The sequence below is a fragment of the Hyla sarda genome, chromosome 2 (assembly GCF_029499605.1).
Source record: "Hyla sarda isolate aHylSar1 chromosome 2, aHylSar1.hap1, whole genome shotgun sequence".
NCBI lineage: Eukaryota > Metazoa > Chordata > Amphibia > Anura > Hylidae > Hyla > Hyla sarda.
In genome coordinates this window covers 470581371-470653459 of record NC_079190.1, presented here as the reverse complement: position 1 = coordinate 470653459, position 72089 = coordinate 470581371, and positions in this window count along the sequence as shown.

The following is a 72089-nucleotide window of genomic DNA, read 5'->3' as shown; positions in this document are numbered from 1 at the left end:
GGAAGGAGTTTACATCAGGAAGGAAGGCAGCGCAGCACCAACAGGCACATAAACAATAGTGAAGCCACACAAAAAAAAAGCGGCTCGGTACATTACCCACCCCAAAATGTGCATGAAGCTGCATTACTATGGATTTTTTATTTTTTTTTTTATGGAAAATTTTAGTGCCACATATGGGTTATTTACATAGTCTGTAAAAATCTTACACAATTATTTTGTGCCTTATTCTATTTTTTACACAACATTTTCAAATATAGTGGGTACGCCAGCATGTACGTGTCCTACAATTAACAAGGTGTGCAGTGTGTATTTTTAACCATAAAATAATAGAGTTGTTATATAATTGTTTCTATAATTAACATTAAGCTTTGTGGTGTCCCGGTATAGGACCTATCCTGTACCATCCTTAAGTCCCCTCAGGAAGAGTCCCTTAGGTTCATAGGGCTCTCCTGCAGGGCTCCCCCCTTGTCTTATAAATGCAGTGTATATTCATTATGTGTATTAATTGTTCATATGTATAAATTTGTACAGTTTGTATAAAATGTATAGGACCTTCCTTGGTCATGTGATCTACTGTCATGTGATATACCCAGAGTTCCATCGGCACAGGAACCCCAGGCATTAGCAACCAATAGGCTTTAGTCCAGCCCCCTAGTATATAAGTGGCTGTAGTCTCTATACTCTCTTATTTCTTGGACTCAAAAGGAAGCACAAAGTCCTGTATACTGCAAATTCATCTCATCTAGACCAAAGCCAAAAGAAACACAACCACTTCTAAAACATGAGTTACAATTCTCTCTACAAATCCAGTGACTACTCCTCAGCTAAGGAATATATCAGTAGCACAGTGGTCTACCTAAATATCTCAATAATAACAAGTCCAAGCAAACCTGTGAGGTATCCTGTGTCCCGGTTGCCTCTGAAGGAACTGCATAATTGTAAAGACTGTTCCCTAAACAAGTAAACGTTCCAGTTTATTTAGAATCCTTGCTGTGGACATTCCTTTATTACAAACCGTTCTTGGGTTGATTGATGGCGGTTACCATACCAGAATAACCACATCCTGGCGTCACGAACACTAAGGGGTTAACAACATCTTGCCCCCAGGGTTTATACAACCAGACCCTGTTACATACTGCTACACCCCAGTCACCACATCTCAATGTAGTAGCAGCAACAGTGAGATAATGTCGAGTATGTATAACCATTGCAGACATCATGCATACCATACAGTGGGGATCAAAAGTTTGGGCACCCCAGGTAAAAATTTGTATTAATGTGCATAAAGAAGCCAAGGAAAGATGGAAAAATCTCCAAGAAGCATCAAATTACAGATTAGACATTCTTATAATATGTCAACAAAATTTAGATTTTATTTCCATCAATTACACTTTCAAAATAACAGAAAACAAAAAAATGGTGTCTGCAAAAGTTTGGGCACCCTGCAGAGTTAATATCTTGTACTGCCCCCTTTGTCAAGTATCACAGCTTGTAAACACTTTTTGTAGCCAGCCAAGAGTCTTTCAATTCTTGTTTGAGGTATCTTTGCCCATTCTTTCTTACTAAAGTTTTCCAGTTCTTTGAGATTTCTGGGCTGTCTGTCACGCACTGTTCTTTCAACATCTATCCATACATTTTCAATTATGTTGAGGTTGGGAAATTGTGAAGGCCATGGCAAAACCTTCAGTTTACGCCTCTTGATGTAATCCCCCGTGGATTTCGAGGTGTGTTTAGGATCATTATCCATTTGTAGAAGCCATCCTCTATTTAACTTCAGCTTTTTCACAGATGGCATCAAGTTATCATCCAAAATTTGCTGAAGTTTTATTGAATCCATTTTTCCTTCTACTCGTGAGATGTTCCCTGTGCCACTGGCTGCAATACAACCCCAAAGCATGATTGATCCTCTCACCCATGCTTAACAGTTGGACAGAGGTGCTTTTCATTAAATTCTGTTCCCCTTCTTCTCCAAACGTACCTTTGCTCATTCCGGCCAAAAAGTTCAATTTTAACCTCATCGATCCACAGAACTTGTTTCCAAAACGGTCAAACGCTAATTTTTGTGGTGAGGATGTAAAAGAGGTTTTCTTCTGATGACTCTTCCATGAAGACCATATTTGTACAAGTATGTTTTTATAGTGGAATAGTGTACCACAACTCCAGTGTCTGCCAGATCTTTCTGGGTTTTGAATTGTTTTTCTCACAATCCTGCGAGCTGTTCTGTTTGATATTTTTTTGGTCTTCCAGATCTTGTTTTAACTTCCACTGTTCCTGATGACTGCCATTTCTTAATTACATTCCGAACAGAGGATATTGACACCTGAAAATGTTTTGCTATCTTCTCATAGCCGTCTCCAGCTTTGTGAGCATCAACTATTTTCAGTTTCAGATTTCTAGACAACTGCTTAGAAGAACCCATGGTGCTGATTGTTGGGGCAAGGTCAGATCAGTCTGGGCATTTAAAACCTTTGAGATTCACATCACCTGGTCTTCCCAGATGATGATTGAGAACAATCAATGACACTGGCAGGTCTCAGCTGTGCAAAGGGGGCAGTGCATGCTATAAATTCTGCAGGGTACCCAAACTATTGCAGACGCCATCTTTTTGTTTTCTGTTATTTTGAAAGTGTAAATGATGGAAATAAAATCTAACTTTTGTTGATGTATTATAAGAATGTCAAATCTGTAATTTGATGCCTTTTGGAGATTTTTCAATCTTTCCTTGGCTTCTTTAATACAAATTTTTACATGGGGTGCCCAAACTTTTGATCCCCACTCTATATAGCAGTCAAATGTCAGTAAGATTGTCAGTCAGTCAAATGTGATAGTACTAATAATATGTGCATAGTCATTAGAGATGCATAATAATATGTAGGTATATCTCTATAAAAAAAACAATAATAAAAATAAATAAAGGTATTGTTGTAAAATGTAAAAGTATTGTTACCATATTCATGGCTGTGTTCTTAAAGGGGTACTCCGCTGCCCTGTGTCCGATGCTCCGCTTCCCAGCGTCCGGAAGTTTATTGTTCCGGACGCTGTGTGCGGGCTTCCGTGTTCAGGGCTGCCCCTCGTGACGTCATGCCGGCCCCCTTCGTGATGTCACGCCCTCCCCCTCAGCGAAAGACTATGAGAAGGGGGGCACGATGGCCATCATGCCCCCTTCCCATAGACTTTCATTGAGGGGGCGGGCATAACATCATGAAGGGGGCGGGCGTGACGTCACGAGGGGCAGCCCTGAACACGGAAGCCCGACACAGCGTCAGGAACAATAAACTTCCGGACGCTGGGGAGCGGAGCTTCCGACACAGGGCAGCGGAGTACCCCTTTAAGGAACCTTGTCTCAACCATTAAATGGTAAATTATATCCAGAAAGTACTAAAGTTAACCAATATCCTCCTGTTCCCAAGTTACAGAGCATGTATGGACATTTTAATGTGTACTGAAATTGGACGTTATAGTTAAATGCTTCAGAACTACATTCGGCCCAATGGCCATTTCGCTCCTCTCCCTAAGGGGACAGACGTTGAGGGCGACTTTCATTAAACAAGGGGATTTGAGGTGTCCCGGTACAGGACCTGTCCCTTCAGGAAGAGTCTCTTAGGTCCATAGGGCTCTCCTGCAGGGCTCCCCCCTTGTTGTCTCATATAAATGCAGTGTATATTCATTATGTGCATCTATTATTCATATGTATAAAGTTGTACAGTTTGTATAAAATGTATAGGACCTTCCTTGGTCATGTGATCTACTGTCATGTGATATACCCAGAGTTCCATGGGTACAGGAACCCCAGGCATTAGCAACCAATGGGCTTTAGTCCAGCCCCCTAGTATATAAGGTGCTGAAGTCTCTATTCTCTCTCTCTTATCTCTTGGACTTAAAAGGAAGCACAAAGTCCTGTATACTGCAAATTCATCTCATCTAGGCCAAAGCCTAAAGAAACACAGCCACTTCTAAAACGTGAGTTACAATTCTCTCTACAAATCCAGTGACTACTCCTCAGCTAAGGAATATATTAGTAGCACAGTGGCCTGCATAAATATCCTCAAAACTACAAGTCCCAGCAAGCCTGCAAGGTATCCTGTGTCCCGGTTGCCTCTGAAGGAACTGCATAATTGTAAAGACTGTTCCCTAAACATTTCAAGTAAAAGTTCCAGTTTATTCAGAATCCTTGCTGTGGACATTCCTTTATTACAAACCATTTCTGGATTGGTTGACGGCGGTTACCATACCGGAATAAACACATCCTGGCGTCACGAACACTAAGGGGTTAACAACATCTTGCCCCCAGGGTTTATACAACCAGACCCTGTTACATACTGCAACACCCCAGTCACCACATCTCAATGTAGTAGCAGGTAAACTCAGACTTACAAGTGGGTTGAGTTCAGTTCACATTGGGTGAGATATCAAAAAACTACTGTCATTTCTGTTCCAGCGATATTAATCACACCATTTTTTTTCTCCTCACATTTTTAAAGGTCTCTTGTGCTGCTTTTAAAATATTAACCCCTTAAGGACGCAGGGCGTATCCATATGCCCCCATTTCCGAGTCCTTAAGGACTCAGGGCGTATAGGTATGCCCTGCGTTCTTCCAGCTCCTGCCGTTCGCTGGGCATGGACCGGGATGCCTGCTGATATCGTTCAGCAGGCATCCCGGCATATTGCCCAGGGGGGGTCCAGAGGTCCATTCAGATGTGCGATTTGTGGTTATTCCGTGTCAATTGGGTCTCTGGTGACCCGGTGACCCGGAAAAAAGGGTGAATGGGGCTGTCCGAGACAGCCCCATTCCCCCTTACTCAGCAGGAGTGAGGTGGCATGGGTGACACCTCACGATCACGTGATTGATCGGTCGAAGCAGCAGCAGGATTGGGCCCGGCGGCAGGATACAGTGCGGCGGTCCCGGCGGCAGGATACAGCAGGAGGTGAGGCCTGTTCACCTCCTGATGTTGCTTAGCAACAACTCTCGGCATGCAAAGCCAAAGGGAATGCTGGGAGTTGTAGTTTTGCAACAGCTGGAGTTCCAACTACAACTCCCAGCATGCCCTTTGGTAGTCTGTGCATGCTGGGAGTTGTGGTAATGCAACAGCTGGAGGCACATTTTTTCTATGAAAAAGTGTGCATCTAGTTTTTCATAACTACACCTCCCAACATGCACAGACTACCAAAGGGTATGCTGGGAGTTGTAGCAGTGTGCCTCCAGCTGTTACAAAACTACAACTCTCAGCATGCCCTTCGGCTGTCAATGCATGCTGATTGTTGCAGTTTTGCAACAGCTGGAGACACATTGGTTGTGAAACAGAGTTTGTTACCTACCTCAGTGTTTTGCAACCAGTGTGCCTCCAGCTGTTGCAAAAATACAACTCCCAGCATGCACTGAGACTGTACATGCTGGGTGTTCTAGTTTTGCAACAGCTGAAGGCACAATGGTTGCGAAACACTGAGTAAAGTAACAAACTCTGTGTTTCCCAACCAATGTGCCTCCAGCTGTTGCATAACTACAACTCCCAGCATATATGGTCTGCCAGTGCATGCTGGGAGTTTTTCCAAATTTTCCATCGCAGCTCAAACTTACTGTAAATCTCCGCCCATGTGAATGTACCATAAAAACACTACACAACCAATGCCGTTACTGAGACATGGTTTAATGAAGGGAATAACTGGGACATATCCATACCAGGGTACTCTTTATACAGAAGAGAAAGAGAAGGCAAGAAAGGAGGAGGAGTGGCCCTGTATGTGAAAGATAGCATAAAATCTAACCTAATACAAGTTAGTGAGGAAACCACAGAGTCAGTTTGGGTTACGTTGCAGTTTGGTAACCATGCAGTAACTCGTGTAGGTGTGATATACAGACCACCTGGCCAAGTTAAAGAAGTAGATGATCTACTAGTTGAAAAAATATCTAAAATGACAATGAAAGGAGAAGTTATCATTATGGGAGACTTCAATCTTCCGGATATAAACTGGAAAACCAAAATAGCTGATTCGGCCAGGAGTACAAATATTCTAAATTCCCTACTGGGATTATCTCTACAACAAGTGGTTGAGGAGCCAACGCGGAAGGAGGCCATTTTGGATTTGGTATTCACATATGGGGATTTGGTATATGATGTTATTGTAGGCGAAAGCTCTGGATCTAGTGATCACCAGTCAGTGTGGTTTAATATAAGAACAGTGAAGGAGTCACACCACACAAAAACAAAAGTTTTAGATTTTAGAAAAACAGAATTTTCAAAAATGAAATTAGTCATAAATGAGTCCCTATCAGACTGGAACAAATTACATGGAGTTCAGGAGAAATGGGACTACTTAAAAGACGCTTTATTGAAGGCAACAGAAAATTGCACAAGACTTGTCAGTAAAAGCAGAAAAAGGAAGAGACCACTGTGGTACTCAGCAGAAGTGGCCAAAATCATAAAAAACAAAAAACTAGCATTTAGTAATTATAAAACAACCAGAGCAATGAAGATAGGCAGAAAGAGACCAAGCAAGTTATAAGAACTTCTAAAGCACAGGCAGAAGAAAAACTAGCTCAGTCTGTGAATAAAGGGGATAAGACATTCTTCAGATATATAAATGAAAAAAGGAAATCAAAAAAAGGAATAACTAAATTAAAAACAAAGGAAGGAAGGCATGTAGAAGAGAATAAGGGGCTAGCCGACTGCCTTAAGTGAAGACAAATAAATCACAGGGGCCTGATGGGATACACCCAAAATTATTAAAAGAGTTTAGTGGTGAGCTAGCAAAACCGTTAGCAGATTTATTTAACCAATCAATGGTTAAAGGAGCCGTCCCGGAAGATTGGAAATTAGCAAATGTTGTGCCCATTCACAAGAAAGGTAGTAAGGAGGAATCAAGCAACTATAGGCCAGTAAGTCTGACATCAATAGTGGGGAAATTAATGGAAACCCTACTAAAGGATAAGATTGTGGAACATCTAAAATCCCATGGATTGCAAGATGAAAAACAACATGGGTTGACTTCAGAGAGATCATTTCAAACAAATCTTATAGATTTTTTTGACTGGGTGACTAAACTAATAGATGGCGGAGGGGCAGTAGACATTGCATATCTAAATTTTAGTAAGGTTTTTGACACTGTCCCACATAGAAGACTTATCAATAAACTACAGTCATAGAGCTTGGACTCCAATATTGTTGAGTGAATTAGGCAGTGGCTGAGTAACAGACAACAGAGGGTTGTAGTCAATGGAGAATATTCAGAGCAAGGTCTTGTCACCAGTGGGGACCTCAGGGATCTGTACTGGGACCAATATTGTTTAATATCTTCATTAGCGATATTACAGAAGGTCTCGATGGTAAGGTATGTCTTTTTGCTGATGACACAAAGATATGTAACAGGGTTGATGTTCCTGGAGGGATCCGCCAATTGGAAAAGGATTAAGGCAAACTAGAAGAATGGTCAGAACTCTGGCAACTGAAATTAAATGTGGATAAGTGCAAGATAATGCACCTGGGGCGTAAAAACCCTCAGGCAGAATATAGATTATTTGACACTGCCCTGACCTGAGTATCTGAGGAAATTGATTTAGGGGTAATTATTTCAGAAGACTTAAAGGTAGGTAGACAATGTAAAAGAGCAGCAGGAAACGCTAGCAGAATGTTTGGCTGTATAGGGAGAGGTATAAGCAGTAGAAAGAGAGAAGTGCTCATGCCGCTGTACAGAACACTGGTGAGACCTCAATTGGAGTATTGTGCGCAGTACTGGAGGCCGTATCTCCAGAAGGATATAGATACTCTAGAGAGAGTTCAGAGAAGAGCTACTAAACTAGTACATGGATTGCAGAATAAAACTTACAAGGAAAGGTTAACCCCTTAAGGACCAAGGGCGTACAGGTACGCCCTTGGTCCTGCTCTCCTGATATAACGTGGGGTTACACAGTAACCCCGCGTCATATCACGGCGGGCCCAGCGTCATAGTGAAGCCAGGACCCGCCTCTAATAGCGCGCAGCACCGATCGCGGCGCCGCGCGCTATTAACCCTTTAGCCGCGCGCTCAGAGCTGCATCGCGGCATCCCGAACAGCTGACAGGACAGCGGGAGGGCCCCTACCTGCCTCCTCGCTGTCCGATCGCCGAATGACTGCTCAGTGCCTGAGATCCAGGCCTGAGCAGTCATGCGGCAGAATCGTTGATCACTGGTTTCTTATGAGAAACCAGTGATCAATGATGAAGATCAGTTTGTGCAGTGTTATAGGTCCCTATGGGACCTATAACACTGCAAAAAAAAAAGTGAATAAAGATCATTTAACTCCTCCCCTATTAAAAGTTTGAATCACCCCCCTTTTCCAATAAAAAAAATAAAAACACAGTGTAAATAAAAATAAACATATATGGTATCACTGCGTGCGGAAATGTCAGAATTATAAAAATATATCATTAATTAAACCACTCGGTCAATGGCGTGCGCGCAAAAAAATTTCCAAAGTCCAAAATAGTGCATTTTTGGTCACTTTTTATATCATTTAAAAATGAATAAAAAGCGATCAATAAGTCCTATCAATGCAAAAAATGGTATCGTTAAAAACTTCAGATCAGGGCGTAAAAAATTAGCCCTCATACTACCCATACACAGAAAAATAAAAAAGTTATAGGGGTCAGAAGATGACAATTTTAAACGTATTAATTTTCCTTCATGTAGTTATGATTTTTTCCAGAAGTCCGACAAAATCAAACCTATATAAGTAGGGTATCATTTTAATCGTATGGACCTACAAAATAAAGATAAGGTGTCATTTTTACCGAAAAATGTACTACGTAGAAACGGAAGCCCCCAAAAGTTACAAAACTGCGTTTTTTTTTTCAATTTTGTCGCACAATGATTTTTTTTTCCGTTTCACCGTAGATTTTTGGGCAAAATGACTGATGTCATTACAAAGTAGAATTGGTGGCGCAAAAAATAAGCCATCATATGGATTTTTAGGTGCAAAATTGAAAGAGTTATGATTTTTTAAAGGCAAGGAGCAAAAAACGAAAATGCAAAAATGGAAAAAACCCCGGTCCTTAAGGGGTTAAAGGACCTTAACATGTATAGTTTGGAAGAAAGAAGAGACAGAGGGGATATGATAGAGACTTTTAAATACATAAAGGGAATCAACAAGGTAAAGGAGGAGAGCATATTTTAAAGAAGAAAAACTACCACAAGAGGACATAGTTTTAAATTAGAGGGGCAAAGGTCTTTGCAGTAATATCAGGAAGTATTACTTTACTGAGAGAGTAGTGGATACATGGAATAGCCTTCCTGCAGAAGTGGTCGCTGCAAATACAGTGAAGGAGTTTAAACATGCATGGGATAAGCATAAGGCTATCCTTCATATAAGATAGGGCCAGGGACTATTCATAGTATTCAGATTATTGGGCAGACTAGATGGGCCAAATGGTTCTTATCTGCCGACACATTCTATGTTTCTATGGTTCTGCAAGAACATACGAGTGTAAAAAATGAAGATTTTGAATTTTCTCCTTAACGTTGCTGCTATTCTTGTGAAACACCTAAAGGGTTAACACACTTTCTGAATGTCAGTTTGAATACTTTGGGGGGTGCAGTTTTTATAATGGGGTCATATATGGGGTATATCTAATAAGAAGACCCCTCAAACGCACTTCAAAACTGAACTGGTCCCTGAAAAAATTTTGTGGAAAATTGGAAAATTGCTGCTGAACTTTGAAGCCCTCTGATGTCTTCCAAAAGCAAAAACATATCAACTTCATGATGCAAATATAAAGTAGACATATTGTATATGGGAATCAATATATCATTTATTAGCAATATCCATTTTCCTTAAAAGCAGAGAGTTTCAAAGTTAGAAAAATGCAAAATTTTCATGAAATTTGGGGATTTTTCACCAAGAATGGATGCAAGTAACGATGAAAATTTACCACTGTGTTAAAGTTGAATATGTCGCGAATAAACAATCTCGGAATCAGAATAATCAGTAAAAGCATCCCAGAGTTATTAATGTATAAAGTGACAGTGGTCAGAATTGCAAAAAAGGGCTGAATCCTTAAATGGGTACTCCGCCCCTACACATCTTATCCCCTATCCAAAGGATAGGGTATAAGATGTCCGATCGCCGGGGTCCCTCTGCTGGGGACCCCCGGGATCGCCGCTGCGGCACCGCACTATTATTACTGCACAGAGCGAGTTCACTCTCTGCGTAATGACGGGTGATACAAGGGACGGAGCAGCGTGACGTCACAGCTCCGCCCCTTGTGACATCACGGCCCACCCCCTTAATGCAAGTCTGTGGCAGGGGGTGTGGCAACCGCCATGCCCCCTCCCATAGACTTGTATTGAGGGGGCGGGTCGTGACGTCACGAGGGGGCGGAGCCGTGACATCACGATGCTCCGTCCCCTGTATCACCCGTCATTACGCGCAGAGCAAACACGCTCTGTGCAGTAACAATAGAGGTGTGGCGCAGCAGAGATCCTGGGGGTCCCCAGCAGCGGGACCCCGGCAATCTTCCATCTTATCCACTATCCTTTGGATAAGGGATAAGATGTCTAGGGGCAGAGTACCCCTTTTAGGTGAAAAAGGGCTCTGTCCTTAAGGGACTAAAATATGTGAGAGTTCTTTTTCGCAACCCTTTTTTTTCCGTCAAAATTGCTGAGTTTGTCACCAAATTTTGAATCATGGAAAATTCTGGCGGAGCATCTCATATAATATTCCATGATTACCAGTGCCCATACAAGCAATTACTATAGGAATACAACATGTCCAGGGGTTAAATGTGAGTGCAAGTGCAGTGACCATAAAACATTTATTTATTTATTTTTAGCAGTTTGGGGACAGGGGGGGGGTTAACTTTCGGTTTCCCCATTCTGCCCACCCACAATAGGTGGGTCAGAACGGGGAAACCGTCAGGGACCGTCACCGAAGTCCACTTACCCATCGGTGGCAGCAGCGGGCGGCGATCGGCGGCAGAAGAGGATGGCGGTACGGCTCCCTGGATCCTACGGAAGCTGGTGAGTTGCCTAGCAATATCTGGAGGGCCACAATTTGGAGATCACTGTGCAGTGGTCTCTAAACTGTAGCCCTCCAGATGTTGCAAAACTGCAAATCCCAGCGTGCCCAAACAGCAAACAGCTGTCTTGGCATGCTGGGAGTTGTAGTTGCGTACCTCCAACTGTTGCATAACTGTAGGGTGGGCCATTTATATGGATACACCTTAATAAAATGGGAATGGTTGGTGATATTAACTTCCTGTTTGTGGCACATTAGTATATGTGAGGGGGGAAACTTTTCAAGATGGGTGGTGACCATGGCGGTCGTTTTGAAGTTGGCCATTTTGAATCCAACTTTAGTTTTTTCAATAAGAAGAGGGTTATATGACACATCAAACTTATTGGGAATTTCACAAGAAAAACAATGATGTGCTTGGTTTTAACGTAACTTTATTCTTTCATGAGTTATTTACAAATTTCTGACCACTTACATAGTGTTCAATGTGCTGCCCATTGTGTTGGATTGTCAATGTAACCCTCTTCTCCCACTCTTCACACACTGATAGCAACACCGCAGGAGAAATGCTAGCACAGGCTTCCAGTATCCGTATACACTGCTATATACTACTATATACACCGCAGGAGAAATGCTAGCACAGGCTTCCAGTATCCGTATACACTGCTATATACTACTATATACACCGCAGGAGAAATGCTAGCACAGGCTTCCAGTATCCGTAGTTTCAGGTGCTGCACATCTCGTATCTTCACAGAATAGACAATTGCCTTAAGATGACCCCAAAGATAAAAGTCTAAGGGGGTCAGATCGGGAGACCTTGGGGGCCATTCAACTGGCCCACGACGACCAATCCACTTTCCAGGAAACTTTTCATCTAGGAATGCTCGGACCTGACACCCATAATGTGGTGGTGCACCATCTTGCTAGAAAAAACTCAGGGAACGTGCCAGCTTCAGTGCATAAAGAGGGAAACACATCATCATGTAGCAATTTCGCATATCCAGTGGCCTTGAGGTTTCCATTGATGAAGAATGGCCCCACTATCTTTGTACCCCATATACTACACCATACCATCAATTTTTGTGTTCCAACAGTCTTGCAGGGATCTATGCAATGTGGGTTAGTGTCAGACCAATAGCGGTGGTTTTGATTGTTAAAGGGGTACTCCACCCCTAGACATCTTATAGCGAGATGTCTGATCGCGGGGGTCCCGCCGCTGGGGACCCCCGCAATATAGCATGCGGCACCCACCTTTTTTTCTGCTCGGGAAGCGCTGGAGGGTCTGAGTCCCGACCATGGGAACAGAAGTTTGTGATGTTATGACTCCTCCCTCATGTGACGTCACGCCCCGTCCCCTCAATGCAAGTCTATGGGAAGGGGCGTGAGGCTATCAGGCATCTTATCCCCTATCCTTTGGATAGGGGATAAGATGTCTAGGGGTGGAGTACCCCTTTAACTTCACCATTCACATAAAAGTTTGCCTCATCACTGAACAAATCTTCTGCGTAAACTGAGGGTCCTGTTCCAATATTTCTTTTGCCCATTCTGCAGCACCTGAAACTACGGATACTGGAAGCCTGTGCTCGTATTTCTCCTGCGGTGTTGCTATCAGTGTGTGACGAGTGGGAGAAGAGGGTTGCATTGACAATCCAACACAATGGGCAGCACATTGAACACATTTTAGAAGTGGTCAGAAACTTCTAAATAACTCATGAACATTAAAACCAAGCAAATCATTGTTTTTCTTTTGAAATTCGCAAAAAGTTTGATGTGTCACATGACCCTCTTTCTATTGAAAAAACAAAAGTTGGATTCAAAATGGCCAACTTCAAAATGGCCGCCATGGTCACCACCCATCTTGAAAAGTTTCCCCCCTCACATATACTAATGCGCCACAAACAGGAAGTTAATATCACCAACCATTCCCATTTTATTAAGGTGTATCCATATAAATGGCCCACCCTGTACATCTCCCAGCATGCCCTTTGGCGAGCAGTACATGCTGGGAGTTGTAGTTTTGCAACAGCTGGAGGCACAATGGTTGGAAAATACTGAGTTAGGTAACAGAACCTAACTGAAGGTTTTCCAACCAGTGTGCCTCCAGCTGTTGCAAAAGTTCAACTCCCAGCAGGCACGGTCTGTACAGGGTACATTCACACGGGCGAGTTTACAGTGAGTTTTCCGCTTCAATAAAGAAAAATGTATCGTATGGCAGTGTTTCCAAAACGGAGCCTCCACCTGTTGCAAAGCAACGACTCCCAGCATTTCCAGACAGCCAAAGACTGTCCAGGCATGCTGGGAGTTTAGCAACAGCTGGAGGCACCCTGTTTGGGAATCACTGGCGAAGAATACCCCTATGCAATCAATAATTTAGTCCTCAAATGCACATGGCCCAGTCGTATTTCAAGGAAACAGTTTAGGGACACATATGGGGTATTTCCGTTCTCGGGAGAAATTGCACTACAAATTTTGGGGGGCTTTTTCTCCTTTTACCCCTTATGAAAAGGAAAACTTGGGGGCTACACCAGCCTGTTAGTGTAAAAAAATTAAAATTTTTACACTAACATGCTGATGTTTCCCCATACTTTTTATTTTCACAAGCGGTAAAAGGAAAAGCACGTAAATACAACATATGTGGGTGTAAAATGCTCTCAGACGCACAACAAGGCTCAGGAGTGAGAGCCCACCATGACCATTTGAGGCCTAAATTGGTGATTTGCACAGGGGTGGCTGATTTTACAGTGGTTTTGACATAAACGCAAAAAAATAAATACCCACATGTGACCCCATTTTGGAAACTACAACCCGCACAGAACATAAGGGGTATAGTGAGCCTTAACACTAAATAATTTTCATTAAAGTTGGATGGGAAAATGAAAAAAAAAAATAAAAAATCACTAAAATGCTGGCATTACCCTAAATTTTTCATTTTCATAAGGGAAAATAGGAAAAAAAGCCCCCCAAAATTTGTTCTTCAGATTAAGAATATACCCCATATGTGGATGTGAAGTGCTCTGCGGGTGCACTACAATGCTCAGTAGAGAAGGAGTGCCATAGGGCTTTTGAAGATAAATTTTGTCCGGAATTGAAGGCCACGTGTGTTTACAAAGCCCCCATAGTACCAGAACAATGGACCCCCCCCCCCCACATGTAATCCCATTTTGGACACTACACCCCTCATGTAATGTAATAAGGGGGTACAGTAAGCATTTACACCCCACAGGTGTCTGACAGAATTTTGGAACAGTGGCCCTTGAAAATGAAAAATGCATTTTTTCATTTGCACAGCCCACTGTTCCAAAGACCTGTCAAACGCCAGTGGGGTGTAAATGTTCACTGCACCCCTTATTAAATTCTGTGAGGGGTGTAGTTTCCAAAATCGGTTCACATGTGGGGGGTCCACTGTTCTGGCACCACGGGGGCCTTTGTAAACGAACATGGTCCCTGACTCCCATTCCAAACAAATTCTCTCTCCAAAAGCTCAATGGCGCTCCTCCTCTTCTGAGCATTGTAGTGCGCCATCTCCAGAGATCTTGAGACCAGAGAAGTAGATTGTCGATATTACTGATCAGTATTAAAAATCAAGAGATAGCTATTAACTGTTATAATTTAATAATGGGAATAAGTATCTCCAACCAATAAAAAAATTAATTCCCCCTCTTCCCATTTTACAAATAAAAATTTGTAAAAAAAAAAAAAAATTAGTCAACATATTTGGCATAACAATGTCCAGAAAAGTCAGAATTATTAAAATATAGTGTTAATGATTCCATATGGTGAACGGCATAAAACGTAAAAATAAAAAAAGTCCAATGCTGAATTGTGATCACATCCCAGAAAAAAATAAAATAAAAAAAAGTCATCAAAAATCACATGTACGCAAATGTGGTACCGACAAAAACAACAAATCACAGATTAAGTGCCAGTACAAGCATAACCATATGAATAAAACATGTCCAGGGGTTAAATGTGAGTGCAGGTGCAGTGAACATGAAAAATTCAGGACAACAGGTTTTCATTTTTGTGCTTAAGTTTTTTCCTCCTCACCTTCTTAAAATCATAACACAGACTCCTATAAGGGCTGTTTTTTTGCGCCACATATTGTACTTTGTAATGACATCAATCATTTCACCACAAAATCTACAGCAAAACGAGAAAAAAAATATTAGTGGGGCAAAATTGAAAAAAAAACAAACACCATTTTGAATTTTTTTTTAGGGACTTCCGATTCTACACAGTGCACTTTTCGGTAAAAATGACACCTTGTTCTTTAGATCCATACAATTAAATTGATATCCAGCTTATTAAGGTTTGATTTTGTTTAACATTAAAAGTTATAACTTTTTGCACCAAAATTAGTACCTTTAAAATTGTCCTCTTCTGACCTCTATGACTTTTTCCGTATGCAGGGATGTATACGGAAAAAAATTAGCCCTCGTACAATTTAAAACGTACTTACAATGTTCAAAAAGTTTGATTTTTTTTTTTAAACAGTACAAAAAGAGTAAAGCGTGTACCCAAACATTGACCCACAGTATAAAAAGAACATGTCAGTGTTATCATACACTTCACTGTGTAAAAATAAAAACTCTCAAAAGTTGCAAAATTGCCGTTTACTTCTCAATTTCCTGCCGCAAATAATATATATACATTTTTATAGTACCATATATTTTATGTTAAAATTAAAGGTTTCATTACAAAGTACAGTTGGTCGCAAAAGAAACAAACCCTCATATGGGTCTTTAGGTTGAACATTTTAAGATTTATGGCTCTTAGAAGGGGAGGAGGAAAAATTTTAAACATAAAAATGAAACTGTCCTTTGTCCTCAAGACCAAAAAGGGCTGTGACCCTGAAGGGGTTAAAGCTGTAATCTTCAAATCCTTTGTAAACCCCCAGTATATAACTGTACATAGTGTAAGTAAAGTACAGTACAGCCATTACAATGGATACACATACACGTGATGTCATCTGCTGTGACATCACACATCAAAGAGACTTTCTCCAGGGTAGAATCCAATCCCTAACACTTATTTCCTCGGTTCGGCGGGTGAACACGTTCTCCTACTAGACCTGCGCTTATTTTGCAAATTGAAGAGAATTTTGTCTATTTAGGCAAAAGGATCCTGTAGGGACGGTGACCATGAAGCTAAGAGGTAGGAATAATGAAAACTTCCAAAATTTCTGTTTAAAAATGGATTTAACATGAATGTATTAGTGTAAAGTTAATATAGTAGAGTTCTGAATGCTTGGAGCGGGCGGTGGGGGTCGTGACATCATGGCCACGCCCCCTCAATGTAAGTCTATGGGAGGGGGTGTGGTGTGATGTCACGAGGGGCGTGGCTGTGACGTTACGACCCTGTCACCCAGTGTTCTGAATAAAGGCTAGGTGCTGCACAGAGATCACTGGGGTCCCAGCTGCGGGACCCCGGCGATCAGACATCTTATCCCCTATCCTTTACATAGGGGATAAGATGTCTAGGGGCAGAGTACCCCTTTAAGTCTCTTACAGCAATTGGGTAAAGGTTTACTCCTGTGAGATAAATGATTTTGTGTGAACATACACACAGACATATATATATATATATATATATACATAAATACATGAATGAATATAGGTCTAATATATTGTATCCTGTCGCTATTTTGCAGATATCCCAGTTCTATCGGTGCCTGTCGTGTGTCTCATACATTACGTGACGAGTTTCCTTTGGCGGTATACTAACCTATATCATTATAAGGTCACTCCACCATATTATGAGATCCATAAAATACCTGGGAAGAAGATTAAGCACCGTGGTCAGCGAGCAGATGTGGCTATTGACATGGCTTTAGGTGACAATTCAGACCCACATGAATCCAGGCACAGCGATCATGTGACAGTCACCATGGCGGATAACCAGATGGATTTACCAACAACCTCTGAAGATGCCTCGGAGCCCAAAGTGTCTTGGCTGCAGCGGACTTGGCAATATGCTAAAAGCAAACTGAAGTGGTCCAATTATGTATCCAATGTGTGGGTTGGAGCATGGGCCATGGCCAACCGCACACTAACCGGCATGATGACCACATTCAAGATGCCATTTTACTTCCTACATACAAAGCTAAGAAGTATTACAGCAAAGGCCATTGACGATCAATGTGAACCAGTTTAACAAGATGCTGATTGGGTCACACAAGGTCTGCATATGGTTGGGGGTGGGGGTGGGGAGGAGCCCGAAATGCAGCCACCTCCACGTGGTGGGCTCTGGGTCACTTGATACATTAACAAGTGAGCGAGGAGCTGCATAATTCAAGGCACATTTCCCATATTGGACATACAGCTTGTAATAGAGACAGAAGATATTGTCCACATGGAAACAAATTTTGCACATAAGTGGGAAAACAAGCCCCCCTATTGGATGATTAAGGAATCAGAGATCTGTATAAGGGGAGAGGTGGATTCCCAGGAATGGAGGATGACAATATAACTTTAGCATAATATCTCTGGATAAGTGGATATGGTAGAAACAGTATCATAATTTTTATTACTATTATTATTATTAACCCCTTAACTCCTTAAGGACCCAGGGCGTATGGATACACCCTGTTTTTTTTATCGTTAAGTACCCAGGGCGTATACATACGCCCGTGGGAATTCAGGTCCCCGCCGCGCACCGGTTGGGGACTGGACTGGGATGCCTCCTGAAATCATTCAGCAGGCATCCCGTGCAACATGTCGCCAATTCCGGGTCATACGGGTCTATGGTGACCCGGAATATAAGGGGGATATCGGTTGTCCGAGACACCCACGATCCCCCTGAAGGGATAGGAGTGAGGTGGCAGGGGTGCCACCCCTCCTATCCCTACTATTGGTCATCAAGAAGCGACGACCAATAGCAAATTGGGGGCGGGGGGGGGGGGTTAACTTTCGGTTTCCCTGTTCTGCCCACCCACAGTAGGCAGGGCAGAATGGGGAAACTGACAGGGACTGCCGCAGAAGTTTAATTACTCATGGGCGGCGGTAGCAGGCGGTGATCAATGGGGGTGATCGGCGGCAGAAGAGGAGAACGACGATGCGGCTCCTTGGATCCTACGGAAGCTGGTGAGTTGCCTGGCAACATCTGGAGGTCTACAGTCTGAGACCACTATACAGTGGTCTCTAAACTGGAGCCCTCCAGAAGTTGCAAAACTACAACTCCTAGCATGCCTACACAGCAGTTTGCTGTCTGGGCATGCTGGGATATGTAGTTTTGCAACATCTGGAGGGCCACAGTTTGGAGATCACTGTACAGCGATCTCTTAAACTGTGACCCTCCAGCTGTTGCAAAACTACAAATCCCAGCATGCCCAAACAGCAAACAGCTGTCTCGGCAAGCTGGGAGTTGTAGTTGCGTACCTCCAGCTGTTGCATAACTACGTCTCCCAGCATGCCCTTCTGCGATCAGTACATGCTGGGAATTGTAGTCTTGCAAAAGCTGGAGGCACACTGTTTGGAAAGTACTGAGTCAGGTCACAGAACCTAACTGAAGGTTTTCCAACCAGTGTGCCTCCAGCTATTGCTAAAGTACATCTACCAGCATGCATGGTCTGTCAGTGCATGCTGGGAGTTGTAGTTTTGAAACAGCTGGAGGTTTAACTCCCCATGTGAATGTACAGGGTACATTCACATGGGCGAGTTTACAGTGAGTTTTCTGCTTCAAGTTTGAGCTGCGGCAAATTTTTCGCCACAGCCCAAACTCCTAGTGGGCAACTCAACGTAAACCTCCGCCAGTGCGAATGTACCCTAAAAACACTACACTACATAATAAAGGGTAAAACACTACATATACACCCCCTTACACTGTCTCCCCCCCCCCCAATAAAAATGAGAAACGTATCGTATGGCCGTGTTTCCAAAACAGATCCTCCAGCTGCTGCAAAACAACAACTCCCAGCATTTCCGGACAGCCGCTCACTGTCCAGGCATGCTGGGAGTTTAGCAACAGCTGGAGGCACCCTGTTTGGAATCACTGGCGTAGAATACCACTATGTCCACTCCTATGCAATCCCTAATGTAGTCCTCAAATGCGCAAGGCGCTGTCTCATTTCGGGGCCCAGTCGTATTTCAAGGAAACAGTTTAGGGCCACATAAGGGGTATTTCCGTACTCTGGAGAAATTGCACTACAAATTTTGGGGGGCTTTTTCTCCTTTTACCCCTTATGAACAGGAAAAGTTGGGGGTTACACCAGCCTGTTAATGTAAAAAAATAAAAATGTTTACACTAGCATGCTGGCGTTGCCCCCTACTTTTTATTTTCACAAGCAAGTAAAGGAAAAAAAGACCCCCAAAATTTGTAACGCAATTTCTCCTGAGCACGGAAATACCCCATATGTGGGCGTAAAATTCTCTGCGGACGCACAGCAGGGCTCAGGAGTGAGAGCACACTATGTACATTTGAGGTCTAATTTGGTGATTTGCACAGGGGTGGCTGATTTTACAGCGGCTCATTTTGGAAACTACACCCCTCACGGAACGTAACAAGGGGTACAGTGAGCCTTAACACCCCACAGGTGTTTGAAAATTTTTCATTAAATTTGGATGGGAAAATGAGAAAAAAAAAACTAAACATAATATGCTGGTGTTAACCTAAATTTTTCATTTTCACAAGGGAAAATATGAAAAAGCCCCCCAAAATTTGTAACCCCATTTCTTCTGAGTAAGAACATACCCCATATGTGGATGTAAAGTGCTCTGCGGGTGAACTACAATGCTCAGAAGAGAAGGAGCACCATTGGGCTTTTGAAGATAAATTTTGTCCGGAATTGAAGGCCACGTGTGTTTACAAAGCCCCCATAGAGCCAGAACAATGGACCCCTCCCACATGTGACCCCATTTTGGAAACTACACCCCTCAAGTAATGTAATAAGGGGTACAGTGAGCATTTACGCCCCACAGGTGTCTGACAGATTTTTGGAACAGTGGTCCTTGAAAATGAAAAATGTAATTTTTCATTTGCACAGCTTACAGTTCCAAAGAGCTGTCAAACGCCAGTGGGGTGTAAATACTGGGTCTTCAATTTTCTCCTTAAACTTACTGCTATTCCTGTTAAACACCTAAAGGGTTAACAAACATTCTGAATATAATTTTGTATACTTTGATGGGTGCAGTTTTTATAATGGGGTAATTTATGGGGTATTTCTAATATGAAGACCCCTCAAATCCACTTCAAATCTGAACTGGTCCCTGAAAAATTCAGATTTTGAAAATTTTGAGAAAAATTTGAAAATTGCTGCTGAACTTTGAAGCCCACTGATGTCTTCCAAAAGTAAAAAAAAAAACATGTCAACTTTATGATGCAAACATGAAGAGATTGTATATGTGAATCAACATATAATTTATTTGGTTTGTCTATTTTCCTCACAAGCAGAGAGCTTCAAGGTTAAAAAAAAAAAAGCAAAATTTTAAAATTTTGGAATTTTTTACCAAGAAATGATGCAAGTATTGACGAAAACTTACCACTATGATAAAGTAGAATATGTCACGAAAAAACTATCTCGGAATCAACTTCATAAATAAAAGCATTCCAGAGTTAGTAATGCTTAAAGTGACAGTGGTCAGATGTGCAAAAAATGCTCTGGTCCTTAAGGCCAAAATGACCTCGATCCTTAAGGGGTTAAAGCAGAAAAGTTTTCCCTTATGTAAATAGCTGAAGTTCTTTATCTACCCTTTATTACCAGTAGCATTGCTAGAGAGTGACAGGGGGGGTACCGCATCTGGTGACACCCTAACTAGCCTGCCTGGCACTAAATAGCTGCACTCCAACTATCCCGCAAAAACCCATCCACCGTCCTCAGAAATAAAAAAAGTATTAAAAACATACTATGCCGCACCATGAATATCCGTACTCTGGGGGCTTTTTTGCTCAATTTTGAGCCCACATTTTGTGACGTTGGCAGACCAGAGAAGTAGATTGTCGATATTACCGATCAGTATTAATTGATCGTCCTAATCAGCGAGTACTTGCCGCGTTAGATGAGCCGGCTCGTCCTGAAGCTAAACTGTCACAGCATGTAAACATGGAAACATGCTGTGACATTGAAGTGACTTCAGCTTTCATAGACAGCTGATCATCACAGACATCGTCCGCGGGTCTCCCCATGGCTGGCCTGGCCCCCTGATTGTTGTGATTGGTCAATCAATCCAGATTGACCAATCACAGCAGAGGCAGTTGAAAAAAACTGCCTTTCACAGCTCCGATCTCCTCAGTGTAGGGAGATCTGTGAGGAGATTGGAGCTGTGTGAGCTCTGTGTGAAATAAAACATCAAAGAGACCCCTATAGCCCCCCCATACCCATCCTAGTGCTCCTGTCTAGGGGACATCAGCTGTCTTGGACATCTGATTGTCACCATGCAGTGATTTCTGTAAACTGTAAGCCTCCTTATGTTGCTAAACTACAACTCCCAGCATGCCCAGACAGCTGTTGGCTGTCAGGGCATGCTGGGATTTGTAGTTTTGCAACATCTGGAGAGCCACAGTTTGGAGATCACTGTGCAGTGATCTCTAAACTGTGGCCCTCCAGATGTTGCAAAACTACAACTCCCAGCATGCACGAACAGCAAACTGCTGACTTGCCATGCTGGAAGTTAGAGTTGCGTGTGTGGTAAGTCTCAGGGGTAGGGGTAGTACAGTCAGAGATTTGCTTTGGTATATCAGGGGTTAATGTTAACCCTATAGTTCGTGACGCCAGGCTGAGGGCTAGTATGTTGAGATGACTCTCCGGCCTATCGCCGCCCTTCCCAGTAACGATAGGTGCATAAGAATAAAGACTGAAGGTCCACAAGATAGTTGAATTTGAACTTGCATAAACTTTACTTAAAGGCTTGCGGTACATCCACAGAGTAGTAACAGTCTCAATTAAACAGTTTCTCTATACTTAAATGACTGACAGATGTTGCGGACCTTGACTTTAGATAATAGTCTCTGAATTCAGGGTATATTGCGAAGATCCGTCCGGATTTAGGGGATAGATAAGGTCCGGTGGTCTTGCAGAGTGTTTAGTGATTGATACACTTGCAATTTGGAATAGAACAGCCGTCGCCGCAAGGCTAAGGCCTAGACACACTGATGACAGCAGCGCAGATCCTTTCTCGTCAACAGCCAGAAACCAAGAGAGATTAATGGCCACCGCGCCCTTATATGGGCAGGGGCGGGGCCGTTTTGATTGGTCCAGCCATCTGTCCCTCACCGTCACAAAGGAAATGAGTGCATTATGTCACAGGGACCTCCAAAGGTCCTCAAGCAAAAATACCATTGAGTTTACCTGATCACGTGACCCGCAGGTCCTGCTACGCTTCTCAAAGGTAATTAACTATTTATGTACATTTTATACAGTTAAACTTCCACAAATAAGGAGCATATGACTAGAGTAATAACTATAGGGGTGAGAGGTGACTAGGGGTGGACTAGGGGTGGGCGCTTCGGGCCCAGAATAGTCACGTTGCCTTGACGACAACGCAGGGGGATGTTCATTACCAACGTCCGTCTGCGTCGTCGTCAAGGCAACGCCTCTATTTCGGGCTCGAAGCGCGGAGAAGAGGCCCCCCGGTGAAGATGGCAGCCCGGAACCACTATCCCACCGGACGACCTCCCCACCGGACAGTATTGCAGCACCGGACCAGTGGAGCACCGTCCCGCCGAACGGAGGTGAGTACAGAACTAAAGGGCGTGAGAGGGGGGGGCTGGATGATGTCGAAGGCCGCAGTGGTCTTCAACCTGCGGACCTCCAGAGGTTTCAAAACTACAACTCCCAGCAAGCCCGGACAGCCGATGGCTGCCCGGGCTTGCTGGGAGTTGTAGTTTTGAAACCTCTGGAGGTCCGCAGAAGACCACTGTATCAGACATTGACAAGCGGTGATGATGAAGGTGGGGGGGGGGAGGGACTGATGACAAGGGGATAATGACAAGGGGATGATGAAGGGGGGGGGTGTGGGATGATGACAAGGGGATGATGAAGGGGGGGGATTATGACAAGGGGATGATGAAGGGGGTGGGGATGATGAAAAGGGGATGATGACAAGGGGATGATGAAGGGGGGTGGGGGTGATGACAAGGGGATGATGATAAGGGGATGATGAAGGGGGGGGTGTGGGATGATTACAAGGGGATGATGAAGGGGGGTGGGGATGATGAAAAGGGGATGATGACAAGGGGGTGATGAAGGGGGGTTGTGGGATGATGACAAGGGGATGATGAAGGGGGGGTGATGACAGGCGGTGATGATGAAGGGGGGGATGATGACAGGCGGTGATGATGAAGGGGGAATGATGACAGGCGGTGATGATGAAGGGGGGATGATGACAGGCGGTGATGATGAAGGGGGGATGATGACAGGCGGTGATGATGAAGGGGGGATGATGACAGGCGGTGATGATGTATTTCCTGGGATTTTGGGGTGAAATTAGGGGCCTCTGCCTATATTCGGGTCGGCTTATACTCGAGTATATACGGTGTGTGTATATATATCACATTTTTTTCAAAGCTGCAAAATTGTGTTCTTTAGTCATTTATTGGTTTTTGCTTATGTGTGCAAAAAAAAAAATGGTATTCAAAAGTGATTTATTGGTTTTTGCTTATGTAAGCCAAATTTATCAACCCCCTGTAGTAGTTTAATAAATGTGTCACACAAAAGCAAAACCAAAAGCAAGAAAAGATGGCAGCCCGGAACCACTATCCCACCGGACGACCTCCACACCGGACAGTCCTGCAGCAACGGACCAGCGGAGTACTGTCCCGCCGAGCGGAGGTGAGTACAGAACTAAAGGGGGTGAGAGGGGGGGCTGGATGATGTTGAAGGCCGCAGTGGTCTTCAACCCTTCGGACCTCCAGAGGTTTCAAAATTACAACTCCCAGCAAGCCGGACTATACAAAAGGACCCCGACGTCCTAGGGACTCTGGCTATGGGGACCTATAAACAGGTACCGTATAGGGATGCGGTACCGGGACACCACACGTGCCTCAAGCTGTTGCATAACTACAACTCCCAGAGCATGGCACTGCCATCAGTGCATGCTGGGAGTTGTAGTTTTGCCACAGCAAGAAGCACACTGGTGACGAAACACAGTAAGGTAACAGAACCTAACTCAGTGTTTCCCCACCAGTGTGCCTCCAGCTGTTGCAAAACTACAACTCCCAGCATGCACTGACAGACCGTTTATGCTGGGAGTGTTCGTTTTGTAACAGCTGGAGGCACCCTGGTGGGGAAGCACTGAGTTTGTCTGTTCCCTAACACGGTTTTCCTCACCAGTGGGCCTCCAGCTGTGGCAAAACTACAACTCCCAGCATGCACGGTCTGTGAGTCCATGCTGAGAGTTGAAGTTTTGCAACAGCTGGAGGTTTGACCCCCCCCCCCCCCCCCCCCAATGATGTGAACGTACAGGGTATATTCACACAAGCTGGGGTTTACAGTAAGTTTCCCACTACAAATTTGAGCTGCAGAAAATTTTCCAGCGCAGCTCAAACTCCCAGCGGGAAACTCACTATGAACCCCCGCCCGTGGGAATATACCCTAAAAACCCTACACTACGCTACCACAAAATAAAGAGTAATACACTACATATACATATACCCTTACACAGTGTACACCCTCCCCCATAAAAATTTAAAACGTCTGGTACGGCACTGTTTGCAAAAAGGAGCCTCCGGCTGTTGCAAAACAACAACTTCCAGCATTGCCGGACAGCCATTGACTGTCCAGGCATGCTGGGAGTTTTGCCACAGCTGGAGGTACCCTGTTTGGGAAACACTGCTGTAGGGTATTTATGGTAGCAGAGTCAATTGTAATGCTTGCATCTGGGTCCTCCCCTATGCAAATCTCTAATTTAGTCCTCAAATGCGCATGGTGCTCTCTCACTTTGGAGCCCTGTCATATTTCAAGGAAACGGTTTAGGGACACATATGGGGTATTTCCGTACTCGGGAGAAATTGTGTTACAAATTTTGGGGGCTTTTTCTAATTTTACCCCTTATGAAATGGAAAAGTTGGGGTCTACACCAGTATGTTTTTTTACACTAACATGCTGGTGTTGTCCCATACTTTTTATTTTCAAAAAAGACCCCCAAAATTTGTATGGAAATACCCCATATGTGGGCGTACAATGCTCTGCGGATGCACAACAAGGCTCAGGAGTGAGAGCGCACTATGTACATTTGAGGCCTAAATTGGTGATTTGCACAGAGGTGGCTGAAAGTTGCAACGGTTCTGACATAAACACACAAAAAAAATACCCACATGTGACCCCATTTTGGAAACTGCATCCCTCATGGAACATAACAAGGGGTATAAAAATCTAATTTTTCACTTTCACGTCCAACTTAAATGCAAACCTGTCAAACACCTGTGAGGTGTTAAGGTTCGCTGTACCCCTTGTTACGTTCCTGGAGGGGTGTCGTTTCCCAAATAGTGTGCCATGTGTTTTTTTTTTTGCTGTTCTGACACCATGGGGGCTTGCTAAATGCAACATGCCCCCCAAAATCCATTTCAGCAATATTCACCCTCTAAAATCCCACAGTTGCTCTTTCCCTTTTGAGCCATGTTGTGAGCCCACAGAGCACTTTGCGTCAATATATGAGGTATTTCCATACTTCAGAGAAGTTGGGCTACAAATTTTGTGGGACTTTTTCTCCTAAGAACCCTTACAAAAATGTAAAAAAAAATTGGGCCACATGAACATGTTAGTATAAAAAATGGAAATCTTAATTTTTCTCCTCCACTTTGCTGCTGTTCCTGTAAAACACCTAAAGGGTTAACAAACTTTCTTAATGGCATTTGAATACTTTGAGGGGTGCAGTTTCTACAATGGGGTCATTTGTGGTATATTTCTCACAGAAAGGCCCCTCAAATCCACTTCAGACTTAACTGGTCCCTGAAAAATTCAAATTTTTTATTTTTCGTGAAAAGTTTGAAAAAATGCTGCTATACTTTGAAGCCCTCTAATGTCTTAAAAAAATAAAAACATGAAAACTTTACGATGCAAACATAAAGTAGACATATTCGGGGACATTTATCATTGTTGCTTTGGTAATCGAGTTCTGTTGGCATTTTTTTCTTGCTTTTGGTTTTGCTTTTGTGTGACACATTATTAAACTACCACAGGGGGTTGATAAATTTGGCTTACATAAGCAAAAACCAATAAATCACTTTTGAATACCATTTTTTTTTTTTTTTGCACACATAAGCAAAAACTAATAAATGACTACAGAACACAATTTTGCAGCTTTGAATTTTTATATATATATATATATATATATATATATATATATATATACATACACCGTATATACTCGAGTATAAGCCGACCCGAATATAAGCCGAGGCCCCTAATTTCACCCCAAAATCCCAGGAAAAGTTATTGACTCAAGTATAAGCCTAGGGTGGGAAATACATCATCCCCCCTGTCATCATCCAGACCCCCGTCATTAACACCCCCTTCATCATCACCCTGTCATCATCCCCCCTTCATCATCACCGCCTGTCATCATCCCCCCTTCATCATCACCCTGTCATCATCCCCCCTTCATCATCACCGCCTGTCATCATCCCCCCTTCATCATCACCGCCTGTCATCATTCCCCCTTCATCATCACCGCCTGTCATCATCCCCCCCTTCATCATCACCGCCTGTCATCACCCCCCCTTCATCATCCCCTTGTCATCATCCCACACCCCCCCTTCATCATCCCCTTGTCATCATCCCACACACCCCCCTTCATCATCCCCTTGTCATCATCCCCACCCCCTTCATCATCCCCTTGTCATCATCCCCTTTTCATAATCCCCACCCCCCTTCATCATCCCCTTGTCATAATCCCACACCCCCCCTTCATCATCCCCTTGTCCTCATCCCCTTGTCGTCATCCCCACTCCCTTCATCATCCCCTTGTCATCATCCCCTTGTCATCATCCCCACCCCCTTCATCATCCCCTTGTCATAATCCCCCCCCTTCATCATCCCCTTGTCATCATCCCACACCCCCCCTTCATCATCCCCTTGTCATCAGCCCCCCCCCCACCTTCATCATCACCGCTTGTCAATGTCTGATACAGTGGTCTTCTGCGGACCTCCAGAGGTTTCAAAACTACAACTCCCAGCAAGCCCGGGCAGCCATCGGCTGTCCGGGCTTGCTGGGAGTTGTAGTTTTGAAACCTCTGGAGGTCCGCAGGTTGAAGACCACTGCGGCCTTTAATATCATCTAGCCCCCCCTCTCACCCCCTTTAGTTCTGTACTCACATCCGCTCGGCGGGACGGTGCTCCGCTGGTCCGGTGCTGCAGAACTGTCCGGTGGGGAAGTCCTGCAGCACCGGACCAGCGGAGCACAGTCCCGCCGAGCGGAGGTGAGTACAGAACTAAAGGGGGTGAGAGGGGGGGCTGGATGATGTCGAAGGCCGCAGTGGTCTTCAACCTGCGGACCTCCAGAGGTTTCAAAACTACAACTCCCAGCAAGCCCGGACAGCCGATCCCCTTGTCATCATCCCCTTGTCATCATCTCCACCCCCTTCATCATCCCCTTGTCATCATCCCCTTTTCATAATCCCACACCCCCTTCATCATCCCCTTGTCGTCATCCCCACTCCCTTCATCATCCCCTTGTCATAATCCCACCCCCCCTTCATCATCCCCTTGTCATCATCCCCTTGTCATCATCCCCACCCCTTCATCATCCCCGTGTCATAATCCCACACCCCCCCTTCATCATCCCCTTGTCATCATCCCCTTGTCATCATCCCCACTCCCTTCATCATCCCCTTGTCATAATCCCACACCCCCCCTTCATCATCCCCTTGTCATCATCCCACACCCCCCCCTTTATCATCCCCTTGTCATCATCCCCTTGTCATCAGCCCCCCCCCCACCTTCATCATCACCGCTTGTCAATGTCTGATACAGTGGTCTTCTGCGGACCTCCAGAGGTTTCAAAACTACAACTCCCAGCAAGCCCGGGCAGCCATCGGGCTTGCTGGGAGTTGTAGTTTTGAAACCTCTGGAGGTCCGCAGGTTGAAGACCACTGCGGCCTTCAATATCATCTAGCCCCCCCTCTCACCCCCTTTAGTTCTGTACTCACATCCGCTCGGCGGGACGGTGCTCCGCTGGTCCGGTGCTGCAGTACTGTCCGGTGGGGAGGTCGTCCGGTGGGATAGTGGTTCCGGGCTGCCATCTTCACCGGGGGGGCCTCTTCTCCGCGCTTCGGGCCCGAAATAGAGGCGTTGCCTTGACGACAACGCAGACGGACGTTGGTAATGAACGTCCCCCTGCGTTGTCCTCAAGGCAATGTGACTATTCCGGGCCCGAAGAGCGGAGAAGAGGCCCCCACGGTGAAGATGGCAGCCTGGAACCACTATCCCACCGGACGACCTCCCACCGCACAGTCCTGCAGCACCGGACCAGTAGAGCACCGTCCCGCCGAGCGGAGGTGAGTACAGAACTAAAGGGGGTGAGAGGGGGGGCTGGATGATGTCAAAGGCCGCAGTGGTCTTCAACCTGCGGACCTCCAGAGGTTTCAAAACTACAACTCCCAGCACGCCCGGACAGCCGATGGCTGCCCTGGCTTACTGGGAGTTGTAGTTTTGAAACATCTGGAGGTCCGCAGGTTGAAGACCACTGAGGGCGGATAGGTCACTCGAGTATAAGCCGAGGGGGGTGTTTTCAGCACGAAAAATCGTGCTGAAAAACTCGGCTTATACTCGAGTATATACGGTATGTATGTTTTTTTTTCCCTTTTTACCACTTTGTTTTTTTCCTCTAAATGTACTAACTCATTTTTTGTCTTCTCATTTCAGATCCGTGTATCTTGTGGATTACTTTAGATTCAGGGGAGTGCAGTGATTAGCATTTTTTTGGTTTAATGTTAATAAAATGGTTAATGAGGACTTTTGGGGGAGTGTTTTTTTGGAATACATTTATTTTAAATGTGATGTTTTTTTTTTATTTACTTGGCATGCTTAGTAGTGGAAGCAGTATTATAGACAGAGTCCATTATTAAGCTGAGGCTTAGCATTAGCCCCCAAAACAGCTAGTGCTAAACCCCAATTATTTCCCCGGTACCCACCACCACAGGGGTGCTGGGAGGAGCCGGTACCACCAGGCCCAAAGCCTCAAATATGGCGCTCCTGAGCCTAGGCGGTAACAGGCTGGTGTTATTTAGGCTTGGGAGGGCCAGTAACAATGGTCTTTGCCCACCCTGGTAACATCAGGCTGTTGCTGCTTGGTTGGTATTTGGATAAAAATAGGGGGAACCTTATCTTTGTTTTGCATGAATAATTATAAAAAAAAAACAAAAAAAAAACGCATATGTAATAAAAACAGCAAAAATTCAAAATGAGAGACAGGTGGCCAAAGAAAGCAAAACTAATCCTAAATATTTTTTTAGATATATAAATGCAAAAAAACCAAGGACAGAGCATGTAGGACCCCTTAATAATGATAATGGGGAGGTTGTCACAGGCGATCAAGAGAAGGCGGAGCTACTGAATGGGTTCTTTAGTTCTGTATACACTATGGAAGAAGGAGCTGACATTGGCCAGGTCAGTGCTGGTAACACAACATGTAATGTACTGAACTGGCTTAGTGTAGAGATGGTACAAGGTAAGTTAAGTGATATAAATGTAAGCAAATCCCCAGGACCGGATGGACTACACCCAAGAGTTCTTAGAGAGGTAAGTTCAGTAATATCTGTACCCCTGTTCATGATATTTAGAGATTCTCTGGTGTCTGGTATTGTGCCAAGGGACTGGCGCAAGGCGAATGTGGTGCCAATCTTCAAAAAGGGCTCTAGGTCTTCCCCAGGAAACTATAGACCGGTAAGTTTAACGTGCATTGTGGGTAAATTGTTTGAAGGACTTATAAGGGATTACATACAGGAATACATAGGGGATAATTGTATTATAAGTGATAGCCAGCATGGGTTTACTAAGGATAGAAGTTGTCAAACCAATCTAATTTGCTTTCATGAAGATGTGAGTAGAAGCCTTGACAGAGGAATGGCTGTGGATATAGTGTTTCTGGATTTTGCTAAAGCATTTGATACTGTCCCTCATAGACGTCTGACAGGTAAGTTAAGGTCTTTGGGTTTGGAAATTTTAGTTTGTAACTGGATTGAACACTGGCTCATGGATCGTACCCAGAGAGTGGTGGTCAATGATTCGTACTCTGATTGGTCCCCGGTTATTAGTGGTGTACCCCAAGGTTCAGTACTGGGCCCGCTGTTGTTTAATTTATTTATTAATGATATAGAGGATGGTATTAACAGCTCTGTTTCTATCTTTGCAGATGACACCAGTGTCTGGGCATCCACTTGGCAAATGAGGTTCAATGTGGATAAATGTAAAGTTATGCATCTGGGTACTAATAACCTGCATGCGTCGTATGTCTTAGGGGGGATTAAACTGTCAGAGTCACTGGTAGAGAAGGATCTGGGTGTACTTGTAGATCACAGACTACAGAATAGCATGCAATGTCAGGCTGCTGCTTCCAAAGCCGGCAGGATATTGTCATGTATAAAAAGAGGCATGGACTCAAGGGACAGGGACATAATACTCCCCCTTTATAAAGCATTGGTACGGCCTCACCTGGAATATGCTGTTCAGTTTTGGGCACCTGTCCATAAAAGGGACACTGCGGAGTTGGAAAGGGTGCAGAGACGCGCGACTAAACTAATATGGGGCATGGAACATCTTAGCTATGAGGAGCGATTAAAGGAGTTACAATTGTTTAGTCTTGAGAAGAGACGTTTAAGGGGGGATATGATAAACATATATAAGTATATTAATGGCCCATACAAAAAATATGGAGAAAAACTGTTCCAGGTTAAACCCCCCCAAAGGACGAGGGGGCACTCCCTCCGTCTGGAGAAGAAAAGGTTTAGTCTAAAGGGGCGACACGCCTTCTTTACCGTGAGGACTGTGAATTTATGGAACGGTCTACGTCAGGAACTGGTCACAGCTGGAACAATTAACAGCTTTAAAACAGGATTAGATACATTCCTGGAACAAAATAACTGTCACGATGCCGGCTGGCAGGTAGTGGATCCTCTGTGCCAGAGAGGGATTGGCGAGGACCGTGCTAGTGGATCGGTTCTAAGTCACTACTGGTTTTCACCAGAGCCCGCCGCAAAGCGGGATGGTCTTGCTGCGGCGGTAGTGACCAGGTCGTATCCACTAGCAACGGCTCAACCTCTCTGACTGCTGAAGATAGGCGCGGTACAAGGGAGTAGACAGAAGCAAGGTCGGACGTAGCAGAAGGTCGGGGCAGGCAGCAAGGATCGTAGTCAGGGGCAACGGCAGGAGGTCTGGAACACAGGCTAGGAACACACAAGGAAACGCTTTCACTGGCACAATGGCAACAAGATCCGGCAAGGAAGTGCAGGGGAAGTGAGGTATAAATAGGGAAGTGCACAGGTGAAGATACTGATTGGAACCACTGCGCCAATCAGCGGCGCAGTGGCCCTTTAAATCGCAAAGACCCAGCGCGCGCGCGCCCTAGGGAGCGGGGCCGCGCGCGCCGGGACAGGACCGACGGAGAGCGAGTCAGGTACGGGAGCCGGGGTGCGCATCGCGAGCGGGCGCCACCCGCATCGCGAATCGCATCCCGGCTGGATGCGGTATCGCAGCGCCCCGGGTCAGTGGATCTGACCGGAGCGCTGCAGTGAGGAGAGTGTAGCGAGCGCTCCGGGGAGGAGCGGGGACCCGGAGCGCTCGGCGTAACAGTACCCCCCCCCCCTTGGGTCTCCCCCTCTTCTTAGAGCCTGAGAACCTGAGGATCAGACTTTTGTCTAGAATATTGTCCTCAGGTTCCCAGGATCTCTCTTATGGACCACAACCCTCCCAATCAACTAAAAAAAAGGTTTTCCCTCTGACCTTCTTGGATGCCAGAATCTTTTTGACGGAGAAGACGTCCGAGGAGCCGGAAACAGGAGTGGGGGAAACAAGTTTGGGAGAGAAACGGTTGATGATGAGTGGTTTAAGAAGAGAAACGTGAAAGGCATTAGGAATACGAAGAGAAGGAGGAAGAAGAAGTTTGTAAGAGACAGGATTAATCTGGCACAAAATTTTGAAAGGACCAAGATAGCGTGGTCCCAACTTGTAGCTAGGGACATGGAAGCGGACATATTTAGCGGAGAGCCATACCTTGTCTCCAGGAGAAAAAATGGGAGGAGCTCTTCTTTTCTTATCCGCAAATTTCTTCATGCGTGATGAAGCCTGTAAGAGAGAATTTTGGGTCTCTCTCCATATGATGGAAAGATCACGAGAAATTTCATCCACAGCGGGCAGACCAGAGGGCAAGGGGGTAGGGAGGGGGGGAAGAGGGTGACGGCCGTACACCACGAAAAATGGGGATTTGGAGGAAGATTCAGAGACTCTGAAGTTATACGAGAATTCGGCCCATGGTAGAAGATCTGCCCAATCATCCTGGCGGGAGGAAACAAAATGTCGTAAATAATCACCCAAGACCTGGTTAATTCTTTCTACTTGTCCATTAGATTGAGGATGATATGCAGAAGAAAAGTTTAATTTAATCTTGAGTTGTTTACAGAGAGCCCTCCAGAATTTTGACACGAATTGGACGCCTCTATCCGAGACGATTTGTGTGGGCAACCCGTGAAGACGAAAAATGTGTACAAAAAATTGTTTAGCCAACTGAGGCGCTGAAGGAAGACCAGGAAGAGTACGGAATTGTACGGCGTACTCGCCAACGGAAGAATTACCCTGGACCAGGTTCAACAGGGCAGTCTCAGCAGAAGAGGCTCGGGCAGGTTCCTCAAAGATACTTCGAATTTCCGAGAAGAAGGAGTGTATAGAGGCAGTGACGGGGTCATTGCGGTCCCAGAGCGGTGTGGCCCATGATAGAGCTTTTCCAGACAGAAGGCTGACTACGAAAGCCACCTTAGACCTTTCAGTAGGAAACTGGTCCGACATCATCTCCAAGTGCAGGGAACACTGGGAAAGAAAGCCACGGCAAAACTTGGAATCCCCATCAAATTTATCCGGCAAGGATAGTCGTAGACCAGAAGCGGCCACTCGCTGCGGAGGAGGTGCAGGAGCTGGCGGAGGAGATGATTGCTGAAGCTGTGGTAGTAGCTGCTGTAGCATCACGGTCAGTTGAGACAGCTGTTGGCCTTGTTGCGCTATTTGTTGTGACTGCTGGGCGACCACCGTGGTGAGGTCAGCGACAACTGGCAGAGGAACTTCAGCGGGATCCATGGCCGGATCTACTGTCACGATGCCGGTTGGCAGGTAGTGGATCCTCTGTGCCAGAGAGGGATTGGCGAGGACCGTGCTAGTGGATCGGTTCTAAGTCACTACTGGTTTTCACCAGAGCCCGCCGCAAAGCGGGATGGTCTTGCTGCGGCGGTAGTGACCAGGTCGTATCCACTAGCAACGGCTCAACCTCTCTGACTGCTGAAGATAGGCGCGGTACAAGGGAGTAGACAGAAGCAAGGTCGGACGTAGCAGAAGGTCGGGGCAGGCAGCAAGGATCGTAGTCAGGGGCAACGGCAGGAGGTCTGGAACACAGGCTAGGAACACACAAGGAAACGCTTTCACTGGCACAATGGCAACAAGATCCGGCAAGGAAGTGCAGGGGAAGTGAGGTATAAATAGGGAAGTGCACAGGTGAAGATACTGATTGGAACCACTGCGCCAATCAGCGGCGCAGTGGCCCTATAAATCGCAAAGACCCGGCGCGCGCGCGCCCTAGGGAGCGGGGCCGCGCGCGCCGGGACAGGACCGATGGAGAGCGAGTCAGGTACGGGAGCTGGGGTGCGCATCGCGAGCGGGCGCCACCCGCATCGCGAATCGCATCCCGGCTGGATGCGGTATCGCAGCGCCCCGGGTCAGTGGATCTGACCGGAGCGCTGCAGTGAGGAGAGTGTAGCGAGCGCTCCGGGGAGGAGCGGGGACCCGGAGCGCTCGGCGTAACAATAACATTAATGCTTATGAAGAAATATAAAATCTCATCCCTTCCCCAATATCGCGCCACACCCCTACCCCTTAATTCCCTGGTTGAACTTGATGGACATATGTCTTTTTTCGACCGTACTAACTATGTAACTATGTAACTATAGGGTTCCCCCTATTTTTATTTTCAGCCAAATACCAACCAAGCAGCAACAGCCTGATGTTACCAGGGTGGGCGAGGACCATTGTTACTGGCCCTCCCCAGCCTAATTAACGCCAGCCCGTTACCGCCTAGGCCCAGGAGCGCCATATTTGATCCTCCGGGCCTATTGGTACCGGCTCTTCCCGGCACCCCTGTGGCGGTGGGTACCGGGGTAATAATTGGAGGTTAGCGCTAGCTGTGTTGGGGGCTAACACTAAGCATAGGCTTAGTAATGGATTCCGTCTATTAGACAGCTTCCACTACTAAGCCTTTCAAGTAATTTAAAAAAAACACGTTTAAAAAAAAATGTATTCCAAAAAACACTCTCATTAACGTTAAACAGTTTGGCCTTAAGGACCAGACCGTTTTTTGCACATCTGACCACTGTCACTTTAAACATTAATAACTCTGGAATGCTTTTAGTTATCATTCTGATTCCGAGATTGTTTTTTCGTGACATATTCTACTTTAACATGGTGGTAAATTTTTGTGGTAACTTGCATCCTTTCCTTGTGAAAAATCCTAAAATTTGATGAAAAATTTGAAAATTTAGCATTTTTCTAACTTTGAAGCTCTCTGCTTGAAGCTCTCTGCTTTTTTTTACAAATAATTTTTTTTTATTCACATATACAATATGTCTACTTTATGTCTGCATCATAAAAGTGACAAGTTTTTACTTTTGGAAGACACCAGAGGGCTTCAAAGTTCAGCAGCAATTTTCCAATTTTTCACAAAATTTTCAAACTCACTATTTTTCAGGGACCAGTTCAGGTTTGAAGTGGATTTGAAGGGTCTTCATATTAGAAATACCCCACAAAAGACCCCATTATAAAAACTGCACCCCCCAAAGTATTCAAAATGACATTCAGTCATCATTTTAACCCTTTAGGTGTTTCACAGGAATAGAAGCAAAGTGAAGGAGAAAATTCACAATCTTCATTTTTTACACTCGCATGTTCTTGTAGACCCAATTTTTGAATTTTTACAAGGGGTAAAAGGAGAAAATGTATACTTATATTTGTAGCCCGATTTCTCTTGAGTAAGCACATACCTCAAATGTCTATGTAAAGTGTTCGGCGGGCACAGTAGAGGGCTCAGAAGGGAAAGAGCGATAAGGGAATTTTGGAGAGTACGTTTTTCTGAAATGGTTTTTGGGGGGCATGTTGCATTTAGGAAGCCCCTATGGTGCCAGAACAGCAAAAAACCCTCACATGGCATACCATTTTGGAAACTAGACCCCTTGAGGAACATAACAAGGAATAAAGTGAGCCTTAATACCCCACAGGTGTTTCACGACTTTTGCATATGTAAAAAAAAAATTATTTTTTTTCACTAAAATGTGTGTTTCCCCCCAAATTTCACATTTTTCCAAGGGTTAATAGCAGGAAATACCCCCCAATATTTGTAACCCCTTCTCTTCTGAGTATGGAGGTATCCCATAAGTTGACCTGAAGTGCACTATGGGCGAACTACAATGCTCAGAAGAGAAGGAGTCATATTTGGCTTTTTGAGAGCAAATTTTGCTCGGGGGGCATATCGCATTTAGGAAGCCCCTATGGTGCCAGAACAGCAAAAAAAAACCACATGGCATACCATTTTGGAAACTAGACCCCTTGAGGAATGTAATAAGGAATAAAGTGAGCCTTATTACCCCACAGGTGTTTCACGACTTTTGCATATGTAAAAAAAAATAAAAACATTTTCCACTAAAATGTGTGTTTCCCCCCAAATTTCACATTTTTGCAAGGGTTAATAGCAGGAAATACCCCCCAATATTTGTAACCCCTTCTCTTCTGAGTATGGAGGTACCCCATAAGTTGACCTGAAGTGCACTATGGGCGAACTACAATGCTCAGAAGAGAAGGAGTCATATTTGGCTTTTTGAGAGCAAATTTTGCTCGGGGGGCATATCGCATTTAGGAAGCCCCTCTGGTGCCAGAACAGCAAAAAAAACCCACATGGCATACCATTTTGGAAACAAAACCCCTTGAGGAACGTAACAAGGGGTACAGTGAGCATTTGCCCCCCACTGGTGTCTGACAGATCTTTGGAACAGTGAGCTGTACAAGTTTTCATTTTCACGGACCACTGTTCCAAAGATCCGTCAGACACCTGTGGGGGGTAAATTCTCACTGCACCCCTCATTACATTCCGTGAGGGGTGTCGTTTCCGAAATGGGGTCACATGTGGGTTTTTTTTTTTTTGCGTTTGTCAAAACCGCTGTAACAATCAGCCACCCCTGTGCAAATCACCTCAAATGTACATGGTGCGCTCTCCCTTCTGGGCCTTGTTGTGCGCCCCCAGAGCACTTTGCGCTCACATATGGGGTATCTCTGTAGTCGGGAGAAATTGCATTACAAATTTTGGGGGGCTTTTTTCCCTTTTACCTCTTCTGAAAATGTAAAGTATAGGGCAACATCAGCATGTTAGTGTAAAAAATGAAATTTTTTTACACTAACATTGTGGTGTAGACCCCAACATTTCCTTTTCATGAAGGGTTAAAGAAGAAAAAGCCCCCCAAACCTTGTAACCCAATTTCTCCCGTGTACGGCGATACCCCATATGTCGCCCTAAACTGTTGCCTTGAAATACGACAGGGCTCCAAAGTGAGAGCGCCGTGCGCATTTGAGGCCTATATTAGGGATTTGCATAGGGGTGGACATAGGGGTATTCTACGCCAGTGATTCCCAAACAGGGTGCCTCCAGCTTTTGCAAAACTCCCAGCATGCGTGGACAGTCAACGGCTGTCCGGCAATACTGGGAGTTGTTGTTTTTCAACAGCTGGAGGCTCTGCTTTGGAAACAGTGGCGTACCGGACGTTCTTATTGGGGGAGGGGGGCTGTGTAGGAGTATGTGTATATGTAGTGTTTTTAACTTTTTATTTTATTTTGTGTTAGTGTAGTGTAGTGTTTTTAGGGTACAGTCACATGGGCGGGGGATTACAGCGAGTTTCCCGATGCAAAATTTGCTGCATCTCAAGATGCGATAAACCCACTGTAAAAGCCTCGCCCATGTGAATGTACCCTGTACATTCACAGGGGGGGGGGTCACCAGCTGTTGCAAAACCCCAACTCCCAGCATGCATGCTGGGAGTTATAGTTTTGCAACAGCTGGAGGCACACAGGTTAGGAAACACTGAGTTAGAAACAGACAATGTTTCCCAACCAGTGTGTCTCCAGTTGTTGCAAAACTACAACTCCCAGCATGCCCAGACAGCTGAAGGGCATGCTGGGAGTTGTAGTTCGGCAACATCTGAAGGGCCAGATTTTGCTGAACTAAAACTCCCAGCATGCCTGGACAGTCAGTGCATACTGGGAGTTGTAGTTTTGCAACAGCTGGAAGAGCACAGATTGGAGACCATTATACAATGGTCTCCAAACTGGGGCCCTCCAGATGTTGCAAAACTACAACTCCCAGCATGCATGGTCTGTTAGTGCATGCTGGGAGTTATAGTTTTGCAACAGCTGGAGGCACACAGGTTAGGAAACACTGAGTTAGAAACATTGTTTCCCAACCAGTGTGTCTCCAGTTGTTGCAAAACTACAACTCCCAGCATGCCCAGACAGCTGAAGGGAATGCTGGGAGTTGTAGTTCGGCAACATCTGAAGGGCCAGATGTTGCTGAACTAAAACTTCCAGCATGCTTGGACAGTCAGTGCATACTGGGAGTTGTAGTTTTGCAACAGCTGGAAGAGCACAGATTGGAGACCATTATACAATGGTCTCCAAACTGGGGCCCTCCAGATGTTGCAAAACTACAACTCCCAGCATCCCCAGACAGCCAAAGGCTGTCTAGGCGTGCTGGGAGTTATAGTTTTCAGACTCCTAGAAGCAGCAGTGAAGATCTTCACTGCTGCTTCTGAGGACCATATACTTACCTGCCGGTCCCGTCGCTGCTCGTCCATGGGGCCGGTCCTGCCGCTGCTCCTCGGTCCCGCCAGGTAAGGCCGCCGGTCCCCTGATGTTCCCCCCCTATGCCGCAGGTCCCTGCGAGCCCCCGCAGCCATCGTCCCCCGTTCTGCCCGACTTCCAGGGGCGGGCAGTGCGGGAGATCTGAACTTTCACCCCAGATCACTGTGATTGGTCCACAGGGACCAATCACAGTGATCGCTGACCAGGACCATCAATGGATGGTCCTGGGGGTGAAGCAGAAGTTGTCCCCTGCTGGAAACAGCGGGACTTCTGCCAGTTAACCCGTGCGATGCTGCGCATCGCCGGGTTAACTGAATGTCATTTATAAACGCCGGGATGCCCGAACGCACTGCACAACCCGCGTATATATATGACATTCTGCGGGAAGGGGTTAAAAAAGACGCTGGTCATTGAAGCAGTCCACCAAATCCGAAGTAGTCCACAGGATACATGGATCTGAAATGAGGAGAAAAAAAGAAAAATAGGTTAATACATTTATTGTCACCCGTCCGCGCCTGACTACAACTCCCAGCATGCCCTTACAGTAAGAGCATGCTGGGAGTTGTAGGGGGGGTGACAATCTCCCGCACCACATGACTACAACTCACAGCATGCCCTTACAGTAAGGATATGCTGGGAGTTGTAGTCATGTGGTGCGGGAGATTGTTACCCCCCCCCCCACGCACACACTACAACTCCCAGCATATCATTATTATAAGGACATGCTGGGAGTTGTATTTGTGCGGCAGAGGGCAGGTGACAGGCTTGTCACCCGCCCCCCTACAACTCCCAGCATGCCCTTACAGTAAGGATATGCTGGGAGTTGTAGTGTGTGTGTGTGGGGGGGGGGGGCGGGGGTAGCCATCTCCCGCACCACATGAATAAAACTCCCAGCATATCCTTACTGTAAGGGCATGCTGGGAGTTTTAGGGGGGCAGGTGAAAAGCCTGTCACCTGCCACACAACTACAACTCCCAGCATGTCCTTACAGTAAGGGCATGTTGGGAGTTGTAGTCATGTGGTGTGGGAGATTGTCACCCCCCCCCCCCCTACAACTCCCAGCATGCTCTTACTGTAAGGGCATGCTGGGAGTTGAAGTTGTGCGGCAGGGGGGCAGGTGACAAGCTTGTCACCCCCCCCCCCCACAACTCTCCCAGCATGCCCTTCCTGTAAGGACATGCTGGGAGTTGTAGTCGTGCCAGCCAGAGAAGCGGGTGGTAATGCGCTCCGCTCCTTGGCTGCAGTGATCAGAGAATCACTGTAATTTCATATTTCCTGTCGTCACGTGACACGGGACCCAGCGGGAAATTTGAAATTACACCAAACTCTGCGGCGCTGTAGTAAGGAGCCCGGGCTGACATAACACTGCAGCCGCCCGGGACTCCCTCAGCCAGGCAGGGAGATGTGCAGAAGCCGTCCCTGCCATCTCTCGGTGTGTACCGCAGTGCTGAGGGATGACAGGGACGGCACCTACACATCTCCCTGACGGCTGTGGGAGTCCCGTGGGGGGCAGCTGAGTTATGTCAGCCCGGGCTCCTTACCACGGCGCTGCGGAAATAAAAGTTGACGGAGCCCGGGCGGCTGAAGTGAGGTTAGCCCGGGCACCTTACCACGGTGCCGCAGGATATCTTAGGAGCCCGGGAGGGTGCAGACTGATGCCAGCCCGTCTCCTTTTAACATCTAGCGGAGCCACGGAGCTTTTAGTCCCTAATGTAATATCAAATTTCCCGTGATTGGCTGCTCGGTCCTGGCCAATTACGGGACCCAGCGGGAAATATGAAATTACATTAAGGGAAATAGAAACTCTGCTGCGCCGAGGTTTGTTAAAAGGAGCCCAGGCTGGAATCAGTCTTCAGCCGCCCGGGTTCCTCCGATTCTATCCCCGCTACCCTAATACAATGATGGGGATGGGGACACTGCTTTATATAACCCCCACCCCCCTTGTCTTCCACCCGCCCGCGCCGCACATTGTCCGCCCGCTACAATACTACAACTCCCAGCATGCCCTCACTGTATGGACATGCTGGGAGTTGTAGTCTTGCAACAGGTAGCAGACAGATGGGAGATGTGCAGCGCAGGCGGGTGGGAAACAAGGGGGGGATGTCATTATGTTAGGGTAGCGGGGTTAGAATCAGACAGAGCTGGGCGGCTGCAGAGTGATGCCAGCCCGGGCTCCTTTGTACAGTTGCAATATATTTCCCGCTGGAGCTGTGATCACGGCTGCCAGCGGGAAATATAAAATTTGCTCTCAAAAGCCGTTTTGTGTGCCAGCTCCGAGCTGGCTTATATTTATGCAGTTTTTGAGGGCTTGCGACTTTTTATGCGACTTTCGCACTTGATAAATCCCTGACCACTGAAAAGTAAAAAATAAAATTTACTTTCGTACGCTTTTTTGTAGCTTTTTGCTTACAGCCAAAAGTCGCACAAAAAATTGCTTAAGTGCTAATGCGACTTTTTCTGCGACTTTTGTAAGCAAAAAAAGAGCTCTAAATCCCTTGATAAATGTCCCCCATTGTATTTGTGAATCAATATATAATTTGGAATGTCCATTTTTCTTACAGGCAGAAAAATGCTAAATTTTCAAAATTTTGGGATTTTTCACCAAGAAAAGATGCAAGTAACGACAAAAATTACCACTATGTTAAAGTAGAATATGTCACGAAAAAACAATCTCAGAATCAGAATGAAAAGTAAAAGCCTTCCAGAGTTATTCATATATAAAGTGACAGTGGTCAGATTTGCAAAAAAGGGCCGTGTTGTTAAGGTGAAAATGAGCTGCATCCTTAAGGGGTTAAAAATCAAAATATAGCTATTAACTGTTACAGTTTAATAAAGGGAATAAGTGCCTCCTCCAATAAAAAAATTAATTCCCCCTCTTTTCCCATTTAACAAAAAAAAATTTTTTTTTTAAATAAAATAAATCAACATATTTGGTAGAATAGTCTGAATGACTAAAATATAACGTTAATGACTCCATACGGTGAACGACATAAAACATAAAAAAAACAAAGTCCAATGCTGAATTGTGATCACATCCCGGAAAAAAAAAAGGAATAAAAAGTCATCAAAAATCACATATACACAAATGTGGTACCGATGAAAACAACAAATCACAGATTAAGTGCCCATACAAGCATAACCATATGAATAAAACATGTCCAGGGATTAACCCCTTGGGTACGGAGGGTTTTCCCGTTCTTGCACTTTCGTTTTTTCCTCCTTACCTTTTAAAGATCACAACCCCACAAAATCCATATGATGGCTTATTTTTTGCACGTATACCATTGACTGTGCGGTTTAATTAACTATATATTTTTATTATTCCGACATTTCTGCATGCGGCGATACCATATATGTTTATTTACACAGTTTTTGGATTTTTTTTTAAGGAAAAAGGGGGGTGATTCAAGCATTTTTCACTTTTTTTTTCCAATGTTATAGCTCCCATAGGGACCTATAACACTGCACACACTGATCTTTTACATTGATCAATGGTTTCTCATAGGAAACCATTGATCAATGATTCTGCCGCTTGACTGCTCATACCTGGATCTCAGGCACTGAGCAATCATTCGGCGTTCGGACAGTGATCAAGTTGAACGCTGCATCTAAAGGGTTAATAGCGCGCGAAACCACGATCAGTGCTGCTCGCTATTAGCCTCGGCTCCCGGCTGTTGTTAGGGGCCTGGCCCGACCCACTATGACGCTGGGCCACGGCGTGGCCCCGCATTATAGAAAGGTGGTGGGCGGAGGGCGTATAGATATGCCCTCCGTCCCCAACAGGTTAAAGGAGATCTTTAGTGCTTATAACTTATACCCCAACCTAAGGATAGGGGATGAGTTATAAATCGCGGGGGGGTCCGAGCACTGGGGCCCCCCGCGATCTCCTGTATGGGGCCGTGGCAATGAACAGGAAAGGGGGCATTCTGTTCCCGCATGACGCGGCAGCCGGCACGCCCTTCCATGACTCCCATAGAAATACATGGAGGGGCGTGCCCGCTGCCGCGTCAAGCGGGGATGGAACGCCCCCTTTCCTGTACATAACTGTGGCCCCGTACAGAAGATGGCGGGGGGCCCGATCGCTCGTACCCCCCCGTGATCTATAACTTATATCCTATCCTTAGGATGGGGGATAAGTTATAAGCACTACAGATCTTCTTTAAATGTGAGTGCAGGTGCAGTGACCATGCCGGCGTATAAGATGACTTGGCGTATAAGACGACCCCCAACTTTGCCGTGCTGGGAGTTGTAGTTTCACAACAGCTGGAGGCAGCCTGGTTTTTAGTATACAGTATTAGTTTTTACTTGCTCTGGCCGGCCCCCGCCTGCAGCTACACACAGGAGCCGGCCCGGGCAGATAATCAGAAGTTTTCCTATCCCGGACCTCAATACCCGGCGTATAAGACGACCCCCGGCTTTTCAGAAGAAAATTTGGGGTTAAAAAGTCATCTTATACGCCGGGATATACGGTATTTATATATTTTTAACCCCTTCAGGACAGGTTTTTTCATTTTTGCACTTAGTTTTTTCCTCCTCACCTTCTTAAAATTATAACACTTTCAATTTTCTACATACACAGTCCTATAAGGGCTGTTTTTTTGTGCCACCTATTGTACTTTGTAATGACAACAATCATTTCACCACAAAATCTACGGCAAAACTAGGGGGAAAAAAAACAACTCCATTCTGATTTTTTTTTTTTTAGGGGGTTCAGATTCTACACAGTGCACTTTTCGGTAAAAATGACACCTTATATATATTCTGTAGATCCATACGATTAAATTGATACACAGCTTATTAAGGTTTGATTTTGTTTTACTTCTGTTAAAAAAAAATTATTACTTTTACACCAAAATTAGTACGTTTAAAATTGTCCTCTTCTGACCTCTATAACTTTTTTTTTATTTTTCCGTATACAGCAAACAATTAGCCCTCATACAGTTTAAAACATACTTATATTGTTCAAAAAGTTAGATATTTTTTTGAAGCAGTACAAAAAGAGTAAAGCGTTTACCCAAGCATTGACCCGCAGTATAAAAAGAACATGTCAGTGAATAAAAACGAAAACCCTCAAAAGTTGCCAAATTGTGGTTTTCTTTTCAATTTCCAGCCGTAAATAATATATATACATTTTTTTATAGTACCGTACATTTTATGTTACCGTACATTACAAAGTACAGTTGGTCGCAAAATAAACAACAACTCATATTGGTCTTTGGGTGGAAAATTAAAAGATTTATGGCTCTTAGAAGGGGAGGAGGAAAAAATGAAAATGTAAAAATGAAAATGTCCTTTGTCCTCAAGACCAAAAAGGGCTGTGACCCTGAAGGGGTTAAAACTGTAATCTTCAAATCCTTTGTAAACCCCCAGTATAACTGTACATAGTGTAAGTAAAGTACAGTACAGCCATTACAATGGATACACATACACGTGATGTCATCTGCTGTGACATCACACATCAAAGAGACTTTCTCCAGGGTAGAATCCAATCCCTAACACTTATTTCCTCGGTTCGGCGGGTGAACACGTTCTCCTACTAGACCTGCGCTTATTTTGCAAATTGAAGAGAATTTTGTCTATTTAGACAAAAGGATCCTGTAGGGACGGCGACCATGAAGCTAAGAGGTAGGAATAATGAAAACTTCCTAAATTTCAGTTTATAAATGGATTTAACATGAATGTATTAGTGTAAAGTTAATATAGTAGAGTTCTGAATGCTTGGAGCGGGTGGTGGGGGTCATGACATCACAGCCACGCCCCCTCAATGTAAGTCTATGGGAGGGGGTGTGGCATGATGTCTCGAGGGGCGTGGCTGTGACGTTACGACCCTGTCACCCAGTGTTCTGAATAAAGGCTAGGTGCTGCACAGAGATCACTGGGGTCCCAGCTGCGGGACCCCGGCGATCAGACATCTTATCCCCTATCCTTTACATAGGGGATAAGATGTCTAGGGGCAGAGTACCCTTTTAAGTCTCTTACAGCAATTGGGTAAAGGTTTACTCCTGTGAGATAAATGATTTTGTGTGAACACACACATATCTATATATATATATATATATTCATAAATAAATGAATATAGGTCTAATATATTGTATGCTTTTGCTATTTTGCAGATATCCCAGTTCTATCGGTGCCTGTCGTGTGTCTCATACATTACGTGACGAGTTTCCTTTGGCGGTATACTAACCTATATCATTATAAGGTCACTCCACCATATTATGAGATCCATAAAATACCTGGGAAGAAGATTAAGCACCGTGGTCAGCGAGCAGATGTGGCTATTGACATGGCTTTAGGTGACAATTCAGACCCACATGAATCCAGGCACAGCGATCATGTGACAGTCACCATGGCGGATAACCAGATGGATTTACCAACAACCTCTGAAGATGCCTCGGAGCCCAAAGTGTCTTGGCTGCAGCGGACTTGGCAATATGCTAAAAGCAAACTGAAGTGGTCCAATTATGTATCCAATGTGTGGGTTGGAGCATGGGCCATGGCCAAATGGACAGTAACCGGCATGATGACCACATTCAAGATGCCATTTTACTTCCTACATACACAGCTAAGAAGTATTACAGCAAAGGCCATTGACGATCAATGTGAACCAGTTTAACAAGATGCTGATTGGGTCACACAAGGTCTGCATATGGTTGGGGGTGGGGGTGGGGAGGAGCCCGAAATGCAGCCACCTCCACGTGGTGGGCTCTGGGTCACTTGATACATTAACAAGTGAGCGAGGAGCTGCATAATTCAAGGCACATTTCCCATATTGGACATACAGCTTGTAATGGAGACAGAAGATATTGTCCACATGGATTTTGCACATAAGTGGGAAAACAAGCCCCCCTATTGGATGATTAAGGAATCAGAGATCTGTAGAAGGGGAGAGGTGGATTCCCAGGAATGGAGGATGACAATATAACTCTAGCAGAATATCTCTGGATAAGTGGATATGGTAGAAACAATATCATTATTTTAATTACTATTATTATTATTATTATTAACCCCTTAACTCTTTAAGGACCCAGGGCGTATGGATACACCCTGGGTTTTTGATCGTTAAGTACCCAGGGCGTATACATACGCCCATGGGAATTTAAGTCCCCGCCGCGCACCGGTTGGGGACTGAACCGGGATGCCTGCTGAAATCATTCAGCAGGCATCCCATGCAACATGTCGCCAATTCTGGGTCATACGGATCTATGGTGACCCGGAATATAAGGGGGATATCGGTTGTCCGAGACACCCACGATCCCCCTGAAGGGATAGGAGTGAGGTGGCAGGGGTGCCACCCCTCCTATCCCTACTATTGGTCATCAAGAAGCGACAACCAATAGCAAATCGGGCGCGGGGGGTTAACTTTTGGTTTCCCTGTTCTGCCCACCCACAGTAGGCTGGGCAGAATGGGGAAACTGACAGGGACCGCCGCCGAAGTTTAATTACTCATGGGCGGCGGTAGCAGGCGGCAATCGATGGGGGTGATCGGCGGCAGAAGAGGAGAACGACGATGCGGCTCCTTGGATCCTACGGAAGCTGGTGAGTTGCCTGGCAACATCTGGAGGTCTACAGTCTGAGACCACTATACAGTGGTCTCTAAACTGGAGCCCTCCAGATGTTGCAAAACTACAACTCCTAGCATGCCTACACAGCAGTTTGCTGTCTGGGCATGCTGGGATATCTAGTTTTGCAACATCTGGAGGGCCTCAGTTTGGAGATCACTGTACAGCGATCTCTTAAACTGTGACCCTCCAGCTGTTGCAAAACTACAAATCCCAGCTTGCCCTTTGGTGATCAGTACATGCTGGGAATCGTAGTTTTGCAAAAGCTGGAGGCACACTGTTTGGAAAGTACTGAGTCAGGTCACAGAACCTAACTGAAGATTTTCCAACCAGTGTGCCTCCAGCTATTGCTAAAGTACATCTCCCAGCATGCATGGTCTGTCAGTGCATGCTGGGAGTTGTAGTTTTGAAACAGCTGGAGGTTTGCCTCCCCATGTGATTGTACAGGGTACATTCACATGGGCGAGTTTACAGTGAATTTTCTGCTTCAAGTTTGAGCTGCGGCAAATTTTTCGCCACAGCCCAAACTCCTAGTGGGAAACTCAACGAAAACCTCCGCCAGTGCGAATGTACCCCAAAAACACTACACTACATAATAAAGGGTAAAACACTACATATACACCCCTTACACTGTCCCCCTCCCCCCAATAAAAATGAGAAACTTATCGTATGGCCGTGTTTCCAAAACAGAGCCTCCAGCTGCTGCAAAACAACAACTCCCAGCATTTCCGGACAGCCACTGACTGTCCAGGCATGTTGGGAGTTTAGCAACAGCTGGAGGCACCCTGTTTGGAATCACTGGCGTGGGGGTCTTTTTCTCCTTTTACCCCTTATGAATAGGAAAAGTTGGGGGTTACACCAGCCTGTTAATGTAAAAAAATAAAAATGTTTACACTAACATGCTGGTGTTGCCCCCTACTTTTTATTTTCACAAGCAGTAAAAGGAAAAAAAGACCCCCAAAATTTGTAACGCAATTTCTCCTGAGCACGGAAATACCCCATATGTGGCCGTAAAATTTTCTGCGGACGCACAACAGGGCTCAGGAGTGAGAGCGCACTATGTACATTTGAGGTCTAATTTGGTGATTTGCACAGGGGTGGCTGATTTTACAGCGGCTCATTTTGGAAACTACACCCCTCACGGAACGTAACAAGGGGTACAGTGAGCCTTAACACCCCACAGGTGTTTGAAAATTTTTCATTAAATTTGGATGGGAAAATGAGAAAAAAAAAATAAACATAATATGCTGGTGTTAACCTAAATTTTTCATTTTCACAAGGGAAAATATGAAAAAGCCCCCCAAAATTTGTAACCCCATTTCTTCTGAGTAAGAACATACCCCATATGTGGATGTAAAGTGCTCTGCGGGTGAACTACAATGCTCAGAAGAGAAGGAGCACCATTGGGCTTTTTAAAGATAAATTTTGTCCGGAATTGAAGGCCACGTGTGTTTACAAAGCCCCCACATGTGACCCTATTTTGGAAACTACACCCCTCACATAATGTAATAAGGGGTACAGTGAGCATTTACGCCCCACAGGTGTCTGACAGATTTTTGGAACAGTGGTCCTTGAAAATGAAAATTGTAATTTTTCATTTGCACAGCCTACTGTTCCAAAGATCTGTCAAACGCCAGTGGGGTGTAAATACTGGGTCTTCAATTTTCTCCTTAAACTTACAGCTATTCCTGTGAAACACCTAAAGGGTTAACAAACATTCTGAATATAATTTTGTACACTTTGATGGGTGCAATTTTTATAATGGGGTAATTTATGGGGTATTTCTAATATGAAGACCCCTCAAATCCACTTCAAATCTGAACTGGTCCCTGAAAAATTCAGATTTTGAAAATTTTGAGAAAAATTTGAAAATTGCTGCTGAACTTTGAAGCCCACTGATGTCTTCCAAAAGTAAAAAAAAAAAACATGTCAACTTTATGATGCAAACATGAAGAGATTGTATATGTGAATCAACATATAATTTATTTGGTATGTCTATTTTCCTCACAAGCAGAGAGCTTCAAGGTTAAAAAAAAGCAACATTTTCAAATTTTGGAATTTTTTACCAAGAAATGATGCAAGTATTGACGAAAACTTACCACTATGATAAAGTAGAATATGTCACGAAAAAACTATCTCGGAATCAACTTCATAAGTAAAAGCATCCCAGAGTTAGTAATGCTTAAAGTGACAGTGGTCAGATGTGCAAAAAATGCTCTGGTCCCATCCACCGTCCTCAGAAATAAAAAAAAGGATTAAAAACATACTATGCCGCACCATGAATATCCGTACTCTGGGGGCTTTTTTGCTCAATTTTGAGCCCACATTTTGTGACGTTGTCAGACCAGAGAAGTAGATTGTCGATATTACCGATCAGTATTAATTGATCGTCCTAATCAGCGAGTACTTGCCGCGTTAGATGAGCCGGCTCGTCCTGAAGCTAAACTGTCACAGCATGTAAACATGGAAACATGCTGTGACATTGAAGTGACTTCAGCTTTCATAGACAGCTGATCATCACAGACATCGTCCGCGGGTCTCCCCATGGATGGCCTGGCCCCCTGATTGTTGTGATTGGTCAATCAATCCAGATTGACCAATCACAGCAGAGGCAGTTGAAAAAAACTGCCTTTCACAGCTCCGATCTCCTCAGTGTAGGGAGATCTGTGAGGAGATTGGAGCTGTGTGAGCTCTGTGTGAAATAAAACATCAAACAGACCCCTATAACCCCCCCATACCCATCCTAGTGCTCCTGTCTAGGGGACATCAGCTGTCTTGGATATCTGATTGTCACCATGCAGTGATTTCTGTAAACTGTGAGCCTCCTTATGTTGCTAAACTACAACTCCCAGCATGCCCAGACAGCTGTTGGCTGTCAGGGCATGCTGGGATTTGTAGTTTTGCAACATCTGGAGGGCCACACTTTGGAGATCACTGTGCAATGATCTCTAAACTGAGGCCCTCCAGATGTTGCAAAACTACAACTCCCAGCATGCACGAACAGCAAACTGCTGACTTGTCATGCTGGAAGTTATAGTTGCGTGTGTGGTAAGTCTCAGGGGTAGGGGTAGTACAGTCAGAGATTTGCTTTGGTATATCAGGGGTTAATGTTAACCCTATAGTTGGTGACGCCAGGCTGAGGGCTTGTATGTTGAGATGACTCTCCGGCCTATCGCCGCCCTTCCCAGTAACGATAGGTGCAGAAGAATAAAGACTGAAGGTCCACAGAGTCCTAGGGACTCTGGCTATGGGGACCTAAAAACAGGTACCGTATAGGATGCGGTACCGGGACACCACACGCAGTGGCGTCTCCAGCTTTCAAATTTTGGGGGGGCACACTGGGGGCCAGGACAAAAGTAGGGGGGGCAATTATAACAACACCACATTTATACATTGCACGTGCAAATTATATCCAAGCCAAGGGCAGCATCGGGGGACCATGAAGATCTCATTGACTTTAAAGGCAGCTTCAGCAGGTGTCTACGTGGAGAAGAAGTGACATGTCACTTATTTTTTGGCCAGTTCCCTGTCAAACATTAACATAAGTAATATATGTGTAGATAGAAGCGTGCTGGCACTACCTGTATTGTGTGGTTCACAAAAAATACGTTGGTCCTATAATCCGGACTCTAAAGTATCAGACAGCACAGGCTTGTAATATGGTGGTGCTCACGTAATATAGGTAAAGACAGTTCATCCAATCACAATGATGTAGAAAAATTACAGGCAGCTCACCAATCTTTTGCAAGACTTCATGCTTAAGGGTGCATTCCCACACGGCATATTTTGCTGCGTATTTGCTGCGTATTTGGTGCTGCGTATTTTCCTACCCATTGACTTCAACAGGGAAAATAAAATACGCAGCAGCAAATACGCCGTGTGGGAACGTACCCTTAATTCCAGGGTGTGCAGGCAAAGCGGCTCCATGACGCACCGGTGAGCTAGACGCTAGTGCGAACAATGACCTGTATACTGAGACTAATATTACAAATAATATCAGTATACAAGGAGGAATATTATCACCATACATATTACCATCATGCTGTAACTGACCAAATCCTGTATACTGAGACCAATATTACCAATAATACCAGCATACAGGGAGGAAATATTGTCATCATACATATTATGGTCATACTGTTACTGACACCAATATTACTGATAATACCAGTACAAAAAAATAAAAATAGTCAGCATCTCCAGACAAAAGGTGCTTACTGTTAGTTGTGAGCGTTACTAGCAAGAAACAAATGATACTGCCACACCATGACCACGACTACCATTGTGACTGACTAATGACCGACTAACACCAATTGACACTGTATAAAATTCATTTTACAAATACCAATACTCCCACATACACTGGCCTTATAGTGGTAGATACCAGCTGTACACATCACAGTGTGTATTATCCCTGTACTGTGACATCACTGTGTATATCATCCCTGTACTGTGACATCACTGTGTGTATTATCCCTGTACTGTGACATCACAGTGTGTATTATCCCTGTACTGTGACATCACTGTGTATTATCCCTGTACTGTGACATCACTGTGTATTATCCATGTGCTGTGACATCACTGTGTGTATTATCCCTGTACTGTGACATCACTGTGTATTATCCCTGTACTGTGACATCACTGTGTGTATTATCCCTGTACTGTGACATCACAGTGTGTATTATCCCTGTACTGTGACATCACTGTGTATTATCCATGTGCGGTGACATCACTGTGTATATTATCCCTGTACTGTGACATCACTGTGTATTATCCCTGTACTGTGACATCACTGTGTGTATTATCCCTGTACTGTGACATCACTGTATGTATTATCCCTGTACTGTGATATCACTGTGTATTATCCCTGTACTGTGACATCACTGTGTATATTATCCCTGTACTGTGACATCACTGTGTATATTATCCCCGGTCCTGTGACATCACTGTGTATTATCCCTGTACTGTGACATCACTGTGTGTATTATCCCTGTACTGTGACATCACTGTGTGTATTATCCCTGTACTGTGACATCACTGTGTGTATTATCCCTGTACTGTGACATCACTGTGTGTATTATCCCTGTACTGTGACATCACTATGTGTATTTTCCCTGTACTGTGACATCACTGTGTGTATTATCCCTGTACTGTGATATCACTGTGTATTATCCCTGTACTGTGACATCACTGTGTGTATTATCCCTGTACTGTGACATCACTGTGTATATTATCTCTGTACTGTGACATCACTGTGTGTATTATCCCTGTACTGTGACATCACTGTGTGTATTATCCCTGTACGGTGACATCACTGTGTGTATTATCTCTGAACTATAACATCACTGTGTGTTATCTCTATACTGCAACATCACTGTTGATACTTACACTGCACTGTGACATCACTGTATATATTAAGCCTGTATACCCTAATGTCACTGTACATATTTACATTGCACTGCGAGTGACAATACAGGGTAAATATGCACAGTGACATCACAGTTCAGAGTTAATATATACAGTGACATCACAGTTTAGAGTTAATATAAACAGTAATGTCTCTGTACAGGGACAATAAACAGTTTTGCCACTACAGGGTTAATAAACGCAGTGTTGTCACAGTAGAGGGTAACTATACAGTGATGTCATTGTATCGGGAAAATACCGATAATCGGTGCAGGTTAGGGCCGATAGCAGATAACTTATACCGATATTCCGGTATAAGTTATCGGCTATTTAACCCCCTGCGACACCGCTGCAGATCATTGATTTAAAGCGGGTGCTTTAAATCAATGATCTGCAGTGGCTTTTGCGGGGCCATAGGCCGCCGCCACAACCCGCTTCTCTCCCCCTACCTGTCAGGGTGGTCCGGGCCATCCATCCTTCCTTCCTGTAGTGTCCGGGGGTGTTCCGGGTGAAGAGTGAACCGGTACGGGCTGTCCTTCTTTTCCGGCGGTCATCTTCTCCACTCCGGGCAGGCTCCGGCCTAGTACGCTGCATAGACGCCGCTGCGCAGTGACGCCCGTGTGCAGCGACGCACCTGACGTCACGGCGTAGCTGCGTCTATGCAGTGTACTAGGCCGGAGCCTGCCCGGAGTGGAGAAGATGACCGCCGGAGAAGAAGGACAGCCCGGACCGGTTCACTCTTCACCCGGAACGCCCCCGGACACTACAGGAAGGAAGGATGGATGGCCCGGACCACCCCCATTACGGGTAAGTTTAATTTTTTTATTGACTCGGAGAGTGGGGGAGGGGCCCGACCGGTATAGCGGTATGGGCAAAAATCCATACCGGTATACCGCCCACCATCACGGTGGGGGGGGGTGCGACGCGGTGGGTCGGGGGTGCGATGCGGCGGGTCGAGGGGGTGGCAGTCGCGGTGCGGGGAATTATCGGCTTATCGGCAAGGTAATTGCCGATACCGATAATGCCCAAAATCGTGATTATCGGCCGATAATATCGGCCATACCGATAATCGGTCGATCCTTAGTATTATCCCTGTACTGTGACATCACTGTGTGTATTATCCCTGTACTGTGACATCACTGTGTGTATTATCCCTGTACTGTGACATCACTGTGTGTATTATCCCTGTACTGTGATATCACTGTGTATTATCCCTGTACTGTGACATCACTGTGTGTATTATCCCTGTGCTGTGACATCAATGTGTGTATTATCCCTGTACTGTGACATCACTGTGTGTATTATCCCTGTACTGTGACATCACTGTGTGTATTATCCCTGTACTGTGACATCACTGTGTGTATTATCCCTGTACTGTGACATCACTGTGTGTATTATCCCTGTACTGTGACATCACTGTGTGCATTATCCCTGTACTGTGATATCACTGTGTATTATCCCTGTACTGTGACATCACTGTGTGTATTATCCCTGTACTGTGACATCACTGTGTATATTATCTCTGTACTGTGACATCACTGTGTGTATTATCCCTGTACTGTGACATCACTGTGTGTATTATCCCTGTACTGTGACATCACTGTGTGTATTATCTCTGAACTATAACATCACTGTGTGTTATCTCTATACTGCAACATCACTGTTGATACTTACACTGCACTGTGACATCACAGTTCAGAGTTAATATATACAGTGACATCACAGTTTAGAGTTAATATAAACAGTAATGTCTCTGTACAGGGACAATAAACAGTTTTGCCACTACAGGGTTAATAAACGCAGTGTTGTCACAGTAGAGGGTAACTATACAGTGATGTCATTGTACCGGGAAAATATACACAGTGAAGTCAGCGTTCAAGAATAATAAACTGTGATGTCACTACAGGGTTGTTATACACAGTGACATCAAATTATATTATGAAGCACGGTGATGCCACAGTTTATTATGAAGCGCAGTGATGTCACAGTTTATTATGAAGCGCAGTGATGTCACAGTTTATTCTGAAGCACGGTGATGTCACAGTTTATTATGAAGCACGGTGATGTCACAGATTATTATGAAGCACGGTGATGTCACAGTTTATTCTGAAGCACGGTGATGTCACAGTTTATTATGAAGCACGGTGATGTCACAGTTTATTATGAAGCACGGTGATGTCACAGTTTATTATGAAGCACGGTGATGTCACAGATTATTATGAAGCACGGTGATGTCACAGTTTATTATGAAGCACGGTGATGTCACAGTTTATTATGAAGCACGGTGATGCCACAGTTTATTATGAAGCGCAGTGATGTCACAGTTTATTATGAAGCACGGTGATGTCACAGTTTATTATGAAGCACGGTGATGTCACAGATTATTATGAAGCACGGTGATGTCACAGTTTATTATGAAGCACGGTGATGTCACAGTTTATTATGAAGCACGGTGATGTCACAGTTTATTATGAAGCACGGTGATGTCACAGATTATTATGAAGCACGGTGATGTCACAGTTTATTATGAAGCACGGTGATGTCACAGTTTATTATGAAGCACGGTGATGTCACAGTTTATTATGAAGCACGGTGATGTCACAGTTTATTATGAAGCACGGTGATGTCACAGTTTATTATGAAGCACGGTGATGTCACAGTTTATTATGAAGCACGGTGATGTCACAGTTTATTATGAAGCACGGTGATGTCACAGTTTATTATGAAGCACGGTGATGTCACAGTTTATTATGAAGCACGGTGATGTCACAGTTTATTATGAAGCACGGTGATGTCACAGTTTATTATGAAGCACGGTGATGTCACAGTTTATTATGAAGCACGGTGATGTCACAGTTTATTATGAAGCACGGTGATGTCACAGTTTATTATGAAGCACGGTGATGTCACAGTTTATTATGAAGCACAGTGATGTCACAGTTTATTATGAAGCACGGTGATGTCACAGTTTATTATGAAGCACGGTGATGTCACAGTTTATTATGAAGCACGGTGATGTCACAGTTTATTATGAAGCACGGTGATGTCACAGTTTATTATGAAGCACGGTGATGTCACAGTTTATTATGAAGCACGGTGATGTCACAGTTTATTATGAAGCACGGTGATGTCACAGTTTATTATGAAGCACGGTGATGTCACAGATTATTATGAAGCACAGTGATGTCACAGTTTATTATGAAGCACGGTGATGTCACAGTTTATTATGAAGCACGGTGATGTCACAGATTATTATGAAGCACGGTGATGTCACAGATTATTATGAAGCACAGTGATGTCACAGTTTATTATGAAGCACAGTGATGTCACAGAGACTAAAGAATGTACGTATGATAAAGATGGCGGGATGCTATTGAAACGTCACACATACATGGGGGAAGAAAACACTTGGATAATGTAGATTAATAGATAGATTTGAGATAGATAGATATGAGATAGATAGATAGGTGTATCCCAATCAGGGGGCCTCTAGCTATTCCAAAACGACAACTCCCAGCATGTCTTTGGCTGTATGGGCATACTGGGAGTTGTAGTTTTGCAACAGCTGGAGGCCCCCTGGTTGGGAAACACTGATCTATCTATCTATCAATCATCTATCTATCTATCTATCCAGACAAAGAATAAGTCAGCCAGCACTTTAGTTGATACCAAACTATTATATGGACCTGGCCTACAGGTGCACGTTACTAGGCTAGATATACAGCAACAGAAGAATGCAGCAGCACACTGCCAGCACAAGGATATAGGTGAAACATGAACATGCAGATAAAACCTGTAGAGCTATACAGCTATGGTGTAATAGATGCAAATGTGAAACTATGAGATAGTGAGGCACTTAGCTCGCAAATAGCTGTATAGCTCTCCATGTTTTAACTGCATGTTCATGTTTCACCTATATCCTTGTGCTGGCAGTGTGCTGCTGCATTCTTCTGTTGTTGTATATCTAGCCTAGTAGCGTGCACCTGTAGGCCAGGTCCATATAATAGTTTGGTATCAACTAAAGTGCTGGCTGACTTATTCTTTGTCTGTATTGCACATACGGGGGAGTGGCTACCTCCATGTTGGCCTTGCACCCCACCCACCTCTATCAGGTGTGTATATAAGGTGTCTTGGATGTTCCAGACCCTGCCATGCTTACTGAACTGTTCACACAGAGGCATATTCACAGTGTAGGGTCCGTCCCAAGGAGGCCACCTTATCGCGGTGGGACGGTCCAAGCTATTTGACCGCCGGCGGAGACAAATTTGCGGGCTAAGTGCCTCACTATTTCATCGTTTCACATTTGCATCTATTACACCATAGCTGTATAGCTCTCCATGTTTTATCTGCATGTTCATGTTTCACCTATATCCTTGTGCTGGCAGTGTGCTGCTGCATTGTTCTTTTGCTGTATATCTATCTATCCATCTATCTCCTATCTATCTATCGCTCCATCTCTCTATATCCATCTTTCTATTTATCTATCTATCTATCTTTCTATTTTTCTATCTATCTTTCTCATATCTATCTCATATAGATGAGAGATAGATGAGATATAGATAGATAGATGAAAGATAGATAGATATGAGAGATAGATAGATAGATGAAATATAGATAGATAGATACATAAATAGATGGATATATACATAGATATGAGATAGATAGAAAGATACATAAATAGATGATAGATAGATAGATACTATCTCTTTCTATCTATCTATCTAAAACAAATAAAAACGGCACAAACAAAATCCAGAGATTAGAGAGAAGTCGGGGTGCCCGCATACTTGGAACCTGGGTCCACTGGTTCTTCAATCCAAACAAAGAACAATGGGGGAGATTTATCAAAACCTGTCCAGAGGAAAAGTTGCCTAGTTGCCCATAGCAACCAATCAGCTCACTTCTTTCATTTTTGAAAAGGCCTCTGAAAAATGAAAGAAGTGATCTGATTGGTTGCTATGGGCAACTGGGCAACTTTTCCTTTGCACAGCTTTTGATAAATCTCCCCCAATATGATGCAGCATAGTCTATGCACATGATGGAATAAACCACCATTTTCTGCAAACCTGTGGCGTGCTGCATCATATTGTTCTTTATCTATCTATCTATCTATCTCCTATCTATCTATATCATACCCATCTATCTATATCATATCCATCTATCTCCTATCTATCTATATCATATCTATCTATCATCTATCTATCATCTATTTATCTATCTTTCTATCTATCTCATATCTATCTATATATCCATCTATTTATGTATCTATCTATCTATATATCATCTATCTATCTCTCATATCTATCTATCTTTCATCTATCTCTCATCTATCTGAGATAGATATGAGATAGATAGATAGATAAATAGAAAGATAGATACATAAATAGATGGATAGATAGATAGATATGAAATAGATAGATATTATATAGATAGATAGACATGAGATAGATAGATGGATAGATAGATAATAGATGATTGATTGATAGATAGATCAGTGTTTCCCAACTCGGGGGGCCTCCAGCTGTTGCAAAACTACAACTCCGAGTATGCTCATAAAGCCAGAGGAATGCTGGGAGTTGTAGTTTTGCAACAGCTGGAGGCCCCCTGGTTGGGAAACTGATCTATCTATCTATCTATCTTTCTCCTATCTATCTATATCATATAAATTTATCTATATCATATCCATCTATCTATATCATATCCATCTATCTCCTATCTATCTATCTATCTATCTAATCTTTCTATCATCTATCTATCTGTCTATATCATATCTATGTATCTATCATCTATCTATCTGTCTATCTATCTATCTATATCATATCTATGTATCTATCATCTATCTATCGATCTGTCTATCATCTATCTATCCATCTATTTATGTATCTTTCTATATATCATCTCTCTATCTATATATCATCTATTTATCTATCTATCTCATATCTATCTATCTATCTATATATATTTATGTATCTATCTATATATCATCTATCTACCTATCTATCTCTCATATCTATCTCATCTATCTGAGTTAGATAGATAGATATGAGATAGATAGATAGATATGAGAAAGATAGATAGATAGAAAGATAGATAGAAAGTTAGATGCATGGATGGATGGATAGATATGAGATAGATAGATGATAGATAGATAGATTGATTGATAGATAGATAGATCAGTGTTTCCAAACCTGGGGGCCTCCAGCTGTTGCAAAACTACAACTCCCAGTATGCTCATAAAGCCAAAGGAATGCTGGGAGTTGTAGTTTTGCAACAGCTGGAGGCCCCCTGGTTGGGAAACACTGAACTACCTCCCACTGTCTCCCGAACTACAACTTTCCCCCTCTCCCCCAAGCAAGTTACTTACTTTAAAAGGGCAGCATGAGCAGTGGGCACTGGGCAGGTAAGTCTTCCATACTGGTGGTGTCCGGGCCTGTATACACACAGCGGGCCTGCTCCACAAGGTCCAGTATACAGGGGAGTGAGAGAGGGGGAGGAGCTTCCTGTCTGCTCTTCCCAGTCTGCATAGCGCGGCCCCTGCGTGGTGACAGGGCTGCAGGCTGAAGGTTTATTTAAAAAAAGGATGCCCCTTACTGGTGAACTAGCGGTACCCCCCTGATGGCCATGAGAGCTGCTAGTGACCTACTGCTGCTAGGGGGGCACAAGGGGGGGCCAATCATGATGTAGGGGGGGCTGTGGCCCCCTCTGCCCCCCCCCCCCTAGCGACGCCACTGAACACGTGCCTCAAGCTGTTGCACAACTAGAACTCCCAGCATGCGCTTTAGCCATCAGTGCATGCTGGGAGTTGTAGTTTTGCCACAGCTGGAGGCACACTGGTGAGGAAACACAGTTAGGTAACAGAACCTAACTCAGTGGTTCCCCACCAGTGTGCCACCAGCTGTTGCAAAACTACAACTCCCAGCATGCACTGACAGACCATGCATGCTGGGAGTGTTCGTTTTGTAACAGCTGGAGGCACCCTGGTGGGGAAGCACTGAGTTTGTCTGTTCCCTAACACGGTTTTCCTCACCAGTGGGCCTCCAGCTGTGGCAAAACTACAACTCCCAGCATGCACGGTCTGTGAGTCCATGCTGAGAGTTGAAGTTTTGCAACAGCTGGAGGTTTGACCCCCCCCTAATGTGAACGTACAGGGTACATTCACACGAGCTGGGGTTTACAGTAAGTTTCCCGCTACAAATTTGAGCTGCATAAAATTTTCCACCGCAGCTCAAACTCCCAGCGGAAAACTCACTATGAACCCCTGCCCGTGTGAATATACCCTAAAAACCCTACACTACGCTACCACAAAATAAAGAGTAATACACTACATATACCCTTACACAGTGTAAACCCCCCCCCCCCCTATAAAAATTCAAAACGTCTGGTACGGCACTGTTTGCAAAAAGTAGCAAAACAACAACTTCCAGCATTGCCGGACAGCCATTGACTGACCAGGCATGCTGGAAGTTTTGTCACAGCTGGAGGTACCCTGTTTGGGAAACACTGCTGTAGGGTATTTATGGTAGCAGAGTCAATTGTAATGCTTGCATCCGGGTCCTCCCCTATGCAAATCCCTAATTTAGTCCTCAAATGCGCATGGCGCTCTCTCACTTTGGAGCCCTGTCATATTTCAAGGAAACGGTTTAGGGACACATATGGGGTATTTCCGTACTCGGGAGAAATTGCGTTACAAATTTTGGGGGCTTTTTCTAATTTTACCACTTATAAAATGGAAAAGTTGGGGTCTACACCAGTATGTTTTTTTACACTAACATGCTGGTGTTGTCTCATACTTTTTATTTTCAAACAAGACCCCCAAAATTTGTACGGAAATACCCCATATGTGGGCGTACAATGCTCTGCAGAGGCACGAAAAGGCTCAGTAGTGAGAGCGCAATATGTACATTTAAGGCCTAAATTGGTGATTTGCACAGGTGGCTGATAGTTGCAACGGTTCTGACATAAACACGCACAAAAAAAAAAACACCCACATGTGACCCCATTTTGGAAACTGCATCCCTCATGGAACATAACAAGGGGTATAACAATCTAATTTTTCACTTTCAAGTCCAACTTAAATGCAAACCTGTTAAACACCTGTGAGGTGTTAAGGTTCGCTGTACCCCTTGTTACGTTCCTGGAGGGGTGTCGTTTCCCAAATAGTGTGCCATGTTTTTTTTTTTTTTTTTTTGCTTTTCTGACACCATGGGGGCTTGCTAAATGCAACATGCCCCCCAAAAACCATTTCAGCAATATTCACCCTCTAAAATCCCACAGTTGCTCTTTTCCTTTTGAGCCATGTTGTGGGCCCACAGAGCACTTTGCTTCAATATATGAGGTATTTCCATACTCAAGAGAAGTTGGGCTACAAATTTTGTGGGACTTTTTCTCCTAAGAACCCTTGCAAAAATGGAAAAAAAATTTGGGCTACATGAACATGTTAGTATAAAAAATGGAAATCTTAATTTTTCTCCTCCACTTTGCTGCTGTTCCTGTGAAACACCTAAAGGGTTAACAAACTTTGTTAATGGCATTTGAATACTTTGAGGGGTGCAGTTTCTATAATGGGGTCATTTGTGGTATATTTCTCACAGAAAGGCCCCTCAAAATCCACTTCAGACTTGACTGGTCCCTGAAAAATTCTGATTTTTAATTTTTCGTGAAAATTTTGTAAAAATGCTGCTATACTTTGAAGCCCTCTAATGTCTTAAAAAAGTAAAAACATGAAAACTTTACGATGCAAACATAAAGTAGACATATTCGGGGACATTTATCATTGTTGCTTTGGTAATCGAGTTCTGTTGGCATTTTTTTCATGCTTTTGGTTTTGCTTTTGTGTGACACATTATTAAACTACCACAGGGGGTTGATAAATTTGGCTTACATAAGCAAAAACCAATAAATCACTTTTGAATACCATTTTTTTTTTTTGCACACATAAGCAAAAACTAATAAATGACTACAGAACACAATTTTGCAGCTTTGAATTTTTATATATATATATATATATATATATATATATATATACACACACACACACACACACACACACACACACACACACACACACACACCGTATATACTCAAGTATAAGCCGACCCGAATATAAGCCGAGGCCCCTAATTTCACCCCAAAATCCCAGGAAAAGTTATTGACTCAAGTATAAACCTAGGGTGGGAAATACATCATCCCCCCTGTCATCATCCAGACCCCCGTCATTAACACCCCCTTCATCATCACCCTGTCATCACCCCCCTTCATCATCACCGCCTGTCATCATCCCCCCTTCATCATCACCCTGTCATCATCCCCCCTTCATCATCACCGCCTGTCATCATCCCCCCTTCATCATCACCGCCTGTCATCATCCCCCCTTCATCATCACCGCCTGTCATCATTCCCCCTTCATCATCACCGCCTGTCATCATCCCCTCCTTCATCATCACCGCCTGTCATCACCCCCCCTTCATCATCCCCTTGTCATCATCCCACACCCCCCCTTCATCATCCCCTTGTCATCATCCCACACACCCCCCCTTCATCATCCCCTTGTCATCATCCCCACCCCCTTCATCATCCCCTTGTCATCATCCCCTTGTCATCAGCCCCACCTTCACCATCACCGCTTGTCAATGTCTGATACAGTGGTCTTCTGCGGACCTCCAGAGGTTTCAAAACTACAACTCCCAGCAAGCCCGGGCAGCCATCGGGCTTGCTGGGAGTTGTAGTTTTGAAACCTCTGGAGGTCCGCAGGTTGAAGACCACTGCGGCCTTCAATATCATCTAGCCCCCCCTCTCACCCCCTTTAGTTCTGTACTCCGGGCTGCCATCTTCACCGGGGGGGCCTCTTCTCCGCGCTTCGGGCCCGAAATAGAGGCGTTGCCTTGATGACGACGCAGACGGACGTTGGTAATGAACGTCCCCCTGCATTGTCGTCAAGGCAATGTGACTATTCCGGGCCCGAAGCGCGGAGAAGAGGCCCCCCCCCGGTGAAGATGGCAGCTCGGAACCACTATCCCACCAGACGACCTCCCACCGGACAGTCCTGCAGCACTGGACCAGCGGAGCACCGTCCCGCCGAGCAGAGGTGAGTACAGAACTAAAGGGGGTGAAAGGGGGCGCTGGATGATGTCGAAGGCCGCAGTGGTCTTCAACCTGCGGACCTCCAGAGGTTTCAAAACTACAACTCCCAGCAAGCCCGGACAGCCGATGGCTGCCCGGGCTTGCTGGGAGTTGTAGTTTTGAAACATCTGGAGGTCCGCAGGTTGAAGACCACTGAGGGCGGAGAGGTCACTCGAGTATAAGCCGAGGGGGGTGTTTTCAGCACGAAAAATCGTGCTGAAAAACTCGGCTTATACTCAAGTATATACGGTATGTATGTTTTTTTTTTTTACCCTTTTTACCACTTTTTTTTTACCCTAAATGTACTAACTAATTTTTTTTCTTCTCATTTCAGATACGTGTATCTTGTGGATTACTTTAGATTGAGGGGAGTTTTTTTGGTTTAATGTTAATAAAATGGTGAATGAGGACTTTTGGGGGAGTGTTTTTTTGGAATACATTTTTTTTTAAATGTGTTGTTTTTTTTTATTTACTTGGCAGGCTTAGTAGTGGAAGCAGTATTATAGACAGAGTCCATTATTAAGCTGAAGCTTAGCATTAGCCCCCAAAACAGCTAGCGCTAACCCCCAATTATTTCCCCGTTACCCACCACCACAGGGGTGCTGGGAGGAGCCGGTACCACCAGGCCCAGAGGCTCAAATATGGCGCTCCTGGGCCTAGGCGGTAACAGGCTGGTGTTATTTAGGCTTGGGAGGGCCAGTAACAATGGTCCTTGCCCACCCTGGTAACATCAGGCTGTTGCTGCTTGGTTGGTATTTGGATAAAAATAGGGGGAACCTTATCTTTGTTTTGCATGAATAATTATAAAAAAAAACAAAACGCATAGGGTTCCCCCTATTTTTATTTTCAGCCAAATACCAACCAAGCAGCAACAGCCTGATGTTACCAGGGTGGGCGAGGACCATTGTTACTGGCCCTCCCCAGCCTAATTAATGCCAGCCCGTTACCGCCTAGGCCCAGGAGCGCCATATTTGATGCTCCGGGCCTATTGGTACCGGCTCTTCCCGGCACCCCTGTGGCGGTGGGTACCGGGGTAATAATTGAAGGTTAGCGCTAGCTGTGTTGGGGGCTAACACTAAGCATAGGCTTAGTAATGGATTCCGTCTATTAGACTAAGCCTTTCAAGTAATAAAAAAAATAAAAACACAACACGTTTCAAAAAATGTTATTCCAAAAAACACTCTCATTAACATTAAACAGGTTTAAAAAAGACGCTGGTCATTGAAGCAGTCCACCAAATCCGCAATAGTCCACAGGATACATGGATCTGAAATGAGGAGAAAAAAAGAAAAATAGGTTAATACATTTATTGTCACTCGTCCGCGCCTGACTACAACTCCCAGCATGCCCTTACAGTAAGAGCATGCTGGGAGTTGTAGGGGGGGGGGTGACAATCTCCCGCCCCACATGACTACAACTCACAGCATGCCCTTACAGTAAGGATATGCTGGGAGTTGTAGTGTGTGTGTGTGTGGGGGGGGGGGGGTAACAATCTCCCGCACCACATGACTACAACTCCCAGCATATATTTACTGTAAGGGCATGCTGGGAGTTGTAGGGGGGCAGGTGAAAAGCCTGTCACCTGCCACACAACTACAACTCCCAGCATGTCCTTACAGTAAGTACACCTACACATCTCCCTGACGGCTGTGGGAGTCCCGTGGGGGGCTGCTGAGTGAGGTTAGCCCGGGCACCTTACCACGGCGCCGCAGGATATCTGAGGAGCCCGGGAGGGTGCAGACTGATGCCAGCCCGGGCTCCTTTTAACATCTAGCCGAACCGCGGAGCTTTTAGTCCTTAATGTAATATCAAATTTCCCGTGATTGGCTGCTCGGTCCTGGCCAATTACGGGACCCAGTGGGAAATATGAAATTACATTAAGGGAAATAGAAACTCTGCTGCGCCGAGGTTTGTTAAAAGGAGCCCAGGCTGGAGTCAGTCTTCAGCCGCCCGGGTTCCTCCGATTCTATCCCCGCTACCCTAATACAATGATGGGGATGGGGACACTGCTTTATATAACCCCCACCCCCCTTGTCTTCCACCCGCCCGCGCCGCACATTGTCCGCCCGCTACAATACTACAACTCCCAGCATGCCCTCACTGTATGGACATGCTGGGAGTTGTAGTCTTGCAACAGGTAGCAGACAGATGGGAGATGTGCAGCGCAGGCGGGTGGGAAACAAGGGGGGGTGTCATTATGTTAGGGTAGCGGGGTTAGAATCAGACAGAGCTGGGCGGCTGCAGAGTGATGCCAGCCCGGGCTCCTTTGTACAGTTGCAATATATTTCCCGCTGGAGCTGTGATCACGGCTGCCAGCGGGAAATATAAAATTTGCTCTCAAAAGCCGTTTTGTGTGCCAGCTCCGAGCTGGCTTATATTTATGCAGTTTTTGAGGGCTTGCGACTTTTTATGCGACTTTCGCACTTGATAAATCCCTGACCATTGCAAAGTAAAAAATAAAATTTACTTTCGTACGCTCTTTTGTAGCTTTTTGCTTACAGCCAAAAGTCGCACAAAAAATTGCTTAAGTGCTAATGCGACTTTTTCTGCGACTTTTGTAAGCAAAAAAAGAGCTCTAAATCCCTTGATAAATGTCCCCCATTGTATTTGTGAATCAATATATAATTTGGAATGTCCATTTTTCTTACAGGCAGAAAAATGCTAAATTTTCAAAATTTTGGGATTTTTCACCAAGAAAAGATGCAAGTAACGACAAAAATTACCACTATGTTAAAGTAGAATATGTCACGAAAAAACAATATCAGAATCAGAATGAAAAGTAAAATCATTCCAGAGTTATTCATATATAAAGTGACAGTGGTCAGATTTGCAAAAAAGGGCCGTGTTGTTAAGGTGAAAATGAGCTGCATCCTTAAGGGGTTAAAAATCTAAATATAGCTATTAACTGTTACAGTTTAATAAAGGGAATAAGTGCCTCCTCCAATAAAAAATGAATTCCCCCTCTTTTCCCATTTTATAAAATTTTTTTTTTTATTTAAATAAAATAAATCAACATATTTGGTAGAATAGTCTGAATGACTAAAATATAACGTTAATGACTCCATACGGTGAACGACATAAAACATAAAAATAACAAAGTCCAATGCTGAATTGTGATCACATCCCGGGGAAAAAAAAAAAGGAATAAAAAGTCCTCAAAAATCACATATACACAAATGTGGTACCGATGAAAACAACAAATCACAGATTAAGTGCCCATACAAGCATAACCATATGAATAAAACATGTCCAGGGATTAACCCCTTGGGTACGGAGGGTTTTCCCGTTCTTGCACTTTCGTTTTTTCCTCCATATGATGGCTCCATATGATGGCTTATTTTTTGCACGTATACCATTGACTGTGCGGTTTAATTTACTATATATTTTTATAATTCCGACATTTCTGCATGCGGCTATACCATATATGTTTATCTACACAGTTTTTGGATTTTTTTTTTACGGGAAAAGGGGGGTGATTCAAGCTTTTTTCACTTTTTTTTTCAATGTTATAGCTCCCATAGGGACCTATAACACTGCACACACTGATCTTTTACATTGATCAATGGTTTCTCATAGGAAACCATTGATCAATGATTCTGCCGCTTGACTGCTCATACCTGGATCTCAGGCACTGAGCAGTCATTCGGCGTTCGGACAGTGATCAAGTTGAACGCTGCATCTAAAGGGTTAATAGCGCGCGAAACCACGATCAGTGCTGCTCGCTATTAGCCTCGGCTCCCGGCTGTTGTTAGGGGCCTGGCCCGACCCGCTATGACGCTGGGCCACGGCGTGGCCCCGCATTATAGAAAGGTGGTGGGCGGAGGGCGTATAGGTATGCCCTCCGTCCCCAACAGGTTAAAGGAGATCTTTAGTGCTTATAACTTATACCCCAACCTAAGGATAGGGGATGAGTTATAGATCGCGGGGGGGTCCGAGCACTGGGGCCCCCCACGATCTCCTGTATGGGGCCGTGGCAATGAACAGGAAAGGGGGCATTCTGTTCCCGCATGACGCGGCAGCCGGCACGCCCTTCCATGACTTCCATAGAAATACATGGAGGGGCGTGCCCTCTGCCGCGTCAAGCGGGGACGGAATGCCCCCTTTCCTGTACATAACTGTGGCCCCGTACAGAAGATGGCGGGGGGCCCGATCGCTCGTACCCCCCCCGTGATCTATAACTTATACCCTATCCTTAGGATGGGGGATAAGTTATAAGCACTACAGATCTTCTTTAAATGTGAGTGCAGGTGCAGTGACCATGCCGGCGTATAAGATGACTTGGCGTATAAGACGACCCCCAACTTTGCCGTGCTGGGAGTTGTAGTTTCACAACAGCTGGAGGCACCCTGGTTTTTAGTATACAGTATTAGTTTTTACTTGCTCTGGCCGGCCCCTGCCTGCAGCTACACACAGGAACCCGCCCGGGCAGATAATCAGAAGTTTTCCTATCCCGGACCTAAATACCCGGCGTATAAGACGACCCCCGGCTTTTCAGAAGAAAATTTGGGGTTAAAAAGTCGTCTTATACGCCGGGATATACGGTATTTATATATTTTTAACCCCTTCAGGACAGGTTTTTTCATTTTTGCACTTAGTTTTTTCCTCCTCACCTTCTTAAAATCATAACACTTTCAATTTTCTACATACACAGTCCTATAAGGGCTGTTTTTTTGTGCAACCTATTGTACTTTGTAATGACAACAATCATTTCACCACAAAATCTACGGCAAAACTAGGGGGAAAAAAAAAACTCCATTCTGATTTTTTTTTTTTTAGGGGGTTCAGATTCTACACAGTGCACTTTTCGGTAAAAATGACACCTTATATATATTCTGTAGATCCATACGATTAAATTGATACACAGCTTATTAAGGTTTGATTTTGTTTTACTTCTGTTAAAAAAAAATTATTACTTTTACACCAAAATTAGTACGTTTAAAATTGTCCTCTTCTGACCTCTATAACTTTTTTTTTATTTTTCCGTATACAGCAAACAATTAGCCCTCATACAGTTTAAAACATACTTATATTGTTCAAAAAGTTAGATATTTTTGAAGCAGTACAAAAAGAGTAAAGCGTTTACCCAAGCATTGACCCGCAGTATAAAAAGAACATGTCAGTGAATAAAAACGAAAACCCTCAAAAGTTGCCAAATTGTGGTTTTCTTTTCAATTTCCAGCCGTAAATAATATATATATATTTTTTTATAGTACCGTACATTTTATGTTACCGTACATTACAAAGTACAGTTGGTCGCAAAATAAACAACAACTCATATTGGTCTTTGGGTGGAAAATTAAAAGATTTATGGCTCTTAGAAGGGGAGGAGGAAAAAATGAAAAATGTAAAAATGAAAATGTCCTTTGTCCTCAAGACCAAAAAGGGCTGTAACCCTGAAGGGGTTAAAACTGTAATCTTCAAATCCTTTGTAAACCCCCAGTATATAACTGTACATAGTGTAAGTAAAGTACAGTACAGCCATTACAATGGATACACATACACGTGATGTCATCTGCTGTGACATCACACATCAAAGAGACTTTCTCCAGGGTAGAATCCAATCCCTAACACTTATTTCCTCGGTTCGGCGGGTGAACACGTTCTCCTACTAGACCTGCGCTTATTTTGCAAATTGAAGAGAATTTTGTCTATTTAGGCAAAAGGATCCTGTAGGGACGGCGACCATGAAGCTAAGAGGTAGGAATAATGAAAGCTTCCAAAATTTCAGTTTATAAATGGATTTAACATGAATGTATTAGTGTAAAGTTAATATAGTAGAGTGCAGTAAAGTTACTGATGTTCTCTTGTACAGTCTATCCTGGGTGGCTTTAAAGGGGGGCTTCCCCAGCGTTCGGCACATTTTGTTCCAAACGCTTGGAGCGGGCGGCGGGGGTTGTGACATTAGGGCCACACCCCCTCAATGTAAGTCTATGGGTAGGTTGTGGTGTGACCTCACGAGGGGCGTGGCCGTGAAGTTGCGACCCCGTCGAATGCTGAACGAACGCTAGGTGCTGCACAGAGATCGCTTGGGTACCAGCTGCGGGACCCCTGCAATCAGACATCTTATCCCCAATCCTTTGGGTAGGGGATAAGATGTCTAGAGGCAGAGTACTCCTTTAAGTCTCTTACAGCAATTGAGCAAATGTTTATTCCTGTGAGATAAATGATTTCAGTTTGTGAATCAATGCTTTAAGTATTTTGCCTTCTAAAAGAAAACATGGGAAGCTACTCTGATATTAGTGAAATAATATAATAATAGTAGTAATATAATTATAATAACAATGTTTTAGTCACACATAAGTTTAAAAAAAGCTTCATACAGTGACCCATGACATCTAATCTTCTAGCATATAGCCTATAAAATATTGATAGTTTGCCGTATAAATTATAGTTTTAACAAAAAAAGTATATATATATATATATATATATATATATATATATACATATATATGAACATATGTATTTACATATATATATATACATAAATAAATAAATGAATATAGGTCTAATATATTGTATACTTTCGCTATTTTACAGATATCCCAGTTCTCTCTGTGCCTGTCGTGTGTCTCATACATTACGTGACGAGTTTCCTTTGGCGGTATACTAACCTATATCATTATAAGGTCACTCCACCATATTATGAGATCCATAAAATACCTGGGAAGAAGATTAAGCACCGTGGTCAGCGAGCAGATGTGGCTATTGACATGGCTTTAGGTGACAATTCAGACCCACATGAATCCAGGCACAGCGATCATGTGACAGTCACCATGGCAGATAACCAGATGGATTTACCAACAACCTCTGAAGATGCCTCGGAGCCCAAAGTGTCTTGGCTGCAGCGGACTTGGCAATATGCTAAAAGCAAACTGAAGTGGCCCAATTATGTATCCAATGTTTGGGTTGGAGCATGGGCCATGGCCAAATGGACAGTAACCGGCATGATGACCACATTCAAGATGCCATTTTACTTCCTACATACAAAGCTAAGAAGTATTACAGCAAAGGCCATTGATGATCAATGTGAACCAATTTAACAAGACGTCTGATTGGGTCACACAAGATCTACATATGGTTGGGGGTGGGGGTGGGGAGGAGCCCGAAATGCAGCCACCTCCACGTGGTGGGCTCTGGGTCACTTGATACATTAACAAGTGAGCGAGGAGCTGCATAATTCAAGGCACATTTCCCATATTGGACATACAGCTTGTAATGGAGACAGAAGATATTGTCCACATGGATTTTGCACATAAGTGGGAAAACAAGCCCCCCTATTGGATGATTAAGGAATCAGAGATCTGTAGAAGGGGAGAGGTGGATTCCCAGGAATGGAGGATGACAATATAACTCTAGCATAATATCTCTGGATAAGTGGATATGGTAGAAACAATATCATTATTTTAATTACTATTATTATTATTAACCCCTTAACTCTTTAAGGACCCAGGGCGTATGGATACACCCTGGGTTTTTGATCGTTAAGTACCCAGGGCGTATACATACGCCCATGGGAATTCAAGTCCCCGCCGCGCACCGGTTGAGGACTGAACCGGGATGCCTGCTGAAATCATTCAGCAGGCATCCCATGCAACATGTCGCCAATTCTGGGTCATACGGGTCTATGGTGACCCGGAATATAAGGGGGATATCGGTTGTCCGAGACACCCACGATCCCCCTGAAGGAATAGGAGTGAGGTGGCAGGGGTGCCACCCCTCCTATCCCTACTATTGGTCATCAAGAAGCGACAACCAATAGTAAATCGGGGGCGGGGGGTTAACTTTTGGTTTCCCTGTTCTGCCCACCCACAGTAGGCTGGGCAGAATGGGGAAACTGACAGGGACTGCCGCCGAAGTTTAATTACTCATGGGCGGCGGTAGCAGGCGGCAATCGATGGGGGTGATCGGCGGCAGAAGAGGAGAACGACGATGCGGCTCCTTGGATCCTACGGAAGCTGGTGAGTTGCTGTCCTGTACCATCCTTAAGTCCCCTCAGGAAGAGTCCCTTAGGTTCATAGGGCTCTCCTGCAGGGCTCCCCCCTTGTCTTATAAATGCAGTGTATATTCATTATGTGTATTAATTGTTCATATGTATAAAGTTGTACAGTTTGTATAAAATGTATAGGACCTTCCTTGGTCATGTGATCTACTGTCATGTGATATACCCAGAGTTCCATCGGCACAGGAACCCCAGGCATTAGCAACCAATGGGCTTTAGTCCAGCCCCCTAGTATATAAGTGGCTGTAGTCTCTATACTCTCTTATTTCTTGGACTCAAAAGGAAGCACAAAGTCCTGTATACTGCAAATTCATCTCATCTAGACCAAAGCCAAAAGAAACACAACCACTTCTAAAACATGAGTTACAATTCTCTCTACAAATCCAGTGACTACTCCTCAGCTAAGGAATATATCAGTAGCACAGTGGTCTACCTAAATAGCTCAATAATAACAAGTCCAAGCAAACCTGTGAGGTATCCTGTGTCCCGGTTGCCTCTGAAGGAACTGCATAATTGTAAAGACTGTTCCCTAAACAAGTAAACGTTCCAGTTTATTTAGAATCCTTGCTGTGGACATTCCTTTATTACAAACCGTTCTTGGGTTGATTGATGGCGGTTACCATACCAGAATAACCACATCCTGGCGTCACGAACACTAAGGGGTTAACAACATCTTGCCCCCAGGGTTTATACAACCAGACCCTGTTACATACTGCTACACCCCAGTCACCACATCTCAATGTAGTAGCAGCAACAGTGAGATAATGTCGAGTATGTATAACCATTGCAGACATCATGCATACCATACAGTGGGGATCAAAAGTTTGGGCACCCCAGGTAAAAATTTGTATTAACGTGCATAAAGAAGCCAAGGAAAGATTGAAAAATCTCCAAGAAGCATCACATTACAGATTAGACATTCTTATAATATGTCAACAAAATTTAAATTTTATTTCCATCAATTACACTTTCAAAATAACAGAAAACAAAAAAATGGTGTCTGCAAAAGTTTGGGCACCCTGCAGAGTTAATATCTTGTACTGCCCCCTTTGTCAAGTATCACAGCTTGTAAACACTTTTTGTAGCCAGCCAAGAGTCTTTCAATTCTTGTTTGAGGTATCTTTGCCCATTCTTTCTTACTAAAGTCTTCCAGTTCTTTGAGATTTTTGGGCTGTCTGTCACGCACTGTTCTTTCAACATCTATCCATACATTTTCAATTATGTTGAGGTTGGGAGATTGTGAAGGCCATGGCAAAACCTTCATTTTACGCCTCTTGATGTAATCCCCCGTGGATTTCGAGGTGTGTTTAGGATCATTATCCATTTGTAGAAGCCATCCTCTATTTAACTTCAGCTTTTTCACAGATGGCATCAAGTTATCATCCAAAATTTGCTGAAGTTTTATTTAATCCATTTTTCCTTCTACTCGTGAGATGTTCCCTGTGCCACTGGCTGCAATACAACCCCAAAGCATGATTGATCCTCCCACCCATGCTTGACAGTTGGACAGAGGTGCTTTTCATTAAATTCTGTTCCCCTTCTTCTCCAAACGTACCTTTGCTCATTCCAGCCAAAAAGTTCAATTTTAACCTCATCGATCCACAGAACTTGTTTCCAAAACGGTCAAACGCTAATTTTTGTGGTTACATAGTTGCATAGTTACATAGTTAGTACGGTCGAAAAAAGACATATGTCCATCAAGTTCAACCAGGGAATTAAGGGGTAGGGGTGTGATTAAGGGGTAGGGGTGTGATGAGGATGTAAAAGAGGTTTTCTTCTGATGACTCTTCCATGAAGACCATATTTGTACAAGTATGTTTTTATAGTGGAATAGTGTACCACAACTCCAGTGTCTGCCAGATCTTTCTGGGTTTTGAATTGTTTTTCTCACAATCCTGCGAGCTGTTCTGTTTGAAATTTTTTTGGTCTTCCAGATCTTGTTTTAACTTCCACTGTTCCTGATGACTGCCATTTCTTAATTACATTCCGAACAGAGGATATTGACATCTGAAAATGTTTTGCTATCTTCTCATAGCCGTCTCCAGCTTTGTGAGCATCAACTATTTTCAGTTTCAGATTTCTAGACAACTGCTTAGAAGAACCCATGGTGCTGATTGTTGGGGCAAGGTCAGATCAGTCTGGGCATTTAAAACCTTTGAGATTCACATCACCTGGTCTTCCCAGATGATGATTGAGAACAATCCATGATACTGGCAGGTCTCAGCTGTGCAAAGGGGGCAGTGCATGCTATAAATTCTGCAGGGTACCCAAACTTTTGCAGATGCCATCTTTTTGTTTTCTGTTATTTTGAAAGTGTAAATGATGGAAATAAAATCTAACTTTTGTTGACGTATTATAAGAATGTCAAATCTGTAATTTGATGCCTTTTTGGAGATTTTTCCATCTTTCCTTGGCTTCTTTAATACAAATTTTTACATGTGGTGCCCAAACTTTTGATCCCCACTCTATATAGCAGTCAAATGTCAGTAAGATTGTCAGTCAGTCAAATTTGATAGTACTAATAATATGTGCATAGTCATTAGAGATGCATAATAATATGTAGGTATATCTCTATAAAAAAAACAATAATAAAAATAAATAAAGGTATTGTTGTAAAATGTAAAAGTATTGTTACCATATTCATGGCTGTGTTCTTAAAGGGGTACTCCGCTGCCCTGTGTCCGATGCTCCGCTTCCCAGCGTCCGGAAGTTTATTGTTCCGGACGCTGTGTGCGGGCTTCCGTGTTCAGGGCTGCCCCTCGTGACGTCACACCCGCCCCCTCCCCCTCAGCGAAAGACTATGCGAAGGGGGGCACGATGGCCATCATGCCCCCTTCCCATAGACTTTCATTGAGGGGGCGGGCATAACATCATGAAGGGGGCGGGCGTGATGTCACGAGGGGCAGCCCTGAACACGGAAGCCCGCACACAGCGTCAGGAACAATAAACTTCCGGACGCTGGGGAGCGGAGCTTCCGACACAGGGCAGCAGAGTA